This window comes from Pantherophis guttatus, chromosome 6 (assembly GCF_059756535.1).
Source record: "Pantherophis guttatus breed Tessera chromosome 6, ASM5975653v1, whole genome shotgun sequence".
NCBI classification, from domain to species: Eukaryota; Metazoa; Chordata; class Lepidosauria; order Squamata; family Colubridae; genus Pantherophis; species Pantherophis guttatus.
In genome coordinates, this window is record NC_142068.1 from 36,598,279 (window position 1) to 36,670,367 (window position 72,089).

The 72,089-nt window shown below is 36.8% G+C and overlaps 4 protein-coding genes and 1 long non-coding RNA gene across 5 annotated transcripts; 2 read left to right on the forward strand and 3 right to left on the reverse strand.

Annotated features, from left to right (window-relative positions):
- Positions 1–262: 262 nt before the first annotated feature.
- LOC148113091 (uncharacterized) lies at positions 263–20,356 on the reverse strand. Its single transcript, XR_015728503.1, has 3 exons — positions 19,796–20,356; positions 19,143–19,275; positions 263–1,350 (listed from the first exon to the last, which is right to left on the reverse strand). It is a non-coding gene; the product is annotated as an uncharacterized LOC148113091 (long non-coding RNA).
- Positions 6,305–19,216, forward strand: RBP2 (retinol binding protein 2). The gene is made up of 4 exons (XM_034440311.2): positions 6,305–6,377; positions 10,973–11,151; positions 14,449–14,550; positions 19,163–19,216. The coding sequence occupies exons 1-4, from the start codon at positions 6,305–6,307 to the stop codon at positions 19,214–19,216; spliced, it is 408 nt and encodes a 135-aa protein (XP_034296202.1).
- A 14,051-nt stretch (positions 20,357–34,407) lies between the features above and the next one.
- On the reverse strand, positions 34,408–43,574 carry MRI1 (methylthioribose-1-phosphate isomerase 1). The gene is made up of 6 exons (XM_034439457.3): positions 43,360–43,574; positions 41,339–41,580; positions 41,087–41,256; positions 40,151–40,327; positions 38,696–38,920; positions 34,408–38,213 (listed from the first exon to the last, which is right to left on the reverse strand). The coding sequence occupies exons 1-6, from the start codon at positions 43,489–43,491 to the stop codon at positions 38,086–38,088; spliced, it is 1,074 nt and encodes a 357-aa protein (XP_034295348.2). The 5' UTR covers positions 43,492–43,574; the 3' UTR covers positions 34,408–38,085.
- A 3,170-nt stretch (positions 43,575–46,744) lies between these two features.
- COPB2 (coat protein complex I subunit beta 2) lies at positions 46,745–65,916 on the forward strand. The gene is made up of 22 exons (XM_034439458.3): positions 46,745–46,926; positions 48,513–48,650; positions 49,039–49,125; positions 51,049–51,175; positions 52,256–52,404; positions 53,437–53,583; positions 53,897–53,996; positions 54,265–54,407; positions 54,597–54,796; positions 55,250–55,360; positions 55,706–55,794; positions 55,885–55,991; positions 56,468–56,611; positions 56,987–57,117; positions 57,757–57,964; positions 59,174–59,284; positions 60,125–60,339; positions 61,509–61,601; positions 61,740–61,920; positions 62,018–62,083; positions 63,359–63,448; positions 64,574–65,916. The coding sequence occupies exons 1-22, from the start codon at positions 46,924–46,926 to the stop codon at positions 64,664–64,666; spliced, it is 2,733 nt and encodes a 910-aa protein (XP_034295349.1). The 5' UTR covers positions 46,745–46,923; the 3' UTR covers positions 64,667–65,916.
- On the reverse strand, positions 64,955–72,017 carry MRPS22 (mitochondrial ribosomal protein S22). Its single transcript, XM_060683000.2, has 8 exons — positions 71,869–72,017; positions 69,077–69,240; positions 68,829–68,993; positions 67,556–67,702; positions 67,006–67,089; positions 66,229–66,374; positions 65,457–65,565; positions 64,955–65,164 (listed from the first exon to the last, which is right to left on the reverse strand). Exons 1-8 carry the CDS (start codon positions 71,984–71,986, stop codon positions 65,063–65,065), a joined length of 1,035 nt encoding a protein of 344 aa, XP_060538983.2. The 5' UTR covers positions 71,987–72,017; the 3' UTR covers positions 64,955–65,062.
- Between the last annotated feature and the right edge of the window lie 72 nt (positions 72,018–72,089).

The window sequence follows — 72,089 nt, forward strand, 5'->3', positions numbered from 1 at the left end:
ATGTTTTACGTGGCCACTTTCCAACTTGCCATTTAAAAATAAAATAATCTATTTATTATAAGTCAAGGATACCAAAGTAGGGATTTGTAGATATATTGTAGATATGGACATTGTGTTGAAAATCTGAGACTAACATATTTTTGTATGATAATTAACAACTGTAATTATATTAAATTAGTTAATTTTCATAAATACTTATTGCAAATGTTTCCAGAAGATCAGAAACAATTATTGTAATAAATGCTTATGGAAAGGCTTTCAATGTGTTAGACTATATATCAGTATTAATAGTAATTAATAAAAATACATAATGCAGACTGAAAAAGAAGTCAGTTGCTTTGATGCTGCAATCCACTTTCATTTGTTTATATACTAATATCAAACTGAAATGCACTCAAAATATAGCCAACTCACACAGCACAGGGTGCAGAATCAGGTGTTATCCCTGTCAGCCTTGGAAGCCATATTAGGCCGTAGGCCGGAAGCTCCAATGCTGCCACCTTCTCGTGTGTGGGAAAGTAGGAGGGGGGATTAAGGAGAGGGGAATAAATTGGAGCATGTGACCAATTGAGGGGGGGAGAAAGGGGATGGTTTTGGGAGCTTTTACTTACTGAAGGAAAACCCGGGCTTTTCAGATTCAGGTTTTCCCAGATGTGCCAGTTTGCCTATTCTAGTAAAGAGAACTTTTGAAAATGTTTGCTTCTGCGTCTTTACTTGGAGTTGAGGGTTTTCTGGAACACTGACAATCCCACTACTATATTCCCTGGAATTTGTTTACCATTTCTATATATGTACAGATAGGTGCAAGTAATACAAAAGCAGGATTCTTCAGGCAAGAAGCAATATTCAATGCAATTTATGGGTGTCACTTGGGAAGAACCCTGTCACTGTGATCTCAACACCTCTTCACACTATATTTGTATATTCCATGTGATTTGACTGAATGAAAATATATGAAAATAAACCCTTTGTTTATTATTATTATGATTCAAACATCTAGGAAGATGTCAGCATATGGTACAGAGTTACATGAAAGATTATTGTTATAATGATCCCAAATTAATCCTCTGAAGGCGAAAGACTCTTTACTGAAGACAATGGACTAACCACATGATCCCGTGAATGTGGTAGATTGCTAGGTTCCTGCTTTGATTTTAGTACTTTAATCACATCACTTCACTGCCTCTCTAGATAATTGATTACCATTCAATATTTTAACAGAGTGTACATAATTAGCATTAAATATATCCAGAAAAATAGAGATGGTACATTTTATATGAAATTTCCCCATCAGTTTTTTTGAATCAATAATTTTCTGAGTGTTTCACAGCTCCTTCCTTTCAAATGTTCCTGAAACAAATGGAAAACGTTAATAATTGACATTATGGCATTCTCAATGGTCAGGCATGAGAAAGCTTAATGGCGTACATATTCTTTTAGCTAAATTATGCTTGTCAAAGAGGGACTAGAAGGGTGAAATAACCCATACAGCTTTCTATGGAACCTCTCCATTCAAATTCCATCTATCACGCTTGCTGTTCAATTGTGGAATAGTTTAACCTTTATCTGAGGAAGATAGAAATTGGCAACACCAATTAGAACTTTGTTGCAGAATAAGTACAATTAGAGTGATAGATTGTAGATGCTAAGAATTAATCTATAGAATTCGGAAAGCACACGAAAGCTTGAGACATTTCTTTGGATTTGTAAGTGGAGTCTCTAGCCTGTTCTAATATAAAAACCCATTTCTTCTATCTTAACAAATAACCCTCTACAGGAGTCAGACTTTAACTCCCTAATTCCCAGCTCCATTTCTATTAAAAATCCATATGTATCTGGAGGGCTGCAGTTTGGGAAGCAACATGCATACGTTCTGCTACTGGCTGATAGTAATCATTTAAAATCACAATTTCAATAACAAAGATTGTCTTAATAAAGGAAAAGCATAGCTCCACCCGACATTTTATTATTAGAAGCTACTGTGGATTCTGTCAGTCAAATTACAGAATTACTATGCTATCTTTTTCACAGCATATTATGTGAACTTTGTAACCTTTCTATTTAAATCCAGTTAGCAACTGAAAGCAAGAATATGTCTAAAGATCATGGTTTGTTCTTTACCTGAAAGTTCTGTGTCAGAATTCCCAAATGCCTCTCATTAAAAGATTTTGATTGTGATGGATGTTCTAGCCATTAGTTGCTATTTTTGCTATAATTCCTAGGCATAAATTTGAAGTCAGGATTATCCCTTTTAACTTTTTCTAGATCTATTTTACAATTTTCCCACCTTTTCAGATGTGATAGGTGTCGTATAGTGAAGAAATACGACAGGGTTGCAGAAACAAAAGACACAGATGAAGCTAGAGCACTCCACTCAAAGGAAGAGGCCAAACCAGTAGTGGGGTGCTACTGGTTCACCCCAGATTGGGTGAACCAGTAGCTGTGGCGGCAGGAGGCTCCTCCCACCTGCCCAGACATCTCTGCGCATATGCACGAACACCCATGAGCGAACCGGTAGTGACAGGATTTGAAACCCACTACTGGGCCAAATAGTCTATGGCAGAGTTTCCCAATCTTTCCAGCTTTGTGGACCGGTGTGTGGGAGAGAGTAAATGGTTCTGCCTGAGTGGCCTGCCAATCACATAAATGGAACATGCTTGCCCGCTGCTCATGCAAGTGGGGATGCACATGTGCCCATGCTCACCAGATATTTCTGTGGCTCAGTTGCCCATTAGAGGGCCATAGCAAATTTCTTCAATATGAATTAACAAGCTGACTTTCCTGAATGAACTGAATGTTCATTCCTGCCTGTGATTTAAACTTGATTCAGAAATTCCATCATTTGAAAAAATGAAAAGCTATTTTTAAAATAGCTTTTCATTTTTTCAAATGATGCATTAATATTAATAGGTATAAATAATTTGGTTAGAATTATTTTACATTAACTCAAATCAATCTATAATATGCTCATTGATCAACTTAGATATTAATATCTCTTTGACAGGTTATTTATGTATAACATTTAGAGCAATAGATATTAATGAATGGTTAATTACTTTTTGGTCTAAGCCTATTTCTTTTCTTGTTCCTTGCACTTAGAAACATCTCAGTTCGTTTTATATGTTTGGTCCATAAATTGTGATTGATGTTTCTGCTAAACTTTTACCTACAGATTTACATACAAAGCAAAATTTAAGAGCACAACTTGTCATTATTTAGCTTCATCCATAAACTAAATATGTTTGTTCAACATAACTGAACTATTCCATGTTCTGGATTTTTACAATATAATGAATAATAAACTGATCAAACAATAAATTTCTGGCTTAATAAAAACACTAATGTCACCAAAGCCTAACCCTCATTAATTAAGTCGAGTTTGCTCAAGAATTCATTTAATTTAGGAAAGACTTGTGAATTAATATAGTTACCATGATATCTCAATATCATGATAGCCCTCAGGAAAACATAAGTACTGGTCTCCATTTGTTTTTCTTCCCACACTGAATATTTTGGTGGGAATCACTTTATTCTTCCTTAAGACAATTTTACTTTATCGAGGTACTTCTTACAAAATCTCATTTAGTGGAATCAAATTTTTCTTAGACGCTTATCTTGTGCATCTTACCTTTTGCCTCTTACCTTTTACCAAAGAAACTTTGCCAGATTCTGTCTTGTATTTTATGGCTTGTCTCTAGAGGCATTCTGACAAGCATCTACCTATTAAGCGGGAAGCTCTCTCTCCCTTTTCCTCACTTTAGTATGTTTGCAAATACAGGCTACCAAAAAATAACATATCTGGAATGCAGATATAGCAAGGAATCATTTATTTAGTGGACACTGCAGATGACCTCTAAGCTTCCTCAGGCTAAAATTGTATTTCTCAAACTTAGCAACTTTAAAATGCATGGACATTAACTCCCAGAATTTCCCAGCTAGCCAGGCTGACTAGGAAATTCTGGGAACTGATATCCACAAATTGATTTAGAAAGAGTGACCTAAAGAGGGACTACTTAATGTCATTTAACAAAGCAAATACTTCCAGAATTGCCTTAAATAAAATTTAATCATAGGTGAGACAAGGAAATACCTGGCCATATTCTATCTCCCAATTTTCCCTACTCATTTTTTTTCTGAAATTGTACATTGCCAATAACATTAGAAATTCAGATATCAAGATTGCTTCAGAAATTATACTTTGCATTTCCTTGAGAGCGATACTATCACCCCTACACCAGAGCCAACATAAGGTTCACTTAAATTATTCATGCTCTGTGGCTCCACTTTTACATTTACATTTGATTATAATTACATTAATTAAATATAATTAATATGCATCATATTGTGGATAGGTTTTTGAGATACTCTGGGAACTATACTCAAGGTTCCTGCAGCAAGGTCTCAGTTTGTTACTTCTGCCTTAAAACCACAATATGTTAAATTATGTGGGAAATTACAATGGCATTCCCACATTTTTATCTATCATAGCAGGAACAATAGTTGTCTCAATCCCTTAAAGAAAGCCAGATGTGTCCGTTGGTACTTGTGGTCCCACTACATCTGGAAATGTACAGGTAATCCTCAATTTACGATCTCAATTGAGCCCAAAATTTATGTTGCTAAGTGAATCCTTTGTTAAGTGAGTTTTGCCCATTTTACAACTTTTCTTGCCAGAGTTGTTAAGTGAATCACTGCAGTTGATAAATTAGGAGCATGGTTGTTAAGTGAACCTGGCTTCCCCATTGACTTTGCTTGTCAGAAGGTTGCAAAAGATCATATGACCCCAGACATTGCAACCGTCATAAATATAAATCAGTTGCCAAGCATCTGAATTTTGATCATGTGACAGTGGGGATGCTGCAATGGTCATAGTGTGAAAAACGCTCATAAATCACTTTTTTCAGTGATGTTATAATTTTGGACAGTCACTAAGTGAAATGTTGTGAGTAAGGACTGCCTGTACCATGTAGCAGAAAGCAGCACTGGACACATACATAAAACAGCTAATCTAACATTTTAAACCATCAGGATATAGATTTTTTTCCTCATCGTTCCTTAACATTACAGGAATCCTTGCTAGACTTTAATTTTTGTCTACATGGATAACTGAATATATATTTAATAGGCACTGTTGGGAGAGCATTCATGAAATACAGGGCTGTTAATTTTTTTAAATTTGTTAAAAAAAATTTAAATTTTTTTTTAAATTTGTCAAAAATCTATGCCACTGAGTTGTAATGAACTCACAGTGGCTAAAGAACATTATAAAAAGTAAGAAAACCCTTATAACTCCAAATCCAAACAAAGCCCCAATGAATTACACACAATACCAATAAACTAGTTAATCAAATCCAGTGCACAATCTTTCATCAAAATCTATCAAAGATTGGTCTTCATTATCTTCTGGAAGGCCATCACCAAAGAAACAAACTAGCTTCTAGAAAGAGGCTTTTGTAGGCTATCAATGTCGTGATGTAAAAGCAGTTTTTCCTAGCTCAGGGATCATCACTACATGAAATTGGAAGACCACAAGCAGCTTCTTCCAGGATAATCTCTTCAAACAGATCAGTTGTAGTTGACATAGGTACCTGGAGGTATCTATGTGCCAAGTTAGGTACAGCTTTATAAATTAAAACCAGCACTTCAACTATAGGGTTGATAGAATATCCAGTACTAAGTGTCCTAGTTGTAGCTGCTTGAAGAAATCCACATTAGGAGAAAGAAGCAGAAGGACAAAACAAAATTACAGTGTGGTTATCTTGTCACCTTGCATTGTTCCAAGGCCTCCCACTTTTTCTACATCAGAGCATCCAGAAGTGCCTGAATAGCTATGCTCTAGTAGTGCATTGAACGTATCCATCTCAAACAGAGTGGGATTATTGGGAAGAAATTAGCTACTGCTCCTTTCAAACTGAACTGAAACAGTTAGATAGCATACCTAATAAAATTCAAACAGTACTCAAGGATCTTAGACATTTTTAAAAACAAAGAAAGCAACCATTTGCCATTATGGAACACATATTTCAACCATATGCTTTCATAAAAATATTCTATTGTCCTTTTTCTTAACATTTTACATTGCAACATCATTTTCCTTCTCACATCTAGTTCTCCTTTGAACTTTAATAATGAACATAAAGTTCTGCTTAGATTATCTCAGTGACCCTTAGACTTTATTATATTGGAAATCATAAACTACATCCAAAGAACTATAAAAAGGATAGAATTACAGTTAATTCTTTTTGGAGAACACCATTTCATATTCCATAGCTAAACTATCCTTGGATTTAATCACCTAGCAGCAATGCCAGCCGATTACAATGGAACGTGGGAAATGGTATTAAATGAAAACTTTGAAGGTTATATGATTGCTTTAGGTATGTATAAACTTAATTCAAATGATTAAGTTCTATCTTTACAATACAAGAAGGTACTTTGAACACAACTGCTTAAGCATGTATTAAATTGTAAAATCAGAGATAATTCAAATATTTTTAAAGCAGTGCTTTACATCCCATGGAAGGCGTATGAATTCTTCGACTTACTTTATTGTAGACCATGACCATATGCATGCAAAGTAGTATAGATTAACATAAAATAATTCAAAACCTAAAATTACAACCTAAATTTATGTACACTGTTCAAAAGTTTTAGCACTGCCAATCAAGGCAACAGTAGTAAATTATTCTTTCGTACTACGAAGTACCATGCATCATGTGACCATTTTTATGTATATCTCTGGCAAATACGAAAATGGCTTACAAAACTGGGAACAGCTTCAAATTGGGTGATGAGGGACTTCTACTTATTTTTATGGACTGTAGACCTTATGAGACTATATTCTATTGATTCAATATAATAATGGATACTTGCCTAACAGGAGAGAACATGAAGGCTGTGCCAAGATGGCAATAGTTGTGCATTCACTCCTGTAATTTTCCCATATGCAAGAATCTTGACTGCATAAATTGTGAAAGTGTTTTTCCGTGTTTCTCTATTTCTACTCAACAAAACCATTAAGAGTTGGGTGGCATGCAAGTTTAATAAATTAAAACAGCCAAAACATAAGCAGAATTCTGGAAAATAATAGAAACCCTCCTTTTCTCTACACAGATTTGATCAACTTTCTGACAATAGCAGGAATCTGGCCCTGAAAATATAATATTTCCCATCTATGCTTCAAGAGTACATTTATCCTCAATACAAATTAGGGAGCATTGAAATGTTCAGTAAAACATATTCTACCGGTATTTAAGATTAGTGCAACTATGATTGCAATGCCCAGGACAGAAATGGGATAATAATTCTCCTCCATTATTAAAGTATTTAATAAGGCTATTTCATTCATTCAGATCTCGGATATCTTCTGCTTGTGTTCCCTTTATTTTTTTGAGCAGTGTGTGTGTGTGTGTGTGTGTGTGTGTGTGTGTGTGTGTGTGTGTGTTTTTCTTTTAGCCAGGTTTTTCCAGCAAGCCCTTGCTGCCTGGTGAGAGACTTGCTGGCTGCCAGAAAGAAAAAAAGCCCTGAATCGAGTGGATGTGACTCCACTGACCTAGGGCTGCAGAAAAACCTTGCTTACGTAGGAAAAACTTGGCTCAAAGAAAAACACACATAAATCCAATGAAGAAGTAAATATATATATATATATATATATATATATATATATATATATATATATATATATATATATATCTCTGTGTGTGTGTGTGTGTGTGTGTATGTGTATGTGTATGTGTATGTGTATGTGTATTTCTCTTTAGCCAGGTTCTACCTACGTAAACCAAGATATTCTGCAGCCCTAGTTCAGTGAAATCACAATTCACTGAACTAGGGCTGCATAATATCTTGGTTTACGTAGGTAGAACCTGGCTAAAGAGAAATACACATAAAACCTACGAAAAAGAAACAAAAACATATATATATTGAGAACATTATGCTTTGTATTCTCTCATACAATAGATCTAATCTTAATTGAGTAATCTAAAGATTATGGTTGCCAGATTTTAAAAAGAAAAAAGGAAATCAGTAGTATTGCTGCATGGTAGAGTTGTTCTTATTCATTTCACTTTCTACCTAATAATGAATTGCATATATAAACTCTGATTTACTGTAATAGCATATGCATACTAAGGGACATCAAACAAACAGACAAAAATTACTGTTAGCATTGAACAGATGGTTGGTATATTAACAAAACTAGTCAACTGTTTGGAGTTCCTAGACTGAATATGAGCTCTAATTCTCAAGCTGTCAGTTCTAAAGAGTGCTGAGTTTCAGATGTACACCTCCTGCAGATAGTGCCAGCCATCAGTGGGGCAATCATTTTGCAAAGGTTCTCTTTTTATTATACATATTATACCTGTTGCATATTCCTTCCTCTGAACAGTAACCAGGCAATGATATATTAGTATTACATTCTCACTTCATTAATGACTTCTGGGACAGGTTTCTTCTTATATATAATTACATTAGTTGCAATACAATAAGCACACTAGTATAACTATCGGTGTCAATATTTTCAATATTTTATCATATTTATGTATGCCCTTTTTACTTTCACAAGAAAGTAAAAAGGAATATAACATAACTGTGCATCAGAATAGGAAATCTGGGGGGAAATTAAATTAAATTAAAATTAAAATATTTACTGTGTTTAACAAGGGATAATTTTTTGTTCAGGTTTTTCTAACTAAAAACAATACCAAAAAATTCAATAAAAGAGCAAACTGTATTCATATTTTATAAGAATAAAATGTATTATTTCACAGGGTAATGTAAAGGATGGCAAAATAAGATATCTATGTATCTCTCTCTCTCTCTCTCTCTCTCTCTCTCTCTCTCTCTCTCTCTCTCTCTCTCTCTGTATGTATGTAAGTATGTATGTATGTATGTATGTACGTATGTATGTATGTATGTATGTATATGTTTATTTATATTTAAGTGCCACTAAATTATTTCTTGGGTAGGATTGTACTATGTCTCTCTTGAGGAAACTGGCTAGATATTTTAGCTGCAAAATATTATCTACTTTGAAAAAGCATTCAATTTTATTTATCAAATATTCTAAGCTTTCACTGGCATCTGCAAAGAGGAACAAAATGAGCAAGATGCAGATGCATCATGATTCAAGTTCCACCTCTTTAATACCTCTCACACGTGAACAAATGGTCTAGGGCTTACATCACAACACTGCATTTGCTGTTTTATGCTTTACAATCTTATTCAATCAGTGGCAATCGCTAGAGGGGAAAATGGATAATAAATGACACAGCTCTCATTCTTTAAGCTTTTGGCTGACAGAGGTGAAATACATCTTGAGTTCAAGGACGTGTTTACAACAATCTTGACTGACTGCTATTCCCACTGATCAATTTGTTTAGATCGTCACTAGCATCTTTTACTGAAATATGACAAGAAAGAAATCAGTTCAGTATATTCTTTTTTGTATTTAATCTTTTGTATGCCATATCCTATTCTGATCATGAGAGCAATAGCACCTAGACTTATATATTGCTTCACAGTACTTTTACAATCCTCTCTAAGCAGTTTACAGAGTCAGCATATTGTCCCTAACAATCTGGGTCCTCATTTTACTGACCTCGAAAGGATGGAAGGCTGAGTCAAACTTGAGACGATGAGTCTCAAACTGTTGAACTGCTGGCAGCCGGCAATCAGCAGAAATAGCCTGCAGTACTGCATTCTAACCACTGCGTCCCCATGGCTCATGATCAAAATAAAGTGATAACAAAAGCCATTGTGTAACAGAAGGCAATGACGGTTAAGCTACAAAACTACTAATGGTTTCTACCCATTTCTTCAAAGCCAGATCTGAACATAATAAGATGAGACAGCCAGTTTGGTCTAGTGGTTATGGCACCAGGCTAGAAAGCAGGAGACCGTGACTTCTAGCCTTGCCTTTGCCAGAAAAGTCAGCTGGGTGACCTTGTGCCAGATGACTTTCCCGAGAGTCTCTCTCTCTCTCTCTCTCTCTGTCTCAGCCCAACTCACCTCACAGGGTGGTTGTTGTGGGGAAAACTTTAGAATTTGCCACAATGAAATTTAGTAGCTGACTGGCTTGAAAAAAAAGATTGGACTAATTCATGGAAGTGATGAGGAACAATAGATATTACCTACTGTTGCTCAGACAACAAGACACTTCAGTTGCAAATAGGAGATTCTTTCATCTTGTGCTGTCCCTGATGCTCAACCAACCTTCTCCATCATGTTACTTCCTTTTTGTTACAGCACTACAGCACTGCTCCAGAAAGATAACTAAATATCTTTATTTGAGGGGTGTTAAAGAAATTGTATGTGCCTTGTTTGACATCAGAAACCTTGGCATACAATAGGTTCTGGTGTGAAGAATTGATCATAAAACTCAGTTTACTAGCCAGGAGGAGAACAGTAATAGTTAGAGAACTTGAATGGTAATGGCACAAGTAATTATCTGATTGACAGAGAAAGAACTTTGCATTCAGAATCCTATTTGATAATTGCAGTTTCTAACGTACCACATCAGCATATAATTAACATTTGTACAAGTCTATAAAAGTAGCCTTAGATAATGAGATATTCTTCTAGTGGAAAATACGCATAAATGTATGTATGTGTAAGTATATGACCTCTTTTAGAACACAGTCTTGAATGTGTTTTCCTAGAAAATCAGTCCCACTGTTTTCAATGGGAAATACTTACAGATCTTTATGTGGAGGTCTGCTATCTTGAGATAAATTCCTACTCAAAAATGGGCAGGCATGCAATTTAACAAGGGGTTTTTGTGATGCATAGACCACTTCAAAATAACTTATTAAAAATCAGTTCATAGTATAGAAGAGATGCGAACTCCCCTTAAAAAGCCAAAAAGTCTTATTAGGCATCTGCCTAATAACCTCACAAGTTTGTGTTTTTACATTTAGAAACTGAATTTAATCAGGCACATTGTTAAAATGCATATCTTTTATTCCATCTGCAGGCATCGATTTTGCTACCCGTAAGATTGCAAACCATCTAAAACAAACAAAAGAAATTATTCAAGATGGAAACAATTTCAAGACAAAAACACTGAGCACTTTCAGAAACTATGAATTGAATTATACCACAGGAGTGGAATTTGAAGAGCACACCAAGGGGCTTGATAGTCGAGTTGTGAAGGTAGAAAACCTATTATTTGTTTCCCATTTACACAGCAGTCAATATAAGCCCCTGACATTCAAGTAAACAGGTTGAAAGCAAATTAAGATGTTAAAGAAATGCTTATTTATAAAGAAGCTTAAATTTGCATTTCAGAAACTAGACACTTTGCTAGTGCAACTATTTGTTCTATATGCAAATCATGACAATTTCTCAAGCAGATGACAGCAAGGTAAAATTACTTTTTATTTCCTTTCAACTCTTCATGGCTCCAGACTGTTATATTTCCCTGGTTGACAGCCATGCTTCATAGTTTGGCACAGAGAAAAGCAGATTCCTGTTAGTCACAATAGTCACTGCTATTTATTCTTCTAGGCTGCAGCACACAAAACATTTTACTTACAGTGAGCAAAACTAGGTTAGAACCTACTGTTTTTGCAAAGCCTCTTACCCAACTTGAAGCCTTTCAAATTCATCTCGCTGTTATGATGTAAGATGGCCTTTCCTCACTATCCTGCAAACAAAAGCTGACCAGACTGGAAGTTGAAATGTCAGGTCTGGAGAAGATAGAGAAATTGGGAAAACCTTTAATGTATATTACAAGTGCAATCTAGTTTTTCCTGCTGTCTTCCAATCAACAGCCAGTCTGGCCTTGGGATGCTGGGTGCTGCTTGGATTGTTGATGAGTTTCATAGAACATATTGGTCAAATGCCAGCAAATGTTTGTTTTATTGTTTCCACCCTGGATTGAGACAGAATGAGATTGGCGACTAAATTTCACTAATACCAGTTTCATAATGTGTAACTCTTTGCACCTGATTCTAATAGTGTGTCAGAGAACCTAATGTAAATTGTGTCTTATGTGCCTCTATATCAGATCTCCAGAACAGAACAGCAAACATTACAATCACCTAATTATTTTTTCCAAGGAGAATGGAGAGATTTGCTACTTATAGCCAACATCTTCCTTATCATCCGTGACCTTTCTGTGCCCTGACATCACAGCATGCTCCTTATAACAAAGCCATCCTTTACCAGCCCTATTCAGGAGCACAAAACTGCTGCTTTGGTGAACTTTCAGCAACCTCAATTTTCTCTTTCTATCTCAGTCCTGTTATGTGACTACAGGAAGAAAAAGCACCTCATTTCTTTTATAATTCTCTCTGATTTCTTATCACGGTGATTTCTGCCCAGCATTCCTAAACCAACACACTGCTACTTATTTTTTTTTCCAGCAAAAGCAGGGACTAATTATTTTTAAGGCAGTCATTCTGTTGCTTTCTGAGAATCAGTTTGATCTAGTGGTTAAGGGACCAGGCTAGAAATCAGCAGTGTGAGTTCTAGTCCCACTTTAGGCATGAAAGCCAGCTGGGTGACTTTGGGACAGTCACTCTCTCTCAGCCCACGACATCAGTCTTGGGCAACAAGCCAGTCAGTTAGTTCCCATCACAACCAATGAATTAACATTCAATTCATACTAAAAAAAAAAAAAGACCTTGTACATTTGGGAAAATGTTAAGAAGAAAAAATATCTGTACTTTCTACTTCAGTGTAGAGGCCAGCATGACCTTTTCCAGACTGAGTGTCCAAAGTGCGCCTGAATCCCCAGAATGCAATGTGCACGCAACAACCCTGTGCATGTGCCCCTGACACACGCCCTTCCCACGCATGCATGCACGTGCCCCTGCCCCCCCACATGTGCAGCAGAGACCTGAAGACCAGCGGGAAGCACGCACACATGTGCGGCAGAGCTGAACTAGGGTGATGGATTGTGTGCCCACAGAGGGGGCGCTGTGTGATACCTCTGGCATGTGTGCCATAGGTTTGCCATTACGGGCCTATGCTATCTTTGCATTAACTTTAAAATTTCCAGCAAATTTTTACAATTTGCCATTAAGATTCAGTTAATGAAGAATCACCAAGAACAATATTTTCTTTTCAAAAAAAGAATTCAAAACAAAAAAAGGAGAGATTTTTACAGGATTTTTTACCAACCCCTTCCCTTCTTCCTGATATCATCTACTTTTTTGAAGATAGTCTGCAAGTTGAAAAAAAAAAGGTTACTCCTCAAGCTGAATAACCTATCCAAATTTGCTATATTTTAAAAGCTGTCTAGCCCAATTCAGGTCTACAGATTTTTCAAAAATAGTAAGAAAAAGGTGAATAGAGACTCTGAAAATATCCACCAACATTAATAAAATAGCGGGTTTGATGGTCAACAGAATAAAAATGTTTTGGGGTTGTTGGTTTTTTTTAAAAAAAACTTTTTCTGCCCCTTTGCATGATGTTATTAGTACACTGAAATTCACCTTGCAATTTGTCAAAAGCTTTCTTACTGGTTCAGGAACTACCATTTGCTACCTTTTCCTCTGAGTATGCTTTGAATATGCTTTGAATTATTTTGCTGCTGTTATTCTTGGCATTGGCAGAATAGGACTGCTAGGATTGTTAACCTCTCTGTCATTCTGATACTTTCCTAGTTGCTAGGCTTTCCAGACTGAAAACACCCAAGATGCCTTCCTTGGGGTCTGATGGATGTATGGGAACTCAGGGAGGTTGTATATCACTGCAAAAATGACTGCAAAATGTTACATGGACATTCACACACAACTTCTTCATAATAAAATAAGTACAAAAACACCCACATGCCTCCAGTTTCCAGTGAAATTCCTTTCTCTTTGGAAAAAAATATACCGTATTGAAATGAAAAAAATATTTTCCACTAAACAAGGCATTACATAAACAAGCAGAGCAGGCTTTCATAAGGATGAAACTATCCTAATAATTTGATCTGTAAGGTGGTATCTTTCTTCAAGAAATTTTCAGTTGTTTTATCCTGTACTATGTCTCTAATAAATAGCTGCTTTATTTGCAACCTTGTAAAACAACTGGAAGATTTAATCATCAGTTGTGTCACTTTTATACAAAATAATTTAATTTATTCTGCTGTGAGCACCACCTTAATTTCTTTACTGAAATAGAAATATGTGTGTGGATGTTGCATTCGTTTAAATAAAGCATGACTTTTCTATTGGAGATTAGTTACTTTGCTCTTAAAGCAGAAGCAAATTTCATATTGGTTTCCCTTTCTAGGCAACACTTCCATCATAAGTAATTTGTTTCTATGTTATTTCATGAATCAGGATGAAGAGCTGGGAACATGAAACATAAATGACAATCTTGGTTTGCAACCAGAATTTCAGTTTTTGCAGGGGAATGGCTGTATTTCCCTCCACACTTTTTTCTTTTTTGCCATTCCAGCTTTGAATATTTCAAATTTCTAGAATATTGCTTAATACTGTCTTTTAATCCTCGAAGACAACCGTGACCTGGGATGGTGACAAACTTGTCTGTGTCCAGAAAGGTGAAAAGAACAATAGAGGCTGGAAACATTGGATTGAAGGAGATAAACTGCATCTAGTAAGAACCAAATATATTGATTTTGTGTAATTAAAAACTGTTCCACATCAACTCACTTTTATAAGGATGTTTTAAAGGTTCAAGTACATCTACATTATATGTACCTGCATCTGTACCTGTATATTTATGCATGCTGTCTTGTTCTGAAACTGCTTGGATGTTCATTTTGGATCTGTTACTCTGTAATTTTTATCAGCACACATCAGACAAAGTATGAATAAGCAGCATGTGAAGTTCTAAACCTAAGGTTCAGATCTTTTCTTATAAAATGACCTTGGCCAGTCACTATTCCCATACAAGTTCCCTAATTATGCTACACTCCTGCTAACAAATGCCTTCAAAAAAGAGTCTATGCATGTACAATTGCATTATGTATGTGTTCTCCTTTTGTAGATATCATAAGAGTAGCATTAGGATAGATATTTAGATTGCTTGTCTGGAGAAGATAACGGATAACAGGGTTACTGATTCAGCCCCAAATGGCATCTGTTATAAAGATGAAATGTGACAATTTCATATATTTATTTATGGTTATATTTGATTTCTAAATTTGATATATACATTTATTTTATTTATATATTGAATTTAGAAATCAGCCACCTTCCTCACAGATGCTACCTGGAATAAGAATATTATATAAATAACATGTTTATGTGGGTATGTCTTTATTTAATAGGTTTATTAACTGCTTTTCAAGAAAATGCAAGCTGTGTTTTACTTCCTGTAAGAGCTAAATGGCTAATAGAATTCCTAACAAAACCAAGAAAAGAAATAGTCCAGTTAAAAAAAACCCTAAAAAGTCAGATTATTTTGAAACTTGTGGTCCTTTCCATAAATATTGAGATGAATTTAAATTGATTTCATCACTGGGATACTGCATCTGTAGGGGCTTATCCTGTGTTTCCCCTTTGTTTCCTGAGCCAGGGTTACATGGGAGAAAGCAGTCTTTTATTGCCTTATAAGTCAGGGAATCACTACCTTAAACTGTGCCCCAAAAATAACAAATAATGTAAAATAATTAAGGCTAAAGCAAAATAATCTGATAAACATTCACTGGTCTACTCTGAATTTAAAGGAATATCTTCTTATCCTGGATTAAAGCATGAGACTCCTTTTCATGTTAAGAAGAAATAAAATTGGTTCTGTTTGGTGGAATAGTGGGAGATGAGCTATAAACATATAAAAGCACTTTTGTTTCACCTGTCAGTTTTACTATGAGATAGCCTACAGATTATGTCAATCATAAAGAACAGCACTGAAGGCAGTGAGGCCATTATAGTGAGTAACAAATTCCATTTATTTAAAGAGGAAATCAATCTCAGAATATCCTTTCAACAGTACCTATGGATTTAAATGGTACTTCTTTTATGTTGAAAAGTCCCTCTAGATAAGGAGATAAGCAAGCAAATATGAAGCAGCATGGCAGAGTTGGGATTCTCCAAACTTTTTCACAATCAGAAATGATATAAAAGTGTGCAACCTACCACTCAAACCATACTATCATTTCCTTATACCGTCTCAGCTCCATTAGTCTGCAAATCAGCAGACTTTGTACTTATTTGAACACTTAGAAATTAATGTTTGATAGTCTTGCTTCTGTTTTCATTTAATAGCCCACAAGCAATTCCAGGTAGTAATTAAAATTAGGAAAACGCTGACCAAAACACTACCATTATTTATTGACTAAGTATACAGTATAGGATATTCTAGCAATGAAACCTGCTGCAACTGATTAGAACAATCAGTTGACTCAAGCCGGCTGGCATTTATTCACGGGATAATCTCAATGTTCCATACTGAGGTTATGAAATTGCAATAGTTGCACATTTTTGTTAATTAAAAACAAATAGCTCAAACAAAGTGCTATGGAAAAGATAGAAATGTGAAGTGAAATCAACTTTTTTGTCACAATATAATTTTCCAGTAATTGACAGTGATAATTATTTTCCTCAACTTCCTTATAAACTATGGGGAATACGATTTAATACAAGAACCCTCTTCCGCAGGCTGCACAGAAAATTGAAAGATGGTAAAATGGACTAGATTAATCACCAGGCATACAATATTTTATCTTTAAAACATAAAATTTAATGCTGTTGAAAAAAAGCTGAATTCATATATATAGAAAACTTGAATGATGTAAAGAAAATTAAGCGGTCACTGAAGTATGAGAAACAATAAATGAGAGATTAAATAATAAAAATGTTCACGTGAACAATCTCAAAAGTGAGGGCTGGTGCAAACCCATTTCCACAAAGTTGTATTTCTGCTAACTTGGATCTCTTCCAGCATCTTTCCCTCTCTAGGGCGCCCCTCAACCAGGCCAATGGAGGGAGCATAAAATATGCCTCTCCAGCCACCACTTTGCAAACCCTTCTGTCCTTGTGTTTCACGGCAAAGGGGAAGTAAAGCCCACTAAGTAGGAGGCATCAAAGTTGTCAGGATGACTAAAACTGATGGATAGGTGCAACTGGATGAGGAAATAAAGTTCTTGCTAATGAATTTTGGCATCTCTTAAGCAGAATTCTTGAAAGAAGGAGGACTTCCAGCAAGCTCAAAGCAAACCCTAAGTAAGGTATCAGAGCAAGGCTGCAGAAATCCAGATGATGACTAAATAGCCTTAAAAGGCTATAGGAAACTAAGCTTTACTTCCAACTAGTGGCTGTCCGATTTTTGCAGCCTACATTTTTTTTTTTAATTTGATTTATATGCCGCCCTTCTCCGGAGACTCAGGGCGGCTTACAATGCATTAAGCAATAGCCTTCATTCTTTTGTATATTTTATACAAAGTCAGCTTATTGCCCCACAAACTGGGTCCTCATTTCACCTACCTTAGAAAGGATGGAAGGCTGAGTCAACCTTGAGCCTTGGAGAGATTCGAACCAGCAGAAATTGCAGGCAGCTTTATTTCATTTATTCATTTTTTCCACTGAGATCAAGTTCGCTTAATGAGTTAGATATTTTAAATAATCATGTTTAAACATTGTCAATACTCAAGTCCAAACCACGTTTCTCAGAAGGTAAAGAAATTGTTTTCAGAACAATTTCACACTTCTAAATAATATTGCAACTTAGGTCATTAATGTTTAGCATTCTTAGCCATAATTCGTTTTTCATTAGATGGAAACATTGGCTTGCATAATTTCTAAAGAAAAAAGAGCATCTGAATATCCTGCTACATTCTCCCAGTTCCATTATTCAATCCTGCTTCAAAATCTATTAAGAAGACCCACATTTTTCTAGAATAGATATGACTATTCTAGTAAAATAGTCATAAATCTAGAGATTCTACTAACACAGATACTTTGGAAGACATAGTCTATAATTTCTGCTGTCTTGAGAGTTATATTAAAAAGGTAACTATGACTTAGCAGAATTGAATTGTCAAAAAAATGGAGAGCATGATTTTCTAGTGGTGAAAAAAACAAAAAAAATCTTCCCATAGTTCTCAATTACTTTATTAAATTTACTGTCACAATTGGTGGTAATTGTTATTATCTTAAAACTTTTTACATAGTCCACTGATAAAAGAACTAGGTAACAGACTTCCAAAGATATGTGACTGGATAATTTGAGAAACAAGAAACTACTTTAGATGATCTCTTAAAGCTGGCATACCTAGTAAGATTGTGCTGAACCCTAATCAGTTTGGTAGGAATCCATCATGTAGGAATATACTAACCATATTAAAAAAACAACTTTGATATTTCATCTTCTGAGTAATAATGCTCATAGTAGCTCTTAAAACATCACAAAATTCATAGTAGCTTCATGTGAACTGCAAAGCAATTCCAATTTTAAAATTAAATTAAATTAAAAACACAATTGTGTTTGGGAGTGATTTTTAAAATATTTCATCCCAGAATCATTAATTCCATTTTACAGATAAGAGAAACACTAGATAGTGGTTTATTCTATTGAGCTGACTGCAAAAACAAAAGCTGAAGAAAATCAGCTGCCCATGCCCCTCTGCAATAACATCATTACTGTTCTGTAGCATCTTCTCTTCATTTTTATTGCTGCAAACCAAGCTTTAAGAACCACTTAAGGGGTTAATAGCAAAGGTTGAGAGAAAAAAAAAATGCTATGTAAAAAAAATTGCTAGATAAAAAAGATATCCACATAGACAGGTCTTTCATGATAAAATTCATTCAAAACTTGTCAATAATGCTACTGACCCACTTTGTTATAATCCACTTTCTACAGATACACAGCTGGCTACTGGCAAATACTATTGTACTTACCTTGTTACCTTTAAAACCTTGCCTTTTCTCCTTTTGCAATTTCTTGTTGCTCCAGTAGTTTTAATACACTACAGTATGTGGGCTAATAATAGACTACGAAATGTCCTACTGTTACAGAGCAATTTTCATACATTTTTCATTTTTATCCTTTTAAAAACTCAACTGAAGTGTCCAAATCTAATTACTGCAACCTGTAGTGCTTACTGGCTGATTGGTTACATAAAATACATTGTTCTTTTCTATTTAATAGCCCAGCCTCACTGTTAATGTGGTGGCTGAGCTATTTTCATTTTTGAGTTTAAGGGAACGCCTGGGGTAAAATAAGGGCAATGAAAAAGTTGTACTTACTAATGGTTTTTCTGTTGTAGGAACTGACTTGTGAAGACCAGGTGTGCCATCAAGTCTTCAAGAAGACAAAATAGACTGATGAAGCTGATGTAGCTGCCACATTTGTGTTGATGATTTTTTTGCTCTCTTTTAACTATAGGAATAAAAGTATGATTTTTGTCAGTGATTCATGGCTCTGTTTGATTAACAGATAATATCTAAAAATAATGTCAAACACCTGCACACTTTAGAAAGGATCTTTGCCTTCCAAATAGGAATTAAGCAAAAGTTTTGTTCTATTTCCCAAACCTTAGCAGGTCTGTTTTCTAGTAAGAGAAATATCCTGGTGCAATGATGCAAGACTTTTTTAAAAAGTTCATGCTGACAATAGTATCTCTGTATGTTTCCTTGTCTTCTTAATACATTTGGGTGGTATCTAAGAATAAATAAAAAGAATACTGATTCACTGATTGGGTTCACATATTGTACTGAGGCTGTAAGTGATTTGCCTGGTATCAGCTTAGTAAGATATTCTAGTTAATGGTACTACATCCACATGAGCAGTAAGCAGTGGGATACCACAAGGCTCTGCCTTAGGCCCAGTACTCTTCAATATCTTCATATATGACTAAGATATAGAAGGAGAACTCATCAAATTTGCTGATGACACTAACCTGGCAGCCAACATCCCAGAAGACAAGCTCAGGAACCAAAAAGATCTTGACAAATTTGAACAATGGGACCTATCCAACAAAATGAATGTTAATGTGGAGAAAAGCAAAGTTTTACATTTAGACAGGAAAAATCAAAGTATAAGTACAAATTAGGCTAGACCTGGCTCAAAAACAATAACTGTGAGAAGGACCTTGGAGCAGATAGAAGGGGGGCACAGGGGGAAGGCAAGCAATCCAGATGTGCTGCGCAGCTGCCTGGCTCACGGGAGGCTTGCGCGGCGGCACCAGCAGCAGGTGGAGGCAGAGGCATAGGGGGAAGGCAAGAAATCTGTTCTGTTCTGTTCTATTCTTTAATAAACTATTTTTTAAAACAAACTATATTTAAAAATGCTGATTTAGCGTAACATAAATAACCTAGGCTTTCTCTGTCTTGTATAGATCTGGGCCACTAAAACACTTTCCTTGTGTCAAAATGGTTCTCTAGAAAGATAAGAAACATCAAAAATCAGATCATTAATTTAAATGATTTTCTTAGAAAGGGTTAACTTATGCTGCTCAAGGTTCTTGACATACCACTAAGCTTATCCTTAAATTAAGCAAGCTTCAATTACTTTGAAACTATCAGTTGAGAATCTAACTAAAAGTCATTTCAGATATTTTAAATTTATACATATGTTTATGTATAAATATGAAATTTAAAAATCTGTATAGTTAATCTTCAAATGTAGAGCATCTGGTTATATTAATTAGGGACATAAAAATTGCTAATTCATTGCACTAAATGATTGTTTGTTATGATTGATTGATTATTGATTAATCTAAACAGCCTGGATTCATAGAACATGCTGAATCATAAACCTTGATTTATAAATTAGAATAATTGAGTTTACATTATGCAAAGCAAAACTAACACAACCACATTATGGCTTAAAATAATGTGCTAACTCAGCCAGCGTGTGCTTGCCTTCACAACAAAATGAAGCTAAAATTTGACTAGAAACTGTATGTGAAGAACAGCAGAACATACTGAATATTTCTGCAAAAGTGAGTATTTTTTACTTAGAAGACTAGTTTTTGGATGTTCTTAAACTGCTTACATCACATACTATGTATGCACATTCTGTTAAGTCTCTTTTCTTTGCTATTTCTGTATCAATGGACCTCTAATTTTTCTGCTGTGTAACATATTTCTGTAGATATTCTGTCAATTCCTGTAGCCTTCTGATACAGGAATGCCCAGAGTATTGATCCAACTTCATTTTCTATATTAGGCATTATTATAAACTAGCTGTACCCGCCCACGCGTTGCTGTGGCCCAATCTGGTGCTTCCGCTGGGCTAAAAGAGTGAGGCTGAAGTTCCAAACTCTCCACAAACATTTGGTGGGCGTGGCCAACTCGACGTCACTCACTTTCATCAGTCACATGACAGCCCCCGAGCCATGCCTACCCAGCTGGTGATTAGGGCAGAGAATTGGTTGCTAAAAAACAATGGGAACCACAAAATCCTCTGTCTCCCTCTCTTTGTATCTCTCTATGTCTCTCTCTCCCCCTTCTGTATCTCTCTATGTGTCTTTCTCTCTCTCTCTCTCTCTCTGTATCTCTCTCTTCTATCTCTCCCCCCTCTGTATCTCACTGTCTCTCTCTCCCCCCTTCTGTATCTATGTCTCTCCCTCTCCCCACTCTCTATCTCTGTCTCTCTCTCCCACCCTCTCTCTGTATCTCTGTATGTGTCTCTCTCTCCCCCCCGTCTCTCTGTATTTCTCTATGTCTCTCTCTCCCTCTCTCTCTGTTTATCTCTGTCTCTGGCCTGGCCTCTTCTGCATCCCCCGCCATTGCCCTTACCTTTTCAGGTCAGGCTTTCGCAGCTCTCTGCACCACAGCAGAAACTTGGGGGGGGCTTCCGTCCTCCCTACACAGATGTTCTCTGGGGGCTTGACGGGGCGACGCATAGCAGGGAAAGGAAGCGAAGGGAGGGAGGGAAGGAGTGGGTGCGGCGGGGGGTCAAGGCTGGTTTGGGGCTTCTGGTCCAAAGGAAGAAAGCGGCAAAGCCAGGAACCACGCACACCCCACTGGACCCCTGCTGTGCAGTTCTCTTCCCCCGCCTGCCAAGGGCAGGGGAATAATTAAATCTCCCATTCTTCCAGGCGAATCGAAGGAAGGCCGGCCATCCTCCTTGGTTGCAGGAATTGGGTATGTCTAGTTTAATTAAAAAAAGGCCTAGGGGGTGACATGATAGCAGTGTTAATATCTAATGGTGTTAGATAGCAGTGTTAGCAGCATAATATCTAATGGTTTGCTGCGAAGAAGAGGGGGTCAAGGTATTCTCCAAAGCACCTGAAGGCAGGACAAGAAGCAATGGATGGACACTAATCAAGGAGAGAACCAACCTAGAACTAAGAAGAAATTTCCTGACAGCTAGAACAATTAATCAGTGGAAGGACTTGCCTCCAGAAGAAGTTGGGTCAGGTTTTTAAGAAGAGATGGAACAACCATTTGTCTGAAATGGTATAGGGTTTCCTGCTTTCCTGTTTTTCTTCATCAATGATTGGATCATAAACTTTAATAATCATATTAAAAAGTTGTTTGCACACTTCGTGACAGCAGTAGCACTTAGACTTATATATTGCTCCACAGTGCTTTACATCCCTTTACATCTCTAAGTAGTTTACAGAGTCAACATATTATCCCCAACAATCTGGGTCTTCATTTTATCGACCACGGAAGGATGGAAGATTGAGTCAACTTTGATCCAGTCATGATCGAACTGCTGACAGATGGCAGAATTAGCCTGCAGTACTGCATTCTAACCTCTACACCACCACAGCTGATAAAATTGGTATTTGGTGGTATACTGTACTGACCTAACTATTCTAACTATGAAAGCGACACCATTGCTTTTCATGTCCTGAGCTGTAAAAATAGTATGGTCTTCTGAATGAAGTATCAATTCCAGGCCATTTCAATTTGCTGATGTCTAATATGTTAATTCGTAGTCAATTAGACATAGTCAATTAGACAAAGATGTAGACAATTTATCTTTTTCTGAGCTTTTCCATTTTCAGTCTTCTCACGTTCTGTTTTCCCACTGTAATTCTATTTTTTTCAGTTTTGGATTTTCTTTTCCTTTATGAATCCAGGAACAACTAAATGTCTGGAAGCCCATAATTTATCTGTGTCAAAAATAATCTAGTTTTATGAAATACATTCAGCTCTCTCAGTAGGATATTGAGTGCCTTCTTACCTGAGGGGCCCATCATCTGACACTGTATTATCACTTTATTTTGTAGGCATTTGCTTATTTTAGTCAGGCAGATCAAATGATCTTCATACCTTAAGTGGCTCTGCTGGAATATATTCTCTTGGCATACTCTCCTGGCATTCCTTCTAAGAATGGTTCCATTTCCATTATTTATTTATTTATTTATTTATTTTTGAATTTGTATACCGCCCTTCTCCCTGAGGACTCAGGGCGGTGAACAGCCAAATAAAAACATCAAATACAAATATTAAAATACAGTTAAAAAAATATATATAAATTTGGCCCCATTAATTAAAACAATAAACCAAACAATTAAAAACACTTAAAAAGAATTAGGCCAGCCCGGCTTGTTGGAAAAGGAAGGTTTTAAGGGCACGGCGGAAGGCACTGAGGTCATGGATTCTCCTTATCTCAGGGGGCAACTGATTCCAGAGGGTGGGAGCCCCCACAGAGAAGGCCCTCCCCCTGGGGGTCACCAGCCTGCATTGTTTGGCTGATGGCACCCCGAGGAGGCCCTCTCTGTGGGAGCGCACGGGTCGATGGGAGGTCGTCGGTGGCAGCAGGCGGTCTCGGAGATAGCTAGGCCCTATGCCATGGAGCGCTTTAAAGGTGATAACCGACACCTTGAAGCGCACCCGGAAGACCACTGGGAGCCAGTGCAGCTCGCGCAGGAGCGGTGTTACATGGGAGCGCCATGCTGCTCCTGTCACTACCCGCGCTGCTGCGTTCTGGACCAGTTGGAGCCTCCGGGTGCTCTTCAAGGGGAGCCCCATGTAGAGAGCGTTACAGTAATCAAGGCGAGAAGTCACAAGGGCATGAGTGACTGTGCACAGGGAATCCCGATCAAGAAAGGGCCGCAACTGGCGGATCAGGCGAACCTGATAAAAGGTCCCCCTGGTTACAGCCGTCAGATGTTCCTCCAAGGACAGCTGTGTATCCAGGAGGACTCCCAGATTGCGAGCCCTCTCTGTGGGGGCCAAAGACTCGCCCCCAATAGTCAGTGATGGAGTCAACTGACTATATCGGGATGCCGGGAACCACAGTCACTCATATTCTTGGAAGGGTTGAGCCTGAGCCTGTTCCTCCCCATCCAGATCCGTACAGCCTCCAGGCACTGGGACATCACTTCAAGGGCATCATTGGGGTGGCCTGGGGTGGAGATGTACAGCTGAGTATCATCAGCGTACTGATGGTATCTCACCCCAAAGCCACGGATGATCTCGCCCAGTGGCTTCACATAAATGTTGAACAGGAGGGGCGAGAGGACCGACCCCTGAGGCACTCCACATATAAGAGGCCTCGAGGTCAACCTCTGCCCCCCTGTCAACACGAACTGCGACCGGTCGGAGAGAAAGGAGGAGAACCACCGTAACACGGTGCCCCCCATCCCCAACTCTTCCAACCGGTGCAGCATGATACCATGGTCGATGGTATCAAAAGCCGCTGAGAGGTCTAACAGGACCAGAACAGAGGAGCAACCCCTGTCCCGAGCCCTCCAGAGATCATCAACCAACGCGACCAATGCCGTTTCCGTGCTGTGCCCAGGCCTGAAACCAGACTGGAACGGATCCAGATAGGATGTTTCCTCCAGGAATTGCGGAAACTGTCGCGCGACCACACTCTCAACAACCTTCGCCAGAAAGCGAAGGTTGGAGACAGGACGATAGTTGGCCAATATTGCCGGATCCAGGGACGGCTTCTTGAGGAGAGGCCTCACCACCGCCTCTTTCAAGGCCGCGGGGAAGTAACCCTCACTCAATGAAGCGTTGATAACACCCTGGAGCCAGCCTCGTGTAACCTCCCGGGAGGCCAGTACCAACCAGGAGGGACACGGGTCCAGTAAACATGTGGCCGCACTAAGTCTCCCCAAAATCCTGTCCACATCATCGGGAGTCACAGCATCAAACTCCTCCCAGATAACATTCTCAAGACTATTCCTCGTCATCCTGCCCTGATCTACCCAGTCAGAGTCCAAGTCCCCCCGGATCTGAGCGATTTTGTCATACAGGTATTGTCCGAAATCCTCCGCCCTGCCTTCCAAGGGATCCTCCCGCGCTCCCAGATGGAGCAGGGAGCGGGTTACCCTGAACAGGGCTGCCGGACGATTCCCTGATGACGCAATAGAGGCGGAAAAGTAATTACACTTTGCCGTCTTTATCGCCACTAGGTAGGTCTTAATATGCGACCTTACCAGTGTTCGGTCAGATTCAGCGCGACTGGCCCTCCAACCGCTCTCTAGGCGTCTTTTCCGGCGTTTCATCTCCCTCAGCTCCTCGGTGAACCAAGGAGCCGCGAGGGATCGACAGCGGGTCAGAGGCCGCAAAGGCACGACTCGATCCAAGGCCCCACCAGCCGCCCGATCCCAGGCACCTACCAGGTCCTCGGCCGAGTTGTGTGCCAGATCATCAGGAATTGGCCCAAGCTCCGTCTGGAACCTATCAGGATCCATCAGGCGCCTGGGGCGGACCCATCTAATTGGGACCGCCTCCCTGCGGCGGGGTGTAGCAGTACGAAGGTCCAGACGAAGGAGTGATCTGACCATGACAAGGGTTCCATGTCAATATCCCCTATAACAAGATCACTCAACCACTGGCCAGAGACAAAAATCAAGTCTAGAGTGTGTCCCCCCCGTGAGTGGGGCCATGAACTAACTGGGTCAGGTCCATGGCCGTCATGGAAGCCATGAACTCCCGAGCCATCCCAGACGTTTCACCAACGGATGGCAAGTTGAAATCACCCATGACCATAAGCCTGGGTGTATCAACTGCCACCGTGGCTATCACGTCGAGTAGCTCAGGCAGGGCTGCTGCCACGCGGCAGGGAGCCAGGTACGCAAGCAGCAAGCCCATCTGAACCCCATGACCCCATCTCACGAAGAGGGACTCACATCCGGCAGTCTGAGGCACAGTGGTCTCCCTCGGACCAAGACCTTCTTTAATAATAACCGCCACCCCCCCCGCCCCTCCCCTGGGCTCTCGGCTGATGGAATGCTCTGAAACCTGGTGGGCACATCTTGACCAGAGGGACTCCTCCCTCCGGTCCCAACCAGGTCTCCGTAATACCAGCCAGGTCCGCTCCCCCCTCCTGGATAAGATCGTGAATGAGGGGGGCCTTATTTACCACAGACCTAGTGTTGCACAACATCAGCCGCAGGCCCAGGTCCTGAGTATCCAAGCCACCTAGTATCCGAGGGGAGCTTTGAGGGCCGGGGCGCGCAATTGCTCTCAAACAGCAAGTGTGCGTCCCCAACACATGTGGCCCCCTGCTCCCGCCATATCTGCCCCTCCCAACCACCGTGCTGATGGTATTTCCCTCATTGGGATAGCCCTCCGCCCCCTCCCCATTCCCTCGTCCAGTGTCCTCCAAACCGTTACCCCGTGCCGGGCTCGGCTCTGACCTTGGTGGATTACCCCCCCCATCCCCTTTGGTCGTCCTCCCGGTTCCCCTTAAAAAATTATTAAAAACCCTAATTAAAAAACCCCTTAATTCCCGCTTTGAAACATGCCACCTCTCAGGGCTCCAAAACCCGGAGGAAACATAACAAGACTTGGAAGGGGATACAGGCCTTATCGGCTGCTCTTAACAGCCAACTCTGAGCAGCATATTGTAAAATGGTCTTTTCATGAGCTAAATAACACACAACCTGAGAAAACCTGCAGATTTTTTGATCAAGTACCTTAATCCATTGCTTACTGAGGAATGAAATAGTAACACTCTTATATTGCTTGCCATCACTTATCCTAGTCATGTAAGCAGACATTCATGCTTACCTGGTTACATATTCATATATGTATGAATGCTTTAATGAGTTCTGACTACTTTGGGCTAGCTGCCAGTAGTGAGTTGAAAAGTCCACTTGCACCACTACTATTCATTCAGTACAGCAAGACTTGTTTTAATGGTCAAGGGAACATTTTATACAAAAAAGGAAAACTAAACTGAGAAGACCTATCTATTGCTTCTAATCTTTTCTTACATTATGTCTTTTCTCACATACTATAGGGCAGTGATGGCTAACCTTTTCGGCACCGAGTGCACATCATAATGCAATGCATGTGTGAGCCCCATGCGATCCCATGTGTGCATGACTCCCGCATGTGCCCAACCCCCTGCATATGCGTGCGTAACCCCCCCTGCATGCCCCTTGCCACTTGCGCATGTACATGCATCTCCCGCATGCACCCTGCCCCCTGCTCATGTGCACAGAGACCCAAAAACCAGCTGTCTGGCAGGAGGCACACGTGCATGCTTAGCAGAGCTGAGCTAGGGCGACGGCTCGCATGCCCACAAAGAGGGCTCTGCGTGCCACCTGTGACACACGTGCCATCAGTTCGCCATCATGGCTATAGGGAATCAAAATTATTATACTTGGATAAGTATGGGTGTTAAGCATAATATATGATAAATAATGAAGCATAACATATGATAAATAATATTCTGAAAGTTACCTATACAAGTCTTTACATACTCCTGACCATGGTTGTCTCTCTAGAACACGGGTGTCAAACTTGCAACATCATGTTGTCCTGCAACAAATCATGACTTTTCCCCCTTCGCTAAACTGGGAGTGGGGGTGGCCAGTGCATGATGCATCCAGCCCGCAGGCTGTGAGTTTGACAACTCTGCTCTAGAACAAGAACTCTGAAATCCATATGCTTGAATGTGTTTTGCAAACTTTGTGGTATTTGAATCAATTGGTGTTGTCATCTTGCACAAGCCAAGACTTGGATGAATCTAGTATCTTGTAGGAGAGACTTTTCATTGATTCTTACCTATGAAATTCATAAGAGCCTAGTCTAGGTCATGGTTGTCCCAAAAGTGCTTTTTCCAAAAGGCAATTGGATTTTCTTGTCTTTTTCCATTGAAAACGTTTTGCTTTTCATCCAAGAAACTTTTTCATTTCTTCTTCGTTTCTGGAATAGCATATTATTCTTATTTCTAGCATTAAGAGAGAAAGCAACCAAGTTGTAGTGTCTCCCAACCTAGCACAAAGATGCAACTATTCCTAGGCTATTATGAAACTTTATAGGTAAGAAGCAATGAAAATTGTCTCTTACAAGATACTAGATTCATCCAAGTCTTGGCTTGTGCAAGGCCAACACCAATTGATTCAAGTATCACCTTTGGGATGCCATTTCTACACAATTACATGACAAGATTTCTGAACCTGATCATAACTACTGCAGGCGACTGGGGATGTGGACAGTTAGGTTAAAAACTTTGGGAAATTTTGTTCTAATAAACATAAAGACTAGAATCCATTAAATTACAGAATCCATTTAATTACATTTGCTTCTGTTCTAATTGGCAGGTTCATTTAGATTAATACTAATAGATTAATAATTGGGACAGATATGCTTAAGTTTTTAATGCAGTTTCTTCTTCTTATTTCCAGATTCCTCCACCCCTACCCATTTCTTTTAGATGAACTTCTTTTCAATTTTAATTTGTGAGTGATTGAAAGGATAGCAGTAGGGATGTTTTAATTTTGGTCGTCTTGATTACACTTGTTACGCAGATGTGAAGATTAGAAGATGAGGTGGAATCATTTTCTGAAAATGTGATTAAAGGAAAATTAGATAGACAGGCATTTTGAAAGCTGCAAAGATGTTGTCAATTATTTTTCCCAACTTACTACTTGCTGTAATTAGATCTTATGCTGCACAATGAATGATTGCATGGCTAGATCATTACTTGAGAGTAAAAATGGCTGAATAACTAGCAAAATATAGAGGTATTGTGTTGTGCTACAATATTATACCTACTGTACAAGAACATTGCACACAAAAGGCTGCAAATTTAATTTGCATGGAAAAGAGTTAGTGAAGATTTCAGATTCACAGTTATAAATGTTTTATATTTTCTCAGTTCTGCAGCTTTATCTGCCAAATCATTTCTGGGCAGGATAAACCTGGCCACGATATTGGTAACTTCAAGAATGAATCACCACAATCTATTTTACAAGAAGATCCTTTTGATATCGGTTCAGAGGCTGTGATAGTACAAAGCACTATCCTAAGTTGCTGAAGGGGCAACTTACAGTGAACATTACATTTGTTTTGAAGGACCTGCAATTGGCTGTAGTAACATACTGAATCAGGATTAGTATGCTTTCATTTCTGCAATTATCCTATAAATTGGTCTAAGTATGAGTGACTGACCCAAAGCCATCCAGTTCACACGAACTGGGGGCAGACTTGAACTTGTATCTCCCAGCTCAATATATTAATCAGTATTCCATGATGGTTCTCCAGGTATTTTTCCATCCATTTATGAATAAATTCCTAGGATATATTTTTTTTAAGATCAACAACAGTCAGTCAATTATGCTGGTTGCTCAGTGGACTATCTTTATGAGTTGATGCATCTATTTACTATCATCTTTTCTAGCTAAATTCATATGTTGTTGATTTTTCATAGCAAATAACCATGATGCTAATAAGTCTCAAAAATGCAACTTTTTTCTTACTTCCCAAAGATGACAGGTTTTTTAACTGACATTTTAAAACAAAAAATATAAATGGTAAATAATTTCATAGCTGCAAAATTTGTAGTTTTTTGAAGAAACAAAATGCCAACATACACAAATATTTAGCAAACATACTGGGAAATTAAATTTAATACATAGATGATAAAAAGAGCAGAGAGAATGCTTGCCTCCTAAAATAACTGGTTGCAACTTCTAAAACATATATTGCTCTTTGCCAATAATAGATGTGAAAGCATTAGCAAATCGCTCAAGTGAAGCATGTACATTTTGATAAACTATTAGCAAATCTGAAATTACTAAGCATAGTAAAAGTTTTTTTGTAATAAAAGGAAACATTTATTTCAGTATAGGTGTCTCTTGGCCATGCTATGCAACCACCAAATGCTTTTTTCCAAAGAAATAATTTTGGATATATAAAGCAGACATGCCAAACAGTAAACCTATCATGGGATCTGATAAAACAAAGTTGACTAACTCCTGATCTCATGGAGTCATGCATGCAATCTCCCCATCCCATCTCCAAGGTTTGGATGCAGCTCCAGAATTTGTCACTGAAATGTAGTATTTAATGTAAAAAAAAGTATTAAATACCTCTACATGATTCCTGCCCAGGTATTGAATTTTACTTTAACTAAAATTAAAGTCAAATTTAATTTTTGTCTTGACTCACCCACTTCTTTCTCTGAACACGTATGTTTTGGGGACTATGCCTTAGCATGCTTTTCTATAACCTAATGTCCTCCTTGGTGTAAGAAAGCATATGCATCCTTAATTCACTCAACTCTCCTTTCTATTCTTAATGTGAAACATCCTTTTCGCCAAACTCAGAATTGAACCTTATCTTAGTCTGGAGTTTTTTTTTTGACATCCATTTTTATTCTAATTTCAACACTAGAACTCTGTTGTTCCAAATTTCTCACTCCCTGTCGAATCATGCACTCTATGAAAAGCCCAGAACTCCTAAACATTATGCCACATATGATTTCATTGAAACAAAATTACTGGACTAGGTATCCAATAGTTTAACATATCCATAAAATATAAAAAAGAAGGAAGCAGGTTAAAGATTCCAGTCCTTTCTATTCTTAACACTATAGCAAATTCTACCCCACTTGACTCTTCCCAGTTTAAAAAAAAAAAACAGTAATTAAAAAAGGGCAATCTGTGGTGTCAAAATGACCATGTACCAGGAGTGGATTCTATTTACCTTTAATACTGGTTCGCAACAGGGCTGCATGCGCAGAAGCATCCTGATGACGTTGGAGTCGGTGGGCAGAGCCTCCCACCGGTTTTACTACTGTTTCTATAGAACCAATCTGAATTGGGGGCAACCCACCACTGCTGTGTACCCACTGACCTTGCAACAATTTCTCTTGAACTTAGTAGTTTTTCCAAGTAGCCTTAATTAGACTTACAAAATTGTTTTGTTTTATCATGTTTCTCTGCTGTTTCTGCTAACTAGATCTTTCATTTGGCTTCTCATTTGCTTTTCACTGCTATTCATAATCAAATCACTGCTACCAAGAAATGTTACTTAGATGCACATTATTCTAAGAGTTGGTTGGTTTGATTGCTATTCATTTCTTAGTATGATCAAATCATTCAGTCTTGATTCTGTCCCAATTCAGTTTTTTATCCCACCTTTTTTACCTCACAAATGTGTGACTTGTCTTTTCAAAAATCTCTTTCTCATACCTATCGTTGCCCATCTGGCTGCTGATATCCATCGCCTTTTAAAGAATGCAGCAGCACACCCACACAAAAAAGATTTATGTTATTCTATTGTCTTAACTAGTGAATGTGAATTATAGACAATTGTAAATTATGGTCTTTCAGAATGTAGGAAAGATAGTTTAATGAACTCTTGCTCTCATCCATTTCTGATTACTGTATAGACTATAGTTAATCTCTAGGTACTGATTGCACGTACACTTTATACTCAGGGCTTTTTTCCTTTAATTATTTGAAATTCAGTCCCATTTTAATCATGTTCTATTTAGAACAATTGGAGGGAAGATAATTTAGCATACACCTACACTGCTCAGAAATCAGGACAAGCAATCTAACAGAAAATTAACAAGAGAGCTGAACTTTTATTGTACATTGTTAAGCTCTAAAGATGTGTTAAATATTCACCAGTAAAAAAAAATCTCGCTGATATTGTTCTACAGATTGTCATCTACTAGTTAATGCAAAGATCAGCTAAATCAAAGGGCTTTGATGATTTTACAAGGTGTTCAGAATTGTTAAACTAAATACATGGTATCAAGGTTAAAACAAACTTTTCTTTGTGGACTACATTAACAGTGACATATAGTTCCATTTAAAAAACCCAAGTAAGAATCTATATTTCAAGATTGATTCTCTGCCTCTTCTTTGGCTTCAAGACAAAGGTGTTCAACTTCCACCAATTTTTGTCATAATTTTGAACTTCTTGGAACTTTAATGAAAAAAATGGTTATGTTCATCTACCATGAACAGCTATAATTTACCATTATGAGAACAAGCCTCAAGCCTACAGATTCCATTTCCTGTGACATTGCCTGAAGGGGATTGAGAACATGAATTTCCATTATTAACTAGAGTGATTTATTATTACGAAATCTTAAAACCAGGAGCCTTTGACCTATTTGAGTGAGTGGAATTTTTATATGTTAGGGATACTTTCATAAAATGGCTGCCAAACAATGTAGCTAAGTTCTTTTTCAAGCCAAGTTTAACTGATGACTATATGAACATCCTTCTGTCAACAGATTCTATTTGTAATGTAGGGATTGTTCGGCACTTTCTACACAGAGAGTATTCCTCTTCATTCTAAACTTTCTTTCCAATTTTCTTTATTGGTTCAGCCTATTGTCATACTTCACTATCTTATTCTGAATAAATACTGCTAGAACTGTTTTGGAAAGACAGATTACTTATTTTGTTTAAATTATTTATACGGTTGCCCATCTCAAGACCATGATTGAGGGTAGTGTCCAAGGATTAAAACAAGAACTACACATAAACTAGGTATGATTAAAGCAATAAAGTCAAAATCACAAAAACTGCATTAGCAGCACAGCTTACTCATCTTTTTGTCCAAATATCTGGGGAAACAAAGCCTGGCTGTTCAAAAGGCTAACAACATTCTACTTTCCAAAGAGATGCTGTTCTAGAAGGAAAATGTTGCCATCCAAAAGGCATAACTTCTGGGTCCAACAATATTTATTTAATTTTATAAAATTTATATGGCCACTGATCTCACAAGTGTGACTTTTTGCAAAACACAATAAAATTAACAATTAAAACCATTTAGAAACAGTTAAACAGAAACAGAAACAAGATCAGGAGCTAGGATGCATCAAAAACTTGCACTTTATTTTTATTTACTTATTTGGGACTGGAGGCTAAAACATATAAAGAACGGTTGCTGGAACTGGATATGTCTAGTCTTATGAAAAGAAGGACTAGGGTTGACATGATAGCAGTGTTTCAATATCTCAGGGGTTGCCACAAAGAAGAGGGAGTCAAGCTATTCTCCAAAGCACCTGAGGGTAGGACAAGAAGCAATGGGTGGAAACTAATCAAGGAGGGAAGCAACTTAAAACTAAGGAAAAATTTCCTGACAGTTAGAACAATTAATCAGTATAACAATTTACCTACAGAGGTTGTGAATGCTACAACACTGGAAGTTTTTAAAAAGAGATTGGACAACCATTTGTCTGGTTTTTGGTGTCGGCGAATCTTTTTGGCACTGAGTGCCAAAACAGGAGAGTGTGCGCACACAGGGGATCACTAGAAACCGGAAGAGCAGCTTCCCGGCATGCATGTGTGGGAGCGCCAGAAACCAGAAGAGCAGTTCCCCGGCGCACATGTGCGCACCGGGAAACTGAGCTTCCAGTCTCAGAATGCGCACCCGTCACTTGGTCTTCTGGTTTCTGTCACACATGCACACGCGAAGACCAGCTGGCCAGTGGCATGCACGCCCCAGAAACTGGCAGCATGCACACCAGGGAGCTGCTCTTCCGGTTTCCGGCGCTACCGCACATGCAAAGACCAGCTGGCATGTACGCGCAGGAACCCGGAAGACCAACAGCCAATGGCTGGCATGCCCAGAGAGATGGTTCTGTGTGCCACTTCCAGCATGCATGCCATAGGTTCGCCATCATGAGTATAGGGTTTCCTGAGCAGGAGGACTAGAAGACGTCCAAGGTCCCTTCCAACTCTATTATTCTATTCTATTCTATTCTATTCTATTCTATTCTATTCTATTCTATTCTATTCTATTCTATTCTATTCTATTCTATTCTATTCTATTCTATTCTATTCTATTCTATTCTATTCTGCCAATTTGTATAGTCCTGTCCAAAGGAAAAAACCCAGAACATGCTGCCACTGCTAAGTCTGGTAGGGCAAACATAAAGAATAGGAGAAAGGTACGCCTGCAAATATCTTGCTCTGTGCCATGTAAAGCTTTATAAATGACAGCTGGAATCTTGAATCATGTGTATGACTCAGACTGTCATTAGTAGCTTCCTCTTTATTTTTATATCTTTTAAAAAATAAATTGGGGCAAAGAGTCTCCCTAGCAGCAAAATATCTGTCTAAAGTAACACTGATGTTTTCTTGATACCTGAATAACAGTTAATGTTAATAACCATTATAACCAGAAATTGCTTGAAACAAATTCTCAAAGAGAAGTTTGAAGTTTTACTATTTCAAACAACCTGCAGTTTAATCAACAGATAAGTGAAGGAGGAGACAACAAACAAAACTCTGATCAAACTAAGTGTCTTGTCCCCCAAAGAAAGAAAGCTGTAGAAAGAATAGCCACAAGCAATGAACAATATATAAATAATAGTAATAATAAATAAAATATATCAGGCTCATCAAATTTATTGTCAAAATGACTTTACAGTAAATCAAATAAAAACAAACAATAGCAAACTATTTTATTCTTCCACCTGCAGAAATCATTTTAAAACAATGGACAGAGTTCAGATGCCACCTAGTGCCAAAAAAACATAGTTTTAGGTCCAGAGACAAAAGTACAAAATAAATAGGATATTTTAAAAGATATTATTTTAATTAAACAAATACAAGACATTTTTGTCTCATTTGAAGAATCCCAAACTAGACAAGGAAAGAAGAAAATCAAAAGTACATTTTCTGAAAGAAAAGATGGATTTTGTACAAATTAAATAAAATCGATACTTTTATAAAGCTATGGCTTTCCTTTTTTTAATAATTTCTGCTACATATGAATGTCCAAGTCCCTGCCTCTTCTGGCCATTACAACCCACATAACTTCCTGTTGTGGTTAAAATAAATATTCGGCAATAGTTGGAATAAAGAATAATTTATTTCCATGTGGATTAGAAATGGTACATTTTGTAGCAAATGTTACGAAGCCATAACAATAACCTAATCTTAGGGAATTCATTTTAATGAAAAAAAAATGTTAATTTGCTCTTGATACATAGATAGAACAAGAGCAGCATTCTACAATGAAGGTTTTTATAGTTGCTAATTGTTTGACCCATGATACACAATGGAAATGCCAGCAGGAAAAAGATCACAACAATAATTGGTTTTAACCTTTCCATCAAGACCATTAAATAGGCATTACAACATCCAGAGAGAGAAATTATTTTTAATATACCCACCATCCACATTGATGAAAGAGGAACTTTCCACTTGAAGGAACAGAGCCAAAAATCAATGTCTTAATATAAGGCATACCTAATGAGAATTCTTGCAGATTAGAGTCACATACTGGGTTTTCTAAAAGCTTCTCTTGACAGCCTATTTAAATTATCCTGACCTTAAGCAAATTTTCACATTAGGATTTTTCATGAACACAGTACGTCAAGAACCCATCTGTGAATTGGTGAAATAAAAAATCATTAGGGTCAGTCAAACGCAACCAAACTATACAGAACATTTACACAGGTAGTGATCAGCTCTACTACAGCAGTCATAACTTCAAATTCAGTTCATTTAATTGATGCAGCATTTTTTAAAAATAGGGTTAGATCTGCAGCTGCTGAAAATTATAGTCAATCAAAGCTAGCATAACCTCTTTTTTTCTTCCAGTAAGTTAAATTTAGATTCCTTTGAGCTATACTTTTGGAAAATGATTAGTTGCAAATTTAAAATCTCCTATATAGATTCTGAAGCCCTAGGAAATTTAAATGCTTTAAAAAAAACAGATTTATGGGCATGAACTATTGTTGTTTTCATTCTGTCCAATTAAAATGGCCCATACCTATACAGACCCCCACAGATTCTTCCTTTCTATATGAGGTTGTCCATTTTCATTTCAGCATTAATTCTGCTGTATTAAAACAGTTAAGGAACAGAATCTTTGAAGAGTTCAAAGCATTTCAATACATAATCACAGTAATTCTAACAGCATCATTGACAGAAGATAGATTAAACTTCTATCTATTTTGATCATGTTTATGGATCAACGCAATTTCTGGTACATGCTTTTATTTATTCATGCTTTTGTTTATATCTCCTTATTAAGTCAAATATGAGCAGTGTTCATATTCATATGCATCATCACACAATTTCCTTTGGGATTATCAGTGTTACTCAAGGAACAGAAAAGGAGTAGGAAATACTTCAGAAAAGAAATAAAAGAGAATATGAAAGAAAATCTAACTAAATCTAGTTAACACTAATACTATCTCCTCCCACTTATGACTGCATGACTGTAACTTTGTTGCTTGTATCCTTACAATTTATATTGATGTTTCCTAGTATGATTTGAATGCTTTGTACCCTATGATTATCATTAAGTGTTGTACCTTATGATTCTTGATGAATGTATCTTGTCTTTTTATGTAAACTGAGAGCATATGCACCAAAGACAAATTCCTTGTGTGTCCAATCACACTTGGCCAATAAAGAATTCTATTCTATTCTATTCTATTCTATTCTATTCTATTCTATTCTATTCTATTCTATTCTATTCTATTCTATTCTATTTTTCTTCTCCATACTTTTCTATACTTGCAAACTATCCTTTCTTCCACTACGTCCATACATTGTGTCATGAACTGGCTTTGGAGCTTTCGATTTATCACTTTTTTCTTTTTTTGATCTCATTAACTTTTGATTTTGAGAATCATCATATTTTAAGTCTTTCTCTTTCTTTCAGCCCTTTCATTTTTCGTGTGTATGTATATATGTATGGGTATGTGTGTTGAATTTCAATTTGCAATTATTCAGTCCACCTTAATAAACTTCTTACATTCTCATCATACTTTTGTATTTAAGCAATATTCATTCAAAACAATTCTTGTCTATGTTTTTAATTTTTATTTGTCACAATAGAAACTTTATCCCATTCCACTGCTCTGAAGTTTTATCTTTCTCCTTCTGCACCCAATTTTCATTTCAAAATAGCATATTGTGGAATTTCACCTTATTCTGATGAAAAGTAATGACAAATACATGGCCTGTTGTGAGGAATGAATTTTGTCTAAAGAACAGAAAATGAAAACAAGAATCAGCTTGCAAGATCTGAGGTACTCAAGAAGGAACTTAAATGTCATGTCATACATTCACAACTTATATTTGTCATGTACATTGACCCTAAACAGTTACCCTACTGAAAGTAAAGCAGAAGTAATCCAATGGTGACCTCTGCCATGAACCTTATTATGTTAGGCTATTGTTTCTGAATTTCCTTGCCTCTTCCCCAATAGAGAGATCAGTAGAGGGTCATACTTTTATATCTACCAAGATTAGGTTTACATAAAATGTATTGCAAAAGATTTTCTGGTACAAAACTCCTACGTTGGAAGGCAATGCTGCAGAAAACTGTTGTCATAAGATTAAAATCATATGAAATACAACACCAAAGGACCTTAAGAACAGTTTTGAAAATGGTGCATTAGCAATAGCACTTAGACTTATATATTGCTTCACAATGCTTTACAGCACTCTCTGAGTGGTTTACAATGTCAGCATATTGCCCCCAACATCCAGGTCATCATTTTACAGTCCTCTGAAGGATGGAAGGCTGAGTTAACTTTGAGCCCCTGTCAGGACCAAACTCCTGTGAGCAGAGTTAGCCTGCAATACTGCATTCTAACCACTGTGCCACCAGGGCAGTGAATACATAGTAGAATGTCAATAAAGAGATCTAAGCAACAAATGAAAAATGATTCAGATAAAGAATTATACTATACATATTTTTAAAAAATCACTTGAAGTCAAAGAAAAATTATATGTCATAGTATGACTCAAACATTCCAAAATCAAGCAACCTTCACAAAGCCAAAGTAGATGAAACTCAAGAAACAAACATTATTTAATTTGCTGAATTTGCAGAAATATCAAGCATTCCCATCAAAATCAAACGTTTCTAGAACAATTTCCCCAAATCCCAGTGGTATTCAGAGGTACTGGAACTACAATTTTCAGTTGTACAAAATTCTGCATTCCAAACATCTGGAAACATTGCAGATTAGGGAAAGAAGCCCTAGTAACAATTGTTGAAAATTAGATTCACACCCTATCTGAAACAACTTAACTCAGGTTCTTTATATTTTATACACTGTGAGGGCTGCCTGAAGTTCAGCAGGAGGAAAGACGCCAAACTCAGTGACAATACCACCAGTTATCAGTTCATGAGGAGTGACATCAAAGGCTGGATTCCAAACACCAATGCCTAGGAAGAAAGAAAGTATATGTGCTGTTCCATTAGTGTTATATAACAGATGTAGTTATTTCATTAATGATAATGTTATGGCTTAGTTTTTTAAAATGGGAAACAAGCATCTCTAAAAAGAGAAGATGCAAAAAGGATATCTAGATGCTTTAAGACTAAAAAAAAATTATACAGACAATGGTAGGCAACTTGATGTCCTTCAAGAAACTTTGGACTAAATTTTCATAATCAATTGTCATTCTTCAAAAAGTAGATAATAGCTTACTAGACTGTCATGTATCCAAGGAGATTCAAGATAGAATACATTTTCTTGATCAATGACAACTTGCTCAAAATATATACATCATCTAGATTTATGTAAACTGAGGTAGCCATTGTTAGATCGCTGATTTCAAATAGTACTGAAAATATTAATATTCTATCATGTCTCCTTTCTTTACAAACCACCTTTGTTTACATATAACCTTCCAATGTTTTGCTACCTGGTGCTGCAATTCGTACAGCATTGATGTCTGTCAGTTCCTGGCTTGGCCGCTCCTCAATAATGATCTCCCCTCCATGTTTTAATTGCAAGTCACAGGAAGTGCTGGGTGCTGCCACATAGAAGGGAATCCCATGGTATCTTGCAGCAATTGCCAGCTGATAAGTACCAATTTTATTGGCAGTGTCTCCATTGGCAACAACCCTGTCTGCTCCCACAATGACAGCTGGATTAAAAAAAGAAGGACAATGACAATTAAAAGCCTAATGCTACAACCTGTATGTCCCAAAGTATGTCCCGCGTGCATACGGGACATGAGTGAGGGCGCACATGCATGCCTGGGGTACACTTACAGGGGGTGTGCCCTCATGCACTGGGGCGCATGCACAGGGGCTGTGCATGCATTGCATTTGGGGGGTTCTCATGCATTCATTCACACACGCTTTGGGTATTCGGTCCAGAAAAGGGTAGCCATCACTGTCCTAGAGTTTATTGGGACTGTAGAAATTTTGGTTAAACTGGGTTGAAGCCATGGTTTAAGTAAGGCTTGTTGATTAAATTCCTATCGGTTGGGTTCACACAATACATATGCTAAAACTTAAGTCAGATGATGACTTGGGATGTTGCATGTATTACCGTGTTTTCCCGAAAATAAGACCCTGTCTTATATTTTTTTGAACCCCAAAATAAGCACTTGGCCTTATTTTTGGGGAGGTCTTATTATTTTTGGGCACGTGGAGCAAGACAGGGTTCCTCTTGCCTTACCTGCTTTCCAGCTCTGTCTTCCTAACCCTAACCAGAGAAAATGGCGGGGACGGCTGTGCATGTGTTTGGGGGGGGGGGCTTATTCTAGTGCATGCACTCAAAAGCCCGATTGAGCTTATTATCAGGGGATGTCTTATTTTTGGGGAAACAGGGTAGGCTATTCAGTAAGAAAATATAATTAGGGATCAGCATACAGAAAACAGAACTATGCCTTTCACAGAAGTAAGCCATATATTTTTATATTCATAGTAGCCCTCCCAGAATTTCAAGTATGGTTTTCTCTGTCCTTTCATCTGAAACCCTTTTAAGTGAAATTAGAGATTCAAACTGAGACTCCTACATAACAAACATTGCTTTCAAGTCTGACTTCCATATGTTCTTCCTTCCAACAAGATTTTCTTTTCCACGTTTGTATATGATTAGTGCTGCCACTAATCATATACACTAAGTATTCTACCAAGGAATACTGAAGGCTGTAACTAAGCTTTTAATGGCTTTTAGATTTGTTTATTATCCAACTAAATAGAATGCCCATTACCAAGACATCGGTATTGCTAAGTGACCTGAACAGCATCTTCCTTAACAACTTGACCTCTTGGCCAGCCATTGACTCACATGCGTACTCATTTCCTAGCATGATATCTAGAAAGGACAGCAGTAATGCAGAAAAAGAAGAAATCAAGACATCTACCTGATATCTTTTTTTCTTTCATTGCCAAGGAGGCCATGCTATCAGCAATGAGTGTTGAAGGCACCTTCTCATATACTAATTCATAAGCAGTCAGCCGGGCCCCCTGATTATATGGCCGTGTTTCAGTGCAGTAAACATGCTCCAGACAGCCCATGGCATGTAACGAGCGAATGATACCTATGGATCAATGTTACAACCAAGTCAAAATAACAAGACTATATAAAAAGCTACAAGCTGTCAACATACCAAGAAATTTGAAGTCTTCCTTCAGCTGAAATCCTAGCAAACTTGGAATAGTGAGGAAGGCTGTTATAAGAGGTGACATCTCTTACAACCAGTACTTGCACTTACGACCACTACAGCATCATGTGATCAAAATTCAAAAGGCTTGGCAATTGGCATGTATTTACAATGGTTGCAGAATCCTAGGGTCATGTGATCACTATTTGCAACCTTTCAGATAGCAAAGTCAATGGAGAAATCTAGATTCATTTGGCAACAGAACTCTTTTAACAACTGCAGTGATTTTCTTAAGAACTATGACAAAAAAGGTCACTTAACTGTCTTGCTTGTTTGTTTATTTGTGTCAGAAATATCACAATTAAAATAAGGCATACTATATGACACAAAGTGACAAAAATTATGTCATACTGTATGACCTAAAACAACATAAAAACATAAAAGGAGCCTCCCAAAAGAATATGTGCTATTAATACACTTGAGCATTCCCTGGACAACTGCTTATAGCTGGCTGATCCTTTCAATCCAGAAGCATCCAAGGCATAGCAATTTCTAACCATCTTGCTTAGCAATGGAAATTCTGGTCCCAAATATGGTTGTAAGTCAAGGACTACCTGTATTACCATAGTCTCTTACCCTTTTGTCACAAAAAACAGAAATTGTAATGCTTCTTGAATGCAGAGAGATGCCACTTACCAAGTGCAGTGCCATAACCAGCAGTGGCCAATGAGCCAGTATTGCAGTGAGTCAGGACTCTCACTTTGTCCTGCCCTACCCGTTGCAAGAGATGGCAAGCTCCATGTTTCCCAATGCTTTTGTTGTCTTCCAGGTCTTTGTCTAGCAATGCTTCTGCCCAGTTGATCACGCTACAATAAGAGGTTACACAAACTTGCATGTTTCTTGCTTACAGTTTGGGGGAAGAAAGAAGATAGGGTCTTGAACCCTCACCTTTCTCGTAAACTCTCTGGAGTAGTCCCTTCGTGTTTTGCCTCCTGTTGGACAAAATGTCCCAGCTCCTGAGCTGCCTGGGCCATATTGACAGCAGTAGGTCTGGCACTTATTAAGTAGTTTAGTGAGTCCAACACAAAAATTTCCAGGTTACCCAAACTCAGCTCTTCATTTCCTTTATTATGCAATTCCACTGCCAAGCTCAGACAACCTATAATGGCAATGGCTGGAGCACCTCGCACCTAAGAAGAGATATTTATTTTCAGTTTAAAATAACACATAGAAAGTGCGGAACTTCATATTCAACACTGCCAGGCAGGGGAGGAGGTAAGCGACTTACCACAGTCAGTTGCATCCTTCTTTACCAGCTTTTCCATTGACTTTCGTTGTGGGTAGCCAGCAAAGAAAGTTGCAAATGGTGATCACTTGAGCACAGGACGCTGCAACAAGTGCAGGCCAGTTGCCAAGTGTCCAAATTATGATCAGATGACCATACTTTGGTTACCCACACTTCAAGAACTGGTGATAAGTTTTCTTTTTCAACACCTTGGTAACTTTGAAAAATTGCTAAATAAATGCTGGGTATGCAAGAACTGCCTGTAAATTGATTTTAACATACAAGTGCAGTTAGTCACTTAAATTAAGTAGTTTTCCACTGCCCCCTGGTGGCCAATGTAATTGAAACCATTACACAGGCTATACATGGTGTAAAAATAGAAAAATCCCCTTTCCCCCAAAGGTGGTACCAAAGTCAGGTAAATCTTTATAAATAAGGGCATAATGTAACATCCGCATATCTTTCTAAACCGAGTGTTAGAGAAATGGAAAGTAGGCTATATTGGAACTATTCTAATAATAAACTTGCACAGATATAGGATAAGGGAAAGCTTAGAAATGGTACCTGTGAAAGAGATACTGGAATAGTAATCAATACATAAAATAGCAATCAATAAACTCAAAACATTCAGCAGAATTGGTGGTTGCGAAAAAAGCAAATACAATTTTAAGGCTGAATCAGGAGAAATATAATTTTTTAATTCCCAAAAAATCAAATTGCTTTTACATTGCTCATGTCCCATCACAAGAATTATATCCGCCCAGGATAACAAAAAAAAAAAAAAAAAAAAAAAATGTATTCAACAATAGTTGAATACTGGTTCAACTATTGTAAATCAAGAACTACCTGAATGCAGATCTGTTAGACAATGGCTGAATTTGGATAAAACATGAACCATAATCCAATGCAGAGGCTTATTTTATTCTAATGTGGTATGTGAATATTGCTTTATGTAAGGCTACCACATAATCAGCCTTACATAAGGCTTATTATGGGTTTGCGCAACTCTAAACAATCATTAGACAGCAATAGCACTTTATACCGCTTCATAGTGCTTTACAGCATTCTGTCTAAGTGGTTTACACAGTCAACATATTGCCCCCAACAATCTGGGTCCTCATAGATCGCATCATAAAGTCAGTTTTGCTACCACTACTGGCTGTTGGGATTTTTGTAGCTTAAACTTAGTACCCTGGATGTGGTTTGAATATACGGTAAGGTAACAGTAAGCATACACCTGCAAAGAGATTTACAGTTATTGTATGTCATATTAAACCCAAACATGCTTTGTTGGCTTTAGATTAGCATGCTTTGTGAAGACTGCCCTTGTGGCTGATAATGCGGATATTGGTTCCCCATAGGAGCCAATTGGGATTGATTCAACGCAGTGAAAGATTACTTTGCCTTTCTGATATGAACACAATCATGACTTTTTGTCTGTTGCCTAAAATCCTTATATGCCCTCACTTTTACTGTTAACTTTGCGGGACTTTTAACTCCGCAAAAGCTTCATCTATAAGTCAATATTCAGAATCTGAGAGACTCTCCAGAGACTTTGTAACACCAACGTGTCTCCGTACTACGTGGCGGTGACTCTGATCACCGTGCTTTTTAGAGATACACGTGCAACGTTCTTTTGCTGAACTCGGTAATTGCTATCTTGTCCCACCCCCCTTGGCAGCACCTTCATAGACCGAATGGCCTCCCAGCCCTGGCGAACGCTGCTTATTTCCTCATAGAGAGTCTGATGAGGCAGCAGAAGCTGGTTGAGAATCTGCAGGGATCCCCTGCGGTACCGAAGCGCTTCCAAACTCATGGCGATCGCCCACTCTGAGGTTGCAGCAGTCTGAAGATCCCTGGTCACCGACGACGCGTTTGAATCGGTCCTTTGCCGACGTCTCTGCTGGGTCCTAGGAAACATCGGTTCAAAATATCTTTTGTCTCAGGCTGATTTCATAGCAGATCGGGCTACAAAACTCCGGATGATCAGAGGCGGCAGCAAAGCTTTCCTTAATATTTGTGTCTGGATTTGGACAGTCCAGACCTGGCACTCTAACTAAATCAGAATTAATTGTATAATTGTATCCTTATGGGAGAAAATAAATAGACACTTTCCAGAACATTGTGCTAAAATAAAATTTTGGATTTTTCCCCTCCCATTCGTCTTAATTACCAAACGTTGATGCAGCTGTTTTGGCAGTAATTTGGACAAAAACAAATTAACCAGTAGAAGGCTTGCCTTCAGAAGTTGTGGGTGCTCCATTACTAGAGGTTTTCCACCAGCCATCATTTGTCCTTTGGCACATTAAAATGTGTATATTAATGTACTACACTGCTTGAGTTGTGTTTCACCATTTCTCAGGTTAAAAGCCGAAATCCTGATTGGCAGATATTAAAATGAATGTTAAAAGTACCAAGATAAATATATAATCAATGATGATAACTAAATGTGCAATCCTTTATTTCATTTAGAACATGCATTTTAAAAGACCTGTTGGATTCAATGGGTTTATTCATAAACAAGCACATAGAAATTATGTTAGTCTTTCATTGCCAGAACAATATTAAACATCTGAATGAATACACACACACACACACACACACACACACACACACACTGCTCTTGGCTGCTTAGTTCATGAGTTCAGCAGCTGGACAATGGAATAATTAGCAGATGGGTAATGGAATAGATATTCCATCACACCAAAATCATAAACTGAAATTTAGGCCAGATTTTTAAAATTACCATCTGCTCAGTAAGAGTTAATGAAGTATATATTATTTTCAACAAAAGCCTCTTAAAGGGTATTTGCCAGCCATCCTATCTCTATCTGGTTGAAAATCATGACATAAAGATCATTAACCAAATTGTTCTGTAAAATGAGGAAAACATCCATTTCAGATAATTAAAACCTATGCAAATAAAGTTGGCATGAAATGACAGTGTTGTGTTGGAAGGTGATTTATGATGGGCCAAGGGCAAAAATGAAATTTACTAAGTTCCCACTGGTTCATAGCTCTCATTTGTTTGTCCTTCAAGCAAATCCTCTCATTACAAATTCCACTATTTCATCTTAAACTGATACAAAATAATCTTTTGCCTTTTGCTCATTACTGCTGCTACAATTAACTTCATATTTTATTACCCATTCCAATTGCACTACACACCAGCAAACCAGATAATGAAATGGAAAACATGCAGAAATGTTTTAATCTTAACTTTGTTATTTGTATAACTAACTTTGTATCAGTTACTATCAATTGACAACTATTTTTTTAGACATTGACATGAAATACCCTCTTCAACTCACTATATTTATACTTTCAAAGTCCAAAACCAAAATATTACATTGTATTACAATTATACTCAGAGTTTCTTCCAAGAGCTAAAAGCAACTTACATGGGGAATCTCTCTTCATTTTATTTCTCTAGCATTGAATTTGTGAAGTAGGTTGGATTGAGAGAATAACTGATCTAAAGCCACTCAATGATTTTCCATTTCTTGAATCTTCGCAGTAGTTATCCAATAGCTTAATCACTAGTTTCAATCATTATAGAATTAATACCCTGAAGACATATGACTTTTCTATTTTCCTATGTCTCTATGTACTTGATGTACACTTATAGACCAGACTGTAAAAAATAACAATGATCACATAAAGCAGTTAACAATAGATGGAAAGAACAGAGAAAAATTCGAATCTGTATAAAAAAATCAAGACTAGACTGTGTAGGTGTCAAAAGGCATTCTTGTTAGACTTAACATCCCATAATTGTAACAGTACAGAATATTGTCCCAAGGGTGCTTTTTCAAGCAGCAACTGGACTTTTGACAACTGACAAAAGTCCAATTGCTGCTTGAAAAAGCATCTTTGGGACAACCAGGACTTGGATTACTGAGAATCTCATAGACAGTGCAGAATATTGTGAGTTTCTTAGAGATTGCAATAGTTGCAGAATGAACTCTCAATTTGAAAATAATTTCTGATGAAATTCCCTCTATATACGCTGTTGTGTAAGGAAGTTAGCTCTAAGCATTAGATATGGCACAGAGAACAGCTAAGGAAAATATGTATTCTGAACATATGCAAATATGCTCTTGAAAACAGGTATTGTTGAATTTCCACCATCACCTTCAGAGTATCAAATCTTTCTGAGATGAGCTCCATTCTGTGTAGGGCAGAGGATGCTGTAAAGATACTTGAAGTGTAGACAAAAGCAAAATAGTGAAGACTTAAAGTGGATCTATTATTTTGTACATCTAAATCAAATACACTCTTTTTTTTCCACAATAGCTGAAGGTGAGTTAAAAGTTGGCAGTAAGAATCAAGATGCTTGATTCTTTGAGATCTATTTATTAGTTAGAATCAACTAAGGCCTCGGGTGTCAAACTCGATTGCGTCACGTGATATATCGTGGTGTAGCACAATGTTTTTTGCCTTTGTGGAGCCAGGGTGGGTGTGGCCTGTGCATGACACATCCAGCCCACAGGCCGCCAGTTTTACACCCTGTCTAGGCTAAGGACTCATTCTCATTTCCTGGGGATAAAACTAATGCCAAAAATGAAATTTATTGACAGTGTTCATATAGCAGAATCAGAATCAGGGGAACGGGGATAATAATATCAATAGAGCAGTGACAATGGGAACTTGAACAAGACAATCCTATAGGATGACATACACAATCTTCAAGTAATTCTAGACTGGATGGTCGTTTCATTTACATTTTTAAACTTAGGTTTACATAACCAATCATTTCATTTCATTTTCTTATATTTAATTCTTACAATTAAGGCCCGTTTGAGAAAGAAAAATAAGTATTCATATAGGAGAATGCTACTCTTTCATTTTGCATCACAAAATGTGAATCACAAAGTCTGCAGATTATTACACAGACACAGTATGAGCTTTAGCCAGTAAATCCGTATGGTATTATATTATAGTATATTTAATAGTTTTTTTCTAAATGCTCAGAAGGGGACAGAAACGACCTCCATTTAATAGAGAATGTCAAAACAGACTATCCAAGCGGAGTAAACTCCTCTTCACTTTTTCTTATCTCTATCTTTCTTCAATCTCCAAATCCCTGCTCAGAAGGCGCGCCGGAAGAGTCTTTGCCCGATGTTCTCGTTTAGTTTTTGGCTCTCGCGAGAACAATTGAAGCCGGAAACTCCACGTCGGTGAATTGAGCTGGGAGCGAACCTCGGCAAATTGGGTGGCCTGAGCAGCCGACGCGGGAGCCAGCGCTATGGTAAGCTGGGGCCGGTTGAGAGTCTCAGAAACAAGAGTTTTAGTGGAGGCTTCCCTATAAATAGTAGGCCGAGGAACGTGGCTAGATCGAACAAGGGTCGGGTCAGGAATACGTGTGGAAGAGCCTTGGTTTGTTTGCTTCCACCTCCATTCGTGCAAGAGCCGCAGCGTTGCTCTTTCAAGCAGCTGTTTGCGTAGGTTAAACGATAGAAGCTCGGCGTGTTCGTGAGCCTTGCAATAAGCAGAAATCCAGCCGTGACTCTTGGCGAGATATACGGATATACGGCGAGAGCAAACCCGTATTTGATGATTTCTTTGCAAAATCTGTTTTCCGTCGGAAAATGATCGGGAGAGGAAAACTCTTACTGAGTCTGAGCTTCATTTCATTTATTTCTGGCAATTTGCCTTTGCAAGAGATGCTGCTGAATCAAAAGAGCCCCGCATGGGTTCATACGACTTGAAAATTTTCGGTTCTCTTTGTTAGAATTGACATCTATGATCTGAAGAGGGTTTAACTGCTAGGCAAGACCTACCTCCTAGGACCTAGGTCAATTATTGTCAGTTATTTTACCTGGGACTTAGCTCATTATCTGCTCCAAATGTTGCTGGGAAAAGGACAGGCTTTGAAGTACATGCTCTGTTATGATATATGAACATTCAACAATGCTGCAATTGTTGCTTTCATTCATGCCCTTTTCAGACTGGGTAACTGAGCCTAACCCGACAGTCAGTATTGGCAGAAAAGAAATTTTTCTGTTTCTGTGTGTTTCCATCTAATGGCCATCCAGATTTTCTCAGTATGGATAATGATTGCCTTAATGTAGACATATTAAATTAGGACTAAAAGCTAAGTGCTGGTGGCCCATAGCTAACCCATGGGTTAGGTTATTGGTAAAAGTTTCATGATTCTTGTAGTGATGCTCCTTTACTTGTTCAAAACTAAATCTGCATTTCCAGAGTTTTAGAGAGAGAAATGCATATGCTTAAATGCATTTTTGAACAGATGGGAGTTGTTTTATCACTGAGCAGAATAACACTGCTAGTTTTTTTAACTGACATATTGTCATGACTTGATCCAGTACCATCAACTCTGATTATTTCAACCTTTTCAGAGTGTTCCTTTTTTGATTATTGTATTTCATTTTCAGACACGAGTGAAGGACTAGAAATATGGAACATAAAAGCATAAAATCTTCATGCTTTGCCAGTGAATGCTTTGTTTTCTCTTAATACTTACGGTTATATTAAAGAGGCATCTCATTTTTAAAAATTATATTGAAGCTTTTGCTTTCATTGTGGTTTTACAGTTCTCACAAATTAGAGGCCTCTTGTTCCATTTGTACAATTGCATTCCTGCCCATTTCTAGGAGCTGCCCCAAACTATTTTATTAATATCAGTACTGTGATTGTTTTGTATTGCCATAAATATTACTTTGATTAATCTACATAGATGCTATGCTCTTTTTACATAATCATGAATGTTTTTATGAAGTCAGTGACAGTATTTGCTTGCTTGCTAGTTTTGTTTTATGGTCTGTTAGATATTGTTTTTGTTTGAACTAGCCTAATAAATCTTCCTCTGTTTAGCCTCTCCGACTTGATATAAAGCGGAAACTAACAGCTCGATCAGACCGAGTGAAGAGTGTGGACTTGCATCCCACAGAACCATGGATGTTGGCTAGCCTTTACAATGGCAGTGTTTGTGTTTGGAACCATGAAACACAAGTAAGCCTGATATTAAATATAGTTGGTAACCCTTGTGAAAAGATAATTGTTATTATAGAGATAGATTTATGCAAAAAATAATATTCTCCTTGTGTATGTTTTTTTAAAAAATCATTTTACACATTTTTTAAATTAACTCTCATGTCTTCCCATTAAAGGTTACATTTATGGTATTAGTATTTTTTCTACTCTCTGGACGTATCCAGGAAATTTTGAATTATTATTTCACACCCACACACACACTCACACACACACACCAAATATGCAGTATTTGAACAAAATTATTAGAAATGTTTAGTTCTAGCCTTAGAATGCTATAATTTACATGACGAGTAACCCTTTGAAAAATCTGTTTGTGTGAAAATAATTAACACTATTTTATTTTCAGACACTGGTGAAGACTTTTGAAGTATGTGACTTACCTGTCAGAGCAGCTAAATTTGTGGCAAGAAAGAACTGGGTTGTTACAGGAGCTGTAAGTTGTTCCTTTGTGTCATATATTTCTGAAACTACTGAGATATACTATAGTTTACTTAAATTAGCGATCCTGAAGTTCAAATTTAACTGTGATAACTTTTTCTGTAAACTGCAAACTTTATGTTTGCAGTTTAACAATTAAAATATATGCCCCATCTTAGTATGGAAATTTAGGATTCTTAGTTTGCCTGCATGCTAGATTTTCCCCAAATTAACTGTTGCCCAGGGTTTTTTTCTAATATCAGGATGAGAATGGCTTTAACAATCTATATCTAGTGAAGCCCTCAGTTTAATAAAGATAAAATGAAGTCCTTTTACATGTATTTTGTTTATAAAATATAGTGCAGTATTTTTATTATTTCTAGTGTGTTAATATCCTGAAAAAGGGAAAAATAGAAAAGGCAAATAAAATCATACTGATTACAGTGTAATAAGTAATTTGGTTAGATTTTTAAGCATGTCATTATAAAACTTGGTCACATAATAGTATTTGAACTTTCTATGATATTGATGGAGATCAATTCATGAACAGAAAACAATGTAAAAAAGAATAATACAATCAAATATCAGACATTTGCAAAGAAAAGTACATATTCCTATTCTCTAAATTCATCACAACATTTCTCATATTTTTATTCATAAAACAGTCAAGAGTCTTATTTTCTTTAATAAATGCTTCATTAAACATTTCATTATTTAGTCATTCATCAAATATATATATATAGCTGTCCATCTCACAAAAAAGTGATTCTGGGTGGCGTACAACAATCTAGTAAATCAATTGTCATGCATGCTTTACTTTTGTTATATTTCACTGATCATACTAGCAATCAACATGCAATTCCATATTTACTTAGAAATCCCTTCATTCAAAAGTTTTCATTTTACCATACCCTCTTAATGTGTTGTATGCTTTTTTTTAAATTCTAGCCTATTGAAAATCTGGCTTTTTGTGCCTGGCCGGGATTTATATTTTATTATTTGAGCTCATTTTTGTTCTGTTTATATATCTGATTATTCGAGTATTTTAGATGGTCAAAATGATTTGACATTTTTATGGGGGCGCATTTTTACGGGGCGCATTTTTATGGGGTGCAATGGTTCAACAGTTAAAGACACTGAGCTTGTAAGATGAAAAGCTGACAGCCTAGTTCGAGACCTGAGTATCGTGCAATGGGGTGAGCTCCCGTTGCTCCTGCCCATCTAGCAGTTCAAAAGCATGCAAATGCAAGTAGATAAATAGGTACAACTTTGGTAGGAAGTTATCAGCATTCAGTGCATCTTGACTTGGTATAATCATGACTTGGTATAGTCATGTTGGCCACATGACCACAGAAAGGGTCTTTAGACAATACTGGCTCTCTTGGCTAAGAAACGGAGATGAGCACCGCCACTAGAATCGGTTACGACTGGACAGGGGAAACTTTTATCTTTACCTTTATGTTTTTTTAAATAAATCTGGATTCTGCCCAATTTGTTAGCTGCCCATTGGAGTTGGGCAGCTAAAAAATTCAAATAAAATTATTTTTTCAGTATTTCAGTGAGCATGCTTTTTTATATGTTACATTTCAGATTTTGCTACACACAACATTCAGGTTTCATAATAATTTTTCTCCATTACAAGTATCTTTCACATCTCCTCTTAATGCGCACATTTCATTCACTCTTATCAATTTTATCATTATTTTACATAAATCTTTTGCTAACTGCAGTAATTGTATTCCATTTCTTTCACTCCTCTCATTTCCTTCAATTTCCATTTTCTCCCAAATTCCACTCTTGATAACAACTGAAATAATATGGTCTTTTCTACATTGAGAACATCATCCTTGTATTCTGCACTCATTTTCTCAGTTGTTTATCATAACAGTTTAATTAGTGATGCTTTTACTTATTCCTTTGATTTTTACTCCCCCCACAGGATGATATGCAAATTAAAGTTTTCAACTATAATACTTTGGAAAGGGTACATATGTTTGAAGCACACTCAGATTACATTCGCTGCATTGCTGTGCATCCTACGCAGCCTTTCATTCTAACTAGCAGTGGTAAGTATATCAATACTTTCTTGGCAGCTTTCTTTTCATTCCCTGAGCTCAAAACCTCTTTTTCTGAAGGTGGAAGCCAGGGTGGATTTAAATCATGATTTAAATCACTAGTAAAAAGGCTTGATTTAAATCAAGTGATGATTTAAATCATGATTTTTAAAGAGCAACTGTCATCTCTGTCCCTCAGCAGCTCCTTCTCTGACCCGCTGTTGACTCACTGGCAGTCCCAATATTGCAGAATATACAGCCTCATACTACATAACTAAGCTCCATTTCATAATGAATGAACTAAATTATTAATTTATCTTAAATAGTAAAGTATCTTTAGATATATTTTCACCCCAAAAGCATTTTATTAAAATAAATTTGATAAAAGATCAAAAAAATCCGATTTAAATTTTTAAAATCAGATTTTTTTTATTTTAAATTGATTTTTATCCACCCTGGTTGAAGTACTTTTTTGTAATGGAATAACTCAATACTTGTTAGGTAATGATTCTACCTAACTTGTTGGCTTGGCAATATATAAACCATCAATATAGCTTTAAGACTGCTGTATTGCATCATACTGTGTCCTGATTGGTTAGCTCTGTAGCCAGTGTTCTTAAAAGGGAGCTAGAAACCTGGTTTGTTTCTCTTTGCTTCTTTTTGCTGAAATCTTTGCTTTTTGCTGTGTTTGCTACTGCTTGCAACTGAGTTTGCAACTCAGTATATCTGTGTGTTGATTGTATTATTTCCTAACTACTCTCAATCGCTTTTCATGTGCACACCCTTGCTACTCAAGGGTTGCTCTGCGAATTCCTCAGCAATATCATTCAATCAAAACTACAGAATGCCAGTATTTATAGTTGGATGCTTGATATGTTGTCTGGGTTTTATCTTTTTTTGTCAAGTAGATTTTATAAATTTATTTCTAAAGTTCAAGACTATTTGATTATTGCAAGGTAGTTAAACATGTATATATGCTGTTTAATTCCTAAGTTAAATTTTTCATTGTAATAAAAATGTGCAATTTTTGTGAAGCGGGTAATAGTAGTGATAGAAAAAATTGCAATGGTTTATGTTCTTTCTCTCCTGTAGATGACATGCTTATTAAACTATGGGATTGGGATAAAAAATGGGCCTGTTCTCAAGTGTTTGAAGGGCATACTCATTATGTAATGCAGATTGTCATAAATCCCAAGGACAATAACCAGTTTGCTAGTACGTCTCTGGATAGAACAATCAAGGTATAATATATGCATAAAGAATTTCTTTTTGGAAATAGTAACTACTATTACTTTCTGTTACTTGGAAAGTCAAAATTATTGATTTTAAAATAAAAAAATTTCATCACTTTGTATTTATTTATTTATTTATTTATTGGTTCAATTTATATGCCGCCCTTTTCTGGAGACTCAGGGCAGCTTACAATGTGTTAAGCAATAGCTTTCATACTTTTGTATATACCTGCTTAGTAGGGCTTCCCCCCCCCCCCCAAAGCGGTGTTCTTTTTTATATATACAAAGTCAGCTTATTGCCCCCACAATCCGGGTCCTCATTTTACCTACCTCGAAAGGATGGAAGGTTGAGTCAACCTTGAGCCTGGTGAGATTCGAACTTGCAGTCATTGCAGGCAGCTGGTGTTACTTAACAGTACTTTAATCTGCTGCGCCACCAAGGCTCTTTCTTGTAAATGCCTAACTACTTCTGTAGCAGCACTGACAACTTCCAGGTACCTAGTTAAACTAATATATATATATTGCTTATGATATTTGGTTATGAATTTACAGAAGTTGATTATCAATAATAAAAGTCCACTTGGTTACTTTTAAGTATGCTTGGTATATTAAAACATTTCATTGGAGTGCAGTTTTTGCTTTAATTAGCTATTGCTTGAGGGTTCGAGGTATGGATTGTGGAGATTCAATATGAATGCTAAGATCAGCTTGTCATGATGCAGAAAGTGTTTGACAGACTAAAGAAAAAGTTTTTATGTGTATTCCTTTTGATTAAGCTTGAAGTTGTTTCAGCAAGTTCGTAATTTATTCAATTTTAGTGTTCATTTGGAAAACCGAACAAACTTCTAATATATAAAGATTTTAAATTCTTCTTAGAATGATCTATTTTTCCTTTCTGATTTAATTTTACTTAAGAATTTGAGCAGAATATTATAAATTTAATGTAGCTGATGGTTTCAGAATCACTTTGTATTTATTAACTTGTGGTACATCTATGCCTACTGTTTTTTTAAGAATCTGTATTTTCATTTTTTTTGCAAGGTGTGGCAGCTTGGCTCTTCTTCACCCAACTTTACTTTAGAAGGGCACGAGAAAGGTGTAAATAGTATTGATTACTACAGTGGAGGTGATAAGCCTTACCTAATTTCAGGAGCAGATGATCGTCTTGTTAAGATCTGGGATTACCAGGTATGAGATACCATATTATTTCTAAACCATTTGGGGATGAGAGAAAATAGCTGTACAGGCTGCGTTTTAACTGAAAACTGGATTTATGATTGTGTTTTGTTATTCAGGTGAAGATTGTTGTTGTTGGAGAATGCTAAACATGTTTCTAAAGACTCTCATTGTATCAGTTAAGAGTCATTGAGAGTTGGACAATATATAAATTTTGTAAATTATTATTATTGCTATTATTTTACCAGTAAAATTGAATCTTGATCATCATGATGATTTAAGGCAATTGAATCTTTTATCGGTTATTTTCATTATTTTCTTCTAGAATAAAACCTGTGTGCAAATTCTGGAGGGACATGCACAGAATGTTTCTTGTGTCAGTTTTCACCCTGAACTTCCTATCATCATCACTGGCTCTGAAGATGGTAATCTTCTATGAAATTACATGAAAATACATTTATGAAATTAATTTAACATTTTGTTTAAAGCACTATATTATTTAATCTACTCCCATATATTATAAGAGTAAAAAATAGAAATGCCTACAACCATATTGTACATTTTTTTGCTTTAAGATTATAAATTATTCAAATCCAGATTTCATAGGAATATTCCTGATTTAATTTGTAAAGAAAACCTAATAATAAATCATGGTATAGGTTTATTTATGATGTCTATTTTTTTTTAATACAGGAACTGTTCGCATCTGGCATTCAAGCACTTATCGTCTGGAAAGTACTTTGAATTATGGCATGGAACGTGTGTGGTGTGTTGCAAGCCTAAGAGGATCAAACAATGTGGCCCTTGGATATGATGAGGGTAGCATCATTGTCAAAGTATGTTTATCTTAGAAAATCTATAAATGATATACACCAGCTGAATGACTGCCTATTTTTCATAAGTGAGAAACAGACACTGGTTGAGATTTTTCTTACTTTTTGTAAATGTCATAGGTGTAAGCAAAGTGGTTTGGAGAATGTATAGGATGTTTTATTCTATTTTCATTTTCATTTTCTTCTTCTTAGCTTGGTCGGGAAGAGCCAGCCATGTCAATGGATGCAAATGGAAAGATTATTTGGGCCAAGCATTCAGAAATTCAGCAAGCTAATCTCAAAGCAATGGGAGATACAGAAATTAAAGATGGGGAGAGGCTACCGCTTGCTGTGAAAGATATGGGCAGCTGTGAAATATATCCTCAAACTATTCAGCATAATCCGAATGGGCGGTAAGGTTCATTTTTCAGAAGGTTTCAGGGGAAAGGTTTGTCTTAAATTATATGCAGAGCTAAAGGCATTTTAGGAACATACTGTATGGAACTCTGTTACTCTGAATTACACCATCACTGCCAACCAGTTTTGTTGGCATTGATAAATAGTTTTCTGTAAAAAAAAACTTTTTTCACAGTGCTATTTGAGTGTACCCAGGGCTTGGACCTTGCCGCCGTTGTTTTTATATGTATGTATGTATGTATGTATGTATGTATGTATGTATAGGTCTTTGGTTATTCGGGTTTTCTCCCGCGTAAAATTGGAGGTGTCTTGGCTCCAATTTTACACAGGAGAAAACCCTAATAACCAAAGACCTACATACAAACACCCGCGAAAACCTCAGAAAACAAATATATATATATATATATATATGCCATGTCTAATTCTTTTATTATGTTTATGTTTTTCAGATTTGTAGTAGTATGTGGGGATGGCGAATACATCATTTATACTGCTATGGCACTGAGAAACAAGAGCTTTGGCTCTGCTCAGGAGTTTGCATGGGCACATGATTCTTCTGAGTAAGTAAAGTAATCATAGTAAGAGTTTTGCATATTATGGAGCACACAAAGTAGCTCACTTAAAAAGTATAATGTGTAACTGAAAGAATTACTCTTTCTCAGATAAGTGTGAAACATTATCTGAAAAATGTTAAAAATAAACACTAATATTTGAACATTTTAATAAAGGCTTGCATGGCTGGTGGGTTATATGTAATCCATGTCTCACTTATTTCACTTGAGCCCTGGAAAACATGAATAATGAAGTGTTTGAGCAAACCATAGGCATTCTGGGTACCTATTGTTGCCTACTTCTTATTATGTGCATTGGCATGTTGAAGTTATATTGAATTCTTTTATGTGCAGGTATGCAATCAGAGAAAGCAACAGCAGTGTCAAGATATTTAAAAACTTTAAAGAGAAGAAATCCTTTAAACCTGATTTTGGAGCAGAAGGCATGTTACGCACTTTAATACTTAGTATTCTATTTAGTCAGATGGAACATTTTCTAGTAAAATACTAACTTCTATTTCTTTTTGGTACAGGTATATATGGTGGTTTCTTATTGGGTGTCCGATCTGTCAATGGCTTGGCATTTTATGACTGGGAAAATACAGAACTGGTACGCAGAATTGAAATACAACCCAAACATGTGAGTTGTTTTTTCACTTGACTCTCATTCATTATCTAAGAATCTCCTGATTTTTAGAACAGTGGTGAAAACCCATTTATTTGATGAAGCCATGGAGACTAGATTATTATGAGTATCCCTCCAGGTGAATTGGTTTTATTCTAATGAATGTGATTCTTCGTTTTATATGCAATCATAATGCATGACATGTTTTTAAATTTTATTATTTACCAATCAGTTTTTAACCCCAGATTATATATTTGGGGAGCTGTGTAGCACTTAGAGTTGATTGTTTGAAATGAGTTATAAGTAAGTAAATAAATAAAGCTTAAATTTTTATAAAGCTAAACTGATACTAATTGTAACCCCTTTGAAGAAAATTTTTAAATTCAATAAATAAGTACTTACTGAATTTTTTAATGTTTTTCTTCAAATGCAGAATATTCAGCTCAATATACTTACTTTTCACCGCCCATGGTTTCTGTTGTTTTGTTTAGATTTTTTGGTCTGACTCGGGTGAACTTGTCTGCATTGCTACAGAAGAATCATTCTTCATTCTGAAATACCTTTCTGAAAAAGTTGCAACCGCACAAGATACACATGAGGGAGTCACTGAAGATGGCATTGAAGATGCCTTTGAGGTATCTGTACAGTGGGATCTGATCTCTGGTCAATATATGTTAATAAATAAACAATAAGCTTGTAGTCTATTGTATTAGTATAGATGTACTTTCCTGATAAAATAAGTGAACGGTTATATCAATATACTTGTGAATTTTTGCTTCATAATAAGATATCAAACTATATATTTGGGTAGTGAATGTTCACCTTTTGCTTATTACATCACTGTTTTAGTAAAATACTATTCAATTTGGCAAATTCATATTTTAAGAGCTCTTCGTTTCAGAGCTCATGAAATCATGCATTTGCCAATATGGCTAAACTTCTGTTAATGACAACATTTTGCTGAATCTATTGGGATATTACAAAGTGTAAAATCTTTACTCTTCCACTAGGTCCTTGGTGAAATTCAAGAGATTGTGAAAACAGGACTTTGGGTGGGAGATTGTTTTATTTATACAAGCTCTGTGAACAGACTAAACTACTATGTTGGAGGAGAAATTGTCACTATTGCACATTTGGACCGGTAAGCATTTTGTAGCTCCTAAGATATAATTGTTGTTGATCTAAAATGATTCTGCCATTGTGCCTTCTATCCATTCTTAATGGACAGAAGTGGACATGCATATAGTGCTGTGCCAGAAATGGACAGGAATATAGTCCTTAGGGTACTGTACAGATTGGAATAACGTTGACAGGACTCCAGCACTCTAGTAAAAGTCTTGAAGGTGGGAAGAGTTGATAGTTATATCGTGGAGTCCTATTAGGACTCCAGTAAAGGTCCTGAAGATTCATAATCCTAACTCTTTATTGTTATGTAATCCATAAAACTAAATATTTTACACAATTTCTCAGCTTTATTCCTCAGTAACTATTTTTTTAAGGAAAAAGAAGAATTCTGGATATTTATGATTACAGCACAGTTGCTTTTAATTGGTTGCTTCAGAAAAACCTTTCCACTATTGTCAGTGCCTCAGTATATTTAGTATATTTTGATAATACCTCGTCATATCTATTCATAATTGGAACAGGCTTGCTGATGCAATTTGCCTATTTACATTAGGTAAATAACTACTCTAATCTTTCTTACTTCTCAGACCCAACTATTTGAAACTTTACATCTGTGTTGAAACATACTTTCCTCTGTCTTTTTCTTTTTTTAAAGAACAATGTATTTATTGGGGTATATCCCCAAAGACAACAGACTTTACCTTGGTGACAAAGAATTAAATATAGTGAGTTATTCCTTACTAGTCTCAGTGCTAGAATATCAGACTGCAGTCATGAGGAGAGACTTCAGTATGGCTGACAAAGTTCTCCCTACAATTCCAAAGGAACAGAGGACCAGAGTTGCACACTTCCTTGAGAAGCAGGTAAAAACTTTTGCCCTAGTCATTCAATAACAACTACACATCTAATATGTAGTGGAATTTTATGTTGTAAACAATCAGAGGTTTTGTTTAAAATTAAGATGTCCCAATATTCTTTGCTTTGGGGGGTAAGGAGCAATTATGAACTCAGAAAATATCAGATGTATTAATTACCAAGAAGAAAAACCATACTCCTACCAACACTGACAGGGCAAGCAAATGATGAAATGTCTGCAAGCAAACAGCCAAATGCAGAGAACACCAAGGACTCCACAGTGTATTAATAAGGCAACAGTGTTATCAGAAAGAACAGGATTTTCAACCCTTATTTGTAATACCTGGGTGTAAAATAGGTGTAATCAGGCACCTATTTTGAAAAGTGAGCTATACTTTGGCAGTTTACAGTTGGAGTGTATCAATACCACCTTGATATGCTTGAGGCACCAAAAATTAAGAGGGGGAGGGGAAATAATAGGCAGCCTGTATTGCTTAGTCTTTTTAATATGTTAGCCCAGGGGTGTCAAACTCAATTTCAATGCGGGCCTTGAGGGCCGGGTGGGAAATGCTGGCCGTGGTGGGCGTGTCCAGGGTGGACATGGCATGGGGCCACACCTCTGCAGACATGGTTTTATAAACTTAAAAAAATAGGAGGCAAACATTTCTGTGATTTTAGTTTTTTAATACTTACTTGATCTACTTGATCACCTTATGAGAGAGAGGCCAGATCAAGAAACTGACTCCATAGGAAGACTAGAACTATAAATTATTGACATAGGCTATAGTAGCAAAATCCTGCAAGCCTGAAAGGTAAAATGTTTTACTTTTCCTCCCTTTTATAACCTTCTGAGTCAAGGAAGGCCTCCTGGGCCACTCCGGAGATACTGTATAGGGGTTGGAAGGCGTCCTGGAGTACTCCGGAGGCCAAAACCGGTTGGGGGGGGACACCACCCATGCCCCATTTTTGCTAGCAGAGGCACCACAGGCCAGTCCTTTGCTTTTCCAGACCGGCCCCTGCGGGCCGATATAAGTCTTGAGTTTCACACCCCTGTTCTAGTACTACACAGCTGCATATTTAGCAAAATGGAAATGCTCAATTAACATTTAATACTTAAACATTTGAAACTATATAGCTATCGGGATAAAGCTTACTTTTCTATAGGATGTTAAGAAAATTACATCAGTAACAAGTTGCTGTTTTTAAAATGTATTTAGGGTTTCAAACAGCAAGCACTTGCCGTATCAACAGACCCTGAACATCGTTTTGAGCTTGCTCTTCAGCTTGGTGAGCTTAAGATTGCATATCAACTTTCATTGGAAGCAGAGGTATGTTGGTATCATCTTAAAAATATAGTAGAAGTACCCCATCCTCTGGAACACAATCCTCCACAATATTTGATTGGCCTAACTCCATTTGCTTTTTGGAAAGCAATGAAGAATCGGTCTCCGGAGTCATTGTATTTGTTTCCTCTGTGAGAAGATGTCTTAGAAGAGAACAGACTTCCTCAGAGACTCAGTAATTTACTGTACATTTTTAATTTTGTTTTTATTCTTACTGCTGAACTGCTCAAAGTCGACCATAATTTTAACTGCATATAAGCCTAGTAACAGAATAAATGTTTATATGAATCAGCACCAGATCTGACTTGTGTAAAAGAAATAGAATTTTGAGTGCCTGGGAATAGAATGAATTCCAGCTATCTTTGTTCAGGTTGAACTGAATTTAAAAATCATTCCTGTCCAAATTATTGATAAATCATGAAGAGTCAATTACACTATACTAAAGACACATTTTTCTGAATCATTTAAAAAGAACACATACTTATCTTGAAAAATTATGAATGATTCAGATGATTCTTCTGAGATGGGAAATGGTCATGCTTTTTAGCTAGCTCAAAATCTTCTTAAGTTCTTACTGAAAGTTCATGGTTTAGTGACCATAATATGAATGTTGAATTATCTAGGAATAACTTTCTATAAATTAAACACATATTGCTCTTTGGAAAAGGCATATTCATAGCTTTGATATGATAATCAGTTGCATAATATTTTTCTTTAAGTAATATACAAAAGAGAAAGTGTAAAAAGCCCTAGCAGAACCCAATGATCTTCAAAACCATTTAACATGTTTGATGCTCAAAAGATGAAAATATTTTGTTTTTATAGTCTGAGCAGAAGTGGAAGCAGCTAGCTGAACTTGCTATCAATAAGTGCCAGTTTGGCCTTGCCCAAGAATGTCTGCATCATGCACAAGACTATGGTGGCTTATTGCTTTTAGCCACAGCTTCAGGAAATACTAGTATGGTGAACAAGCTAGCTGAAGCAGCAGAAAAAGATGGCAAGAACAATGTAGCATTTATGAGCTACTTTCTGCAAGGAGAGTAAGTATCAAACATTCAGTCATATTCAGTAGCATTTCCGAAGTATCCTCAAAAAATAAACATGGTGTTTACAAAATACACAAAAATCTCTCTCTATTCCCCTCTGACTATATCGCTGCAACCACCAGAGTCTTGTAGGTTCTCTAGGGAAAGGGTGAAAATGTTAAGACAGTTTCAGTGGCTGGCATTTGGGTGTTCTTCACATTAAAAGAGTTTACTTTGGCACATGCGTAAAGGGACAACTCAGTCAATAAAAGACTGAAACAAGGTAACCCCATGACTATTTAAAGTTTGGGAAAACCTGACTCAAAAGTATTAATGTAACCATGTATTTGTCTTTCAACTTGGTCAGCATCTTTATTTATTTTTGTTTCTTTTGACCAATATTCTTCAATTTCTATGATTTCCAAATCTGGGTGGTAGATTTTATATCCCAAGAACTACCTTTTATTTAACTTTAGACTTCAACAGAATCTGATCTTTGCGAGGAGATCATTCCACAATATCAAAGATGCCACGGAGAAGTAGCAACTTCTAGGCTAGTGTTTCTTAAACGTTTTCTCTCAGGACCTCCTAACACTTTAAAAATTATGGAGGATCCTATGTTGTCCGGGTTATATTTATTGACAATTTACCATGTTAAAAATTAAATTGACGCAGTTTCAAGTCATTTGAAGGTAATGTAATATTGAATTATTTTTTCTACATAGGCAGGCAGATTGTTTTAGTGGACCACTGAGAATCATGGGGAATGCCTAGAGTTCCTAGGCCCACATATTAAGAAACACTGTTCTAGTCAATGCTCAGCTCTTCTCATTTCTTAGAAGTGTTAGACCTGGAGTTTCTCTCTGCCCTGACCACTAATATTCAGATTAAAGGTGGCTGTGCTACAAGTATCAAAGTGCCAAAGCCTAAAGTACTTAATAAATTAAGCCTGCACTTTAAATTGTGCCAAGAACTGAATTGGAAACAAGTACAGGCAGGTAACATTGTTCATGCATCCAATGTCAGGAACCCATATTGAATATTGAAACAATGGTAAATAGGTTGTTTTGAAGATATCACAGATTTTTGCAGCATTATAGAAATATTGTAGACACACTTCTCACACTTCTGTTATATTACTGATATAAGTCCATTTTTTTAAAAGAAGTTCTGTTTCATTGTAGGCTTGACCATTGTCTTGAACTTTTGATTAAAACTGGACGATTACCAGAAGCAGCTTTCTTAGCACGAACATATTTGCCAAGTCAAGTTTCAAGGTAACTGAACTGTGAAATCTATGCCGCCCTGGGTCTTCGGAGAGGGGCGGCATATACATTGAATGAATGAATGAATGAATAAATGTTATGCAGTATAAATATTTTGTTCAGAACTGAACTTTTGTTAATCTGTTTCAGGGTTGTAAAACTATGGAGAGAAAATCTTTCTAAAATCAATCAGAAAGCTGCTGAATCCCTAGCTGATCCCACGGAGTATGAAAATTTGTTCCCTGGATTGAAGGAAGCATTTGTTGCAGAAGAATACATAAAAGATTCCCAAACCGTATCACGGCCAGCCAGTGAATATCCTCTAGTTACTGTAAGTTCATGCAAGATACTAACAGTTTTAGAATTTAGCAGTCTTGAGAGCACTGAAGTTCTGTTTATGAATTATTTATTTTTGTTGTTGTTGTTAGCCAAATGAAGAAAGAAATATCTTGGAAGAAGCCAAAGATTTCACATTGCAAAACAAAATTTCAGAGGTCAGTATTAATATTTGAGAATATCACACTTTTTAGAGAGCACCAAGAAAAGCAGGGCTGGACAAATATACCCCTCTCTCCCCCAAAAGGCTTTTAAGATAAAATATTTTTGTGAAGTTTTGCATGATTTCCAAATTGTTTTGCAATTATACAGTTCAGATCTCTGATAAATGATCATTTAAGTTTTTTCAGTAGGAAAAAAACTGTTAAAAATATGGAAAAAATACAAGATAAATGGTCTCATCCTTTTTGGTATGGGCTCCAAGATTTCATCACTTTGCAGAAAATAATGCCAATCCCTGGTATAATAAATTCTTTATAGAATTTCAAAGCATAGTATTTTTATGGATTTATACAGGTGATTTTATTTATACAGCATTGCAGAATACAATAGATTGTATTTGATAGGCAAGTGTGCATGCTTCATTTATTTTCCTCAGAATTGCTTTAGTTTTAAATATCTTGGCTATTCATATCAACTAGGTATTCAAAATGATAATTCATAGTCCAACATTGACTAGTTAATATTAAGATTTTAAAGGTTCTGGTATAGAAAAAATGATCATTGGAATGCTTTCTGGAAAAATTCAGATTTTAATAAACTTTTGGAGGCCATAAAAAGGTAAAGGAGCCTAAATTCCTTTAAAAGTCCTGAAATTTCCCATAGACCAATTTCTTATCTTGCTTCAACCAGACCCATCTACTTAGAAAAGAACAGAACAATCAATGCTGTGTTTATCCCACATGGGTTGAAAAGCATCTAGACGATGAGTGCAATTGATGCAACGTAGCTGGATGACGTAACATTGAACCAGTTTGGAATAGTGGTTAAGGTACTGGCATAAAAACCAGGAGACAAGAGTTCTAGTCCTTCCTTAGGTATGAATCCCAGTTCGGTGGCTTTGGGCTACTCAGTGCAACCTCACAGATTCAAAAGAGCTTGTTTGTCGGGAAAATGGGAAGAGAAAGGCGTATTTATATAGGTTCACTGATTTAGTAATCAGGGTGGGATAAATCTTTAAAAAGTATCACAAATTGTTCAGATTACTTTAGAAATAACAGACGGTGGGAAAGTAAAATTTTATCTGGTGCTTTTAAAGTCCACTGAATGGATGGTGTAAAGGTTTTACTGTATGTTCAGTTTATGTTAGGAGAACAGAATGTTTACAGTACTGATAGCCATAAGTAATGGAAAAGATGTGTCAGTAAAATAAAGAAATTGAATGGTATACATTATTTCTTCATTATGTGGTGGGCCTTTCTTCTCTTTATAAGGAACCAGAAGATGAATCAGTCCCATCTCCTAGACCTGTAATAGCGCCTCCAGTTGCTGAAAAAGTTTCAGTTGAGATCAAAGATGAAAAGGTAAATTTACTATACTAGAAAGGAAGGAATTAGCACTTTGGAAGTTCTAATCCTACTACTGTAATTTCCTTGTTTCAAGTTTCTTATGTGATAGTGTCAAAATTAAATCTGTTTGTAAGCTATGCAGAGCCAAGTCATAGTATAAATTGAGTGCAAGCCAGTAAACTTTCTTTTAGATAAGTTGGCCCTCTACGCTAATAGATCAGGTTTTTTGCCTTAGGACACTAATACATCAGTTTTTTGCCTTATTTTCTAAAATACTAATTAACTGCCTTCAAAGAGCAGTGGGAATTAAGATAAACAATATTTTTAAAATATATTTGTTTTACAATTTGTTCCTAAGAAATAAACTGTTTGAATACAGTTAATCATATCAAACCAAGGCAAGAGGTTAAGGAATTTCTGCATTGATCCAACATAGTAAAAAGCTTCAATAATTGTAGTTCAAAATATTTTTACTAAAATTGTTTTATTATCTTAGTTTATTAGGAATTATTTTTTGTGTCCCAAGCATGCTAAAAGACTGGGGTTTTTTTTTACAAGCTGTTTACTTATTATCATCTGTTCTGCAGGTTTATACTACTGCACTGATGATTTCATTCTAATATTGATTCTGTGGGTCATAGCAATCCCAACCTCTTCTACCTACTTATATAACTATAGAACTAGTTGTATGTTGAATAAGGATTGTATACTTATTCTAACAAGTTAACACTTAAATCCCAAAGGTGCTTTTTCAGGAGGTAACTGGACTTTGTTTTTTCTTTGTTTCACTTCTCATCCAAGAAGTTTCTTCAGGTCTGACTGGATGGTGGGGAATGGAAGGATTTATATTCCTTGAAAACAGCTGGTCATTTGCATTCCTTTAGAGAGTAGCTGAGGGCACTTGGAGGTTTATCTATATCCTCAGTCACCCGAGTAGTACAAATGGACATGGAGCCTTCTTGGCTGCAGGATGTTTTCTGCCCTGTGACACAGGGCAGAATATATCCTGCAGCCAAGGCGGCTCCACATCCATTTGCACTACTCAAGTGACCATTACAAATTGCAAAATGATGGGTCTATTTTTTTTGCTAATAATATTAGATTTTTTTTTCTACCCTAACTACTTATGTCTTTTTTTAGGTTTTACTGGACCTGGATGTAGATCTGGATAACTTGGAATTGGAGGATATTGATACCACCGATATTTTTCTGGATGAAGAAATGTCTGACTGAACTTTTAAACTGATGTGCATTCTTACACCTAGTTATGCTTGACAGTGTAGTCTTGTTGAAAAGTGGCTCTTTTTTATATTTAAGATGAAAATAAATAGGGACAGTCTTTTACAGTACAGATATAGATTTCCCCATTGTGATGTAGGCTTCCTTAGATACATTAGCAAGCTGGTATCACATGATCAAACAATTGTCCAATAAATGTCTTTTGGATTCCCTCAGTCTCTGGTGTATAAAGGAATGAGATTGATTTAAAAGAAAGATGAAAAAGTAGGCGTGCTGAGGAAATTGTGGAATAATTATTTTTATCATTCGTGGTATAAAAATGTTCTTTTAAAGATTTATGTACATTTTTCTTCCTTTCCCATACATTTGACATTAAATGATTTTATTGATCTAGTCACTTTGTGAAGCTGCAGTCTTAAGCGAAAGTGCTTCATAAGCCTGTAGGACAAGTTCAATGTAGCTGGCTCTTGATGTTTCTGCCTTTGCAAATGCCTGTAAAAAGATTAAAACGATAATCAGGTATCCAATATGATTTTGAAAATAACATCCTAGACTCTTATACTAACACAATTGGTGAATTTATGTGGATAAACTTCTAATAAGGAACTGACAGCTAATAGGGCTGAGAAGAATTACACAAAATTTAAAAACAAATTCTGAATATGAATAAACTGCATTTATTCCTAACAGCACTAGGAAGATGCAAAGTTGTGACTCCCAGCAAATGCTGATGTATGCTTTTTCTACAGTCAACATTTTTACATTCATAAAAAGTATATTATACCTTAATTAAATCTATCCCTTGGATATCTTGTTCTTGTGCCTGTCTTGCTGATTCACAATGAGGATGGAGCATATGGTATAGGGTAATTAAACTTACAGCATCTTCAAACCTGAAATTCAGAAGTTAATTTGTAACAACTGCTAAATAGTTTCATATATTTAATTTGAACATTCTGATAATTAAGAATGCGGGAGGTTGCTTAATGTTACTAGCCTCCAGTAAAAGAAATACTGATGAATTTAAATAATCCATTACTGTGTAGCACATAAACTTTTGTTCAAAAAAGTTCAGCTTCTCTGTAACAAAGGTTACATTTCAAATCCAATTCTTAATATTTAAATTTTAGCAATCCAATTTTTTTGCCAAGAACTAAGACACAACATAAATCAGGTAATTATTTATGAAATACTTGTAACAGTAGCAAGAGAAAATTAAAGAGCAATAAAATTCTAATCTAAAATTGTGAAGTACATTTTTTCTACAAACAAAAATTTGCTCTCAACTGAAATTCAACTCCTAGGGATTTACAGAAAAGAGTTTTTCAGCAGCTGTATAGAAGAGACTGCCAATGTCAACCAAAAGAAAAAACTTTACAGTCTAGCCCAGAGCAATGGAATTTCTTGGGGAACTTCCAAAAAGTACTAATCAGCTTAGCTTTCAATTTGAATAGATAACATGAATAAACATGGCTCATTTTTAATACAATATTGCCAAGTGAAACAGTTCAGTGAATTCCTTTCATACAAAAATATTGGTTTACCAAAGTACTTACAAATTTCTTTGGATCATGTCCAGCAGCAATCCTTCCGTTTTCTTCCTAATTACAAAGTACCAGACCATCCCACCAAAATATTTTGTTGAACGCAGCAGATCATATTTTCCATATTTATCAATATCCTCATATGTCTCATGATGAATCTGTTCAGATATTTAAGCATATTTACTAATCATAAAACATTTGTTTTCAGAAATCTACAATAGTGAAATTTAGCAAAGTTTTGAGTATATATATAATTCTACAGTACTGCAAGGCGATCTATGCCCTCGTCTTAGTCCATGAATGAGTTGGTTGAACAAATGCCATCAAAATTAATATATTGCATCATGAACTTATTGAAAATATTGGACTGTCTTTCTGAGCAGTGATTTGCAAAGCATACTTCAGGGGGTCACTAATAACCACAGATACATCAAATGAATTGCATGCTATTTACATGTTTTCTAGTGTAAATGATCGTAAGTCTACGACGCAGATTCCGCACTTAGTGCAATCAATGTACACACCTCCCCTATAAACCAAATCCCAAAATGAACACAAATGTTTTTATACTGTCTAAAATTATAAGGAGTTGCTTGGACTGTGACAGGATAGAAATAAAATACATAAAAGAATAGTGTAGCCAGAATTAATCTATTAATAAGGTTTAAATGAAGTTCAGATCCACTGCAACTACAAACAGTGCTAAAGAGTTCACAAATTTTCGTTTACAGTATTTTGGTGAGTAGTTCCTAAGCTTCACCTCTCCACTGAGAAATATTGATAACTCACTCTGATATATTCAGCTGAATCTGGTTCAAACTGCAGAAGGCAGCGATCAAGGAATTCTTCATGACGGTCCTGAAGAAACATAGTCTGAAACAAGAAATATTGTATACAAATGAAAGGTAGCATTTCATGTCAAAAACTTTGGTTAAATTTTCCACAAAGCAATTAGAATGCTTAGCCCAGTTCTGCAGTAAAATTCCAGGAATAAAAGCTATTCAGATATGCAAATCAAGTGTTCAAATGAAGGTAAATTTTCCCAGTTCCACTAGAAAACCATTAGTATTCCGGTATTAAAGCTACATACCTATAGTTTAATATCAACTTTCTAATCAAAACCTTAAATTGACTTCACCTTATTTTTAATCCAGTTAAACTAGAACATAAGACTGAGGGGGAACATGTCCCCGTATTCATATCCGCATGCTAAATTATGGTTTAACAAGCTGAGTTAGGTGCCTAATAATTTAAAAGATAATACTAGACAATTGTCCTCAAATAAGCCAACTAAATGATCTAAAGACCATGAGAGAAAAATTAATGTTCCTGTATTTACCATTGCACCATTTTTATTGCTAAATATAGATGAAGGGACAATTTTACGGCCTTGTTTTGGGAAGTAGAGCTGTATCATCCTGTCCCGTTCTTCCCAAGTGGCCTTGCGTAATACTCCATTTGTTTCTCGAACTACAATGAATCGCTCCTGAAATTGAAAAAGAAAATATAGGTAAGCTCCAATTTTTCACAGTGCCATTAATTCTTTTCATTTTAAAGTAGACAGGAATTAATATAAATTTAAAATATCAACTGACTTTTGAGAAATTCCTAGCAGCTATTTGAATGGGTGACATATATTGTATTTATATACGAAAAGATTGTATCCATGATATATCCAGACAAAGGAGTCGCTTGAAATACCCTAATGCTGTTATTTCAATGGGAAAATTTAGAAACTAACTTGCTGCCTCAATTCTCAATTCTTATTTTTGCCTTTACAAAAAAAATAAGGTAGTTACAAATTGAAAAATTAGGCACTGAGATCTCATGTAGAATTCAGTAGCCATTTCCAAACTGTTCTGCAAACATTATTACAGGTACTCCTCAATTTACAACAATTCATTTAGTGGCTGTTCAAAGTTACAAAGGCACTGAAAAAAGTGACTTATGATCATTTTTCACCCTTACGACCATTGCAGCGTCCCTGTGGTCATGTGATCAAAATTCAGATGCTTGACAACTGACTCAAATTTATGATAGTTGCAGTGTCCCAGGGACATGTGATCACCTTTTGTGATCTTCTGACAAGCAAAGTCAATAGGGAAGCCTATTCACTTAACAACTATGGCAAGAAAGGGGGTAAAGTGAGTCAAAATTCATTAAACATCTTGCTTAATAACAGAAATGTTGAGCTAAATTTTGCTTGTAATTCGAGGACTACTTGTTAACTATTTTAAAGCTAATTGATGAATTCTAAATGTTCATTATGCATATTAATTTATTCTAGAATATTGCAAAGAAAAAATAAAAGGCAATTCAGATCTGGGAAAATAAAAAAAATAACTAAGCTAACCTAAATTAAAAGTATCGCTTAGCCCAAGTCAAACTTAAATGCTATGGGTATACAATGTCACAAAGTGGCATGCTTTGAAAAACTCTGATTTCTCATAAACCCATAAGTGATATGAAAAGCCTCAGTCACTGAAATTAGCCCTAAAAATAAACTATTAAGCTACTGCTCTGTGTACAACACTGCCTATCAGTAAAACTGAAAATAGAATTAAGCCATACTACATTTCAGAGTTATTACCATAGGTATCTAAAGGACTTACATTGTGTGAGATGTCATATGTTAAATCAGTAAATACATATTTATAGGGCTCAGTTCCATCAATTATCTTGTCCTCAGCTAATACATCATCAATGGGTTCCCGTTCATTTAGTACAGGAGGCATTTTAAGATACTCTTTAGCCTTCTTAACAGCTTGTGCTGAAGCCTAAGGGAAAGAAATCATGTAAGTAATTACATAGAAACAAATCAACACATCATCTATTTATTGTCATAGAACAGTTGAAATACCTCTTCCAGTTGAGCTTCTGTCATGACCTTGTATACAGGAGGCTTACGCTCTTGTTTTCTTGCCTTGAAAATTTTCTCCAAATCCATCCCTGTCATCTTGGAGAGCAAGTTCTGAACTTTTTCATCCATGAAACAAGGCTTTGGAAGATCGGTTTTGGTTTCTTCTGTAAAACAAGCAGTTCGCACAAAATACACAAATGCTAGAACACAACAGCAAAACATTAAATTATATCATGAAGCAAAAAAACTTTTAAAAGTTTATCAACTGTTGGTTAAAACCTTATATGCAACTGCGGGTAAGCACAGTAATTGCACTACTGGTATAGGTTGTTTATGGGCCGAGGAATCATACTGTGAATAAAAGGCAAGAAACCAGGGGGACAAATAGAAATCCATGGCTTGCAAGGTTTGTTCTGGAAAGGTAGGAGAAGATGCGGACACTTTTTATTGCTTAATTTGTATTTTCCATCTCACTAATCCCAAGAAAGGAAAAATAAATGCATTACTTCTCATTCTAGTGTCATCTTGGGAGATATAAAGTATACCCTGGCATACCCTCTCTTTATCTTCTCCATTAAAGTGACAATAGCAGAGCTATTATGGGTAGACTTTTCCATCCACCTGCAGATGACAGTATCTGTGGTTCTTAGGATGCTTCCAAGGATATAAAACAGTCAATCCCAAACAGGTGCTGGCTTTGAAATTGCAGCTCCCTCACAACTGAAGGACACAAGCATGAAGATTTCATATTTCAAGGCTCTTAAGTTACGATAATTCTGTACAGCAAATAAATAGTATGAAAGAGATTTCATACAGATTTTTGATCTTGATTAAAGAAGTGTTGGAGTTCAGGATACTATTAACAAAGTAATTTTCCCTTAATATAACCAAGGAGACATGAATAAAAATGGCTTAATTTATAAACAGCAAAATATAAGGTAAATCACTATACCACACGTGGTTGTTACCCATAATTTGTCTGTAGTCAAAGAATACTATCCTACTTTAAAGGATAGTCTAGGTCAGGGCTGTCAAATTCGCGGCACACAGGCCAGATGCATCACACGCTGGCCACGCCCAAGCCCGGTTTAGCAAAGGGAAAAAAAGTCATGATACATCACGTGACAACGGCATGACATCCCTGGTCTAGGTAGTCCTCAATTTACAATCATTTAGTAACTCTTCAAAGTTAAAACATTATTGAAAAACATTTTCTTACAATAGGTCTTTGTGTTTACAACTGTCACGGCATCACCATGATTGTATGATAAAAATTCAAGTTCTTGGCAGCATCCAAGAATCATTTGGTCATCATTAGCAACCTTCCCAGCCAGCTTCCAACAAGCAAAGTTAATGGGAGAAGTCGGATTCATTTAATGCCCAAATGATTAACTGCAGTGTTTCATAGTGATTTGCTGGGAAATCACTGGGGGGGGGGGGGGAGGTTATAAAATCAGGTGCAATTTGCTTAGCAACAGAAATTCAGGCCCCAACTGTAGTTGTAAGTCGAGAATTACATGTAAAGCAAAAGAAACATGTCTTTGGGAACTAAATTCTGATCTGACTTCAGGCTCATGGACTGTAAAAGCAAACTGCTCAGAATTATACTGATGACTAGATGACTATAACATCATCAGATGAAAGCATGCATGAAAACATCAATGTAGACATGACAATATATATACATTTCATAAATAAATTCTAATATTGAAACATCATTTTTTAGACTTTAGGTCTATTGTCCTTTTGCACTACACTTATAAATACCATACATTAGTAAATCCACTGAACACTCCCCCTACCCCGCAACCCCCCCCCCCAAATTACAGTTAAGCCTTCTTTCGGTCTGAGATCCAGAAGAGCCACCAAAAAAATCATATTAACATACATTAATCATACTAATATATGTCAGTATATATTATTATGATGGATATAGCCTGAGTAAGCAACTTCCTTTCTTCAGTTAGATTTTACATCTTTACATCCTACCATCATAAAGTCAGATATTCCAATAAAAACAGTGAAAAGTATTTCCCATTGATATCAACTGAACTGCCAACTTAGCAATGCAATCAAAAAGGATAAACCCAATGAACTGAAACTTGATCCCATTGAGATGAATAAGGCTTTAAGGCACATTCGTCTGGAAAGAAATCATTTCAGTTTGGCAAATGAACACTTTCTCCAGTCTGAGGCTTTCCAAGGGTCGTGTGTGTGCTTCAATTCCTGTAACCTCAGACTACCATATTTGAGCTACCAAAATCCTGATGATTTGTTTTCTTTCGATTTGTGTCATCATCACAATTCAAACTTTTGCTGCTCAAGTAAGATCGGTCCGGACGATTTCCAGTAAGCCGACAGCAGAGTTGTGGGTGCCTGAACTGAGCAACTCAGATGGGGTTGCAAAAATCTGGACGGTGAGCAATGACAGCAAAGTTTACTGCACCTCTTTGCTTTACTTAATGGTCTTTTGGATCTAGCTGCGCATGAAATCCATGAATTCGAACGGAGGAAAGGACGAGGGTCTAACGCAGGGGTCTCCAACCTTGGCAACTTGAAGACTTGTGGACTTCAACTCCCAGAATTCCTCAGCCAGCAAAGCTGGCTGAGGAATTCTGGGAGTTGAAGTCCACAAGTCTTCAAGTTGCCAAGGTTGGAGACCCCTGGTCTAAAGCAACCATAATTTGTTCTTATCCTTTCAATGATGTTGCTCCCGTCGAAGTACTCCCCCCTTCTCTGCCATCCCTACATCTAAGAGGCGGCCACTACCTGATGCCGCCGCCAAAACTCACCTGCACCCGGGCCGTCGCAATACCCCCTCCATCCCCACGAGGCTCTTAGCAGACACCTTGGAAGCAACAAAGCCGCCTTCCCGCTTCTAAAGCAGCCGGTTGCTCCAAGAGAAGCCATGCTAGAGTGACCCGGAAGTGCTCCAGCTATTCGTTCCGGAGAAAACGCGGTGCGTCCTGGGAAATGTAGTCTGAAATGATTCGATCGTCAGACTTTGATTAAC

Coding starts and splice junctions, on each gene's coding strand:
- RBP2 (XM_034440311.2), top strand. CDS start 6,305: ATGCCAGCCGATTACAATGGAACGTGGGAAATGGTATTAAATGAAAAC. Junction 6,378..10,972: donor AGGTTATATGATTGCTTTAG/GTATGTATAAAC, acceptor TTCCATCTGCAG/GCATCGATTTTGCTACCCGT. Junction 14,551..19,162: donor AAGGAGATAAACTGCATCTA/GTAAGAACCAAA, acceptor TTTCTGTTGTAG/GAACTGACTTGTGAAGACCA.
- MRI1 (XM_034439457.3), bottom strand. CDS start 43,491: ATGAGTTTGGAAGCGCTTCGGTACCGCAGGGGATCCCTGCAGATTCTC. Junction 38,921..40,150: donor GAAAGAAAAAAAGATATCAG/GTAGATGTCTTG, acceptor TTTTTAATCCAG/CTGTCATTGTGGGAGCAGAC. Junction 38,214..38,695: donor TGTACGAATTGCAGCACCAG/GTAGCAAAACAT, acceptor CTTTCTTCCTAG/GCATTGGTGTTTGGAATCCA.
- COPB2 (XM_034439458.3), top strand. Junction 54,408..54,596: donor AGGGTAGCATCATTGTCAAA/GTATGTTTATCT, acceptor TCTTCTTCTTAG/CTTGGTCGGGAAGAGCCAGC. Junction 55,361..55,705: donor TGGGCACATGATTCTTCTGA/GTAAGTAAAGTA, acceptor TTTTATGTGCAG/GTATGCAATCAGAGAAAGCA.
- MRPS22 (XM_060683000.2), bottom strand. CDS start 71,986: ATGGCTTCTCTTGGAGCAACCGGCTGCTTTAGAAGCGGGAAGGCGGCT. Junction 69,241..71,868: donor TTGCGACGGCCCGGGTGCAG/GTGAGTTTTGGC, acceptor CTTGTTTTACAG/AAGAAACCAAAACCGATCTT. Junction 68,994..69,076: donor CAGAAGCTCAACTGGAAGAG/GTATTTCAACTG, acceptor TCTTTCCCTTAG/GCTTCAGCACAAGCTGTTAA.